Here is a 72089-nt window from a genome sequence, read left to right as displayed (position 1 = left end):
CTATCCTCACACATCTATCAGAAGAATCGACTTATGCTTATTCTTAATTCCTGCTTTGCTTGCTCTATCATTTATCTTGCTTGGGTGTTGTTAGTTCATCCATCTTGTTGAGTTTGTAATCTTTTGTACTGTTGGTCTTCTTCATATGTGTGGTGATCTTGTCTCTGTAATCTATATGGTTGAGATTCTCCATTAAATTGCATTGTCTGTCAATGAGTAGTCATCTTCTTGGGGAGACTGCTGTTCTAAATTGTCCTCTGGCCTTTTCTCAGGGACAGTGAAGAAGGAAAAGCCACTGGGTGAGATTTCTCTGGGGTGTTCAGGTCTGGTGCCCAATTCCCCTACTCATGACACAGAGCCATATCCATCTAATCTGGGCTCCCTGGCCATGACTCCTGCCTGGAGGCTGACACTTTGTCACTGCCATTTGGCTCAAGAGCAGATGGAAAGGCATCAGTAGAGGATGAACTGATGGCCCCTCCTGCAGCAGTGCCCCAAGGACTGAAGTGTTGATTGTCCTTGTTACCCTCCTGCTTCGGGTGTGTGCCACCTTGGGGATGGAGTCTTGGTGCTCCTTCACCTTTTTGGCACTAGTCTTCTGTACACATTTTAGATTGGGCTCTGCGTTTTTGCATCAATCCAGTGTACATCCCATACTTTAGGATTTATCCTGGTTTCTGGTTCACTGAAAGTTTCACTTCTTACTTAGGATCATCAATTAAGGCCCTTGCTGCAGGGATGAAGATGCTGGACGATATACTTAGTCCACCACCCTGAAATGGAACCACATTTCCTTGTCCACCCTCAAAATTCATAAGTCATCAGGCCTAGAGCTATGGCTTTCAACTCTGGCTGCACATTAGAATCAGCTGGGAGCTTTAAGACAGAACATTGACACCCTGGATATTTTTATTTGGTTATCATGGGTAGAGGCCATGGTTATTGCTATGTTTGCTGTATTTTCAAAGCTCCCTGGCTTTTGTATACCACTACCTTCAAGCAGCAGAGCTGACTTCCTCTGAGAGGGCAAGCCTTCTAAACAGTTTTCTACAGAGACTCAGAACCACCTGGCAGTCTCGCCAGCTGGAACATTCATCACAAAAGGCTCTGCCCTCCTTGTCGTACTTTTTTCTCCCACACATGGAAATATTGAAGCAATGGATATTTTATCATTAGTCATCACCATGGATAACTAACACTTTTCATTTTAGCTGTTGTTTATCAAGTGCCACATCAAATGTCACTCTAGTTACTGATTTTTGAAAGCTTGCTTACGTAAATATCTTTTCCTGTGTGGCCAGTGGGTTGAGTTCTGATATCTCTATTGTATTTAAACTCAGCTGATGATGCTCATTTTTCAAGTATGCAGGTTGTGAAACCAACTTGCAATGAAATCATGATATATTTGTTTGATGTTTTCTAGTCTACAATAGCTTTTGTTTAGTTCTAACTAAAAATCTGGGAAAAAGCCAATTAAATGGATTCTGAAGATGAAGTAACCCAAAACAATGCATTTCTCTAAAAAACAGCTAAATTTTCTATTAATAATTGACATAAACTTACATAAACTGAAATGGGAACATGTTTATGTGCAATTATGGGATGTCCTTATTCTCCAATTAGGCCTATGATCATGGTCTTGTGAGATCCTTGCACATTTTTGGTGGTTGACCATCTAGACAGCTTTACAGTGATGCCTTCTCCAGCAAGGAATAGGAAAACACCAGGTATGCAGAATGAAATGAGTTTGAATAGAGTGCAGGTGGGCAGTAGGTATTAGGAAGAAGAAAAGATGGGGGATGTGTGTAAGAGAACTTTGAATATTATGACACAGTAGCACTGCTCTCCTTTCAGCAAGCTGAGAAAATCTTCATAATGTCAGGAGATTGGAAAAAAAATATTCAAAATTGGTGGTGGTGGTAGAGGACTCCAAAGGGGGTAGGATTACTTATAGGCAATGAGAAGGTGTGTTTAGTAAAGAGGATGTCAGGCCACGTGGATACAGAATTTGGCTACTGTCAAACTGTAAGGCTTTGGGAATTTATCAGATATCCCACTGAGCCACTGTTGCATGGATGGCAAAAACCCACCCAATTATGATTATGGGTAAGAGAAGAAGTCATGAGGTGAAAGAAACGAGGAGGAAGCAAAGTTAGATGTTGACTGGAAAGACACTGGGGGAGAATGGGAAATTGTTACTAGGCGGGACATCGAATTGGAGGGTGGAATAAATTAGAAGAAAATCTTTAGAACTAAGAAAGAAATTAGAAAATATTGGCAAGAGAATTGACAGAACTGTGATAGGAAAAAAAAAGAACAGACCCCCACTCAGAGGGAACAAGCTGTAGTTCTGCCTTCTCAATATTTTTTTTCTCCTTATAAAAAAAGAAAAACAATGCCTACTATATCCCTTGAGCACTGGGACATTGATAAGAACCATTAAGTCAGGTAAGGAAAGAGGTCCAAGTAAATTACTTTCAAGCAAATGAAGTCTTAATGGGGTTTTCATCTAGCAGGAATAGGACTCACTTCCCGGCATTATTACCATTTGGAATGGCCATTTCATGGGGCTCTAACAGGTGGAAACGTTGCATGCAATATGTCTCCAAATGTCATCATTTCAGAAATCATCTGAGAACTGGTGAAAAGCTTTAGCAAGTTTAACAATCCTAGAATCTTCCTTTACTTAGTCTCCATGATATTGCTCTCAAAAGTTAACAAATTTAAGCAATAAGGCAATCAGATGACATATCTGTATGTACTGGGAGCCTGGGCTCAGAGGTAGCCTTTACACATGACAACAAGGTGAGACTCAGGCTGTATATAACTACCATCTGACAGCAAAGTTTTCAACTATATTGTAGTTTGTTAGTAGCTCTTTTGTTGCTTAAAATGTCTTCCCAAATGCAGTAGGGAGGGACCTCAGGACCTGAAATCTTACCTGGAAGCTGTAGTGACTCCTGAGTCCCAAAGAGATGCCATGGGCCAGCCAATGCTGCTCCCACAGTTGTGGGCACCAGGGAAGGGAAAATGTCAAGTTCTCAAAAAACAAACTAAAACAAAATATAATTTAAAAAACAAATTAACACAAACGAAAATAACAACAAAAAAAGCGGCAACACATAAGAAAAATGTGAGTCCCTTTCAGGGACACTGTCCTTCTGTTTGGATGACTTTCTGCTTCTGGTCTCTTGTTGGATATGCTATTGTCTTTGTCTTAAGCAGAGTTTGCCTTAAATCACGATTTGCAGTGTCAAGAAAGTACAAAAGCTCTCCTATTGTCCACAGGGCCTTCCACTTCTGATGATGGTCACTAAAAGGGGGACACATTCTTCTAATATTTCACAGTTAACAGTAAGGCTTAGAATCATCTCAGAAGACTTAACACAGTGACTAATACTTATTCTAGGATAAAAATGAGGGATATAAGCGGACTGAGAGAGTGATGGTTGCCTACAGCATGGATGGTGGTGATATGGGATGTGAAAGCTAAGAGCGAGGTCAAGAAAATGGTACAGAAAGGGAAGTTGAAGGATAACCTTCTGCCACGTATCTGCCTAGGGCAAGGCTGGGTGGAAAGCAAGTATTTTTGTTAGTCCAGCAAACCTTCCTCCTCGCCCCCTACAGAGTGATCTCTAAAGGTTTTCTCTGACACAACAGGCACCTGCCACACATAATCCTTGGAAATTCCTAGCTTTTCTTGCACCAGTATTTGCAATGTTTCTAAACAACTACTTCCCCTCCTCCTTGCACTGCAGAAAAGGTGTCCATTCTGTGCCCTGATGCATTACAGCTGCAGATTGCCTGGAGTTTGCTCATCACCACGTGGCCTCTTCAAATCAGAAGGCTCCTTTCCTCAGGTCTCACATGGGATTGCTCATAGTCATGTGATGACCCTTTCAATGATCTAACATGGAATAGCCAGCTGAGCAGGAAGGGCCATGGGTGGCCTTAGAACTAAGCCGATTGTCCTGTATCAGCCTGAGCTATTGGTTAAACGTTCACATGACCAACATGACAACATGTTCATACAAGTGTGTGGAGCAGGGGAGGGTTCCTCATCTCCAAACACATGTTCTAAAAGTGTGAAAATCCCTAGCGTGCCTCAGTCTTCGGCTCCATTAGTGAGCTTGCGCATTCTTAGGGAACCACACACTGTAGAGTTTATTAGGAAAGCCCAGCCACAAGTGTGCGCCTGCCTCAGGTCCAGACATTTGGTAAAATCCACTTGCTCCCACCTCCCTAAAGACACAGCGCACAGCTGTATGTGGGGATCACCAGGGCCGAGCTGAACCAGTCAACTCAGTGGGTTTGCAGGCTCAATCCGACCCTTACAACAGCCAAAAGGAGCCTCACCAAGCCTTTGTATGAGGGGTCGCACTCTCCCTGGGAATAAACTCGATGAGTCCTGTTGTCTTTGAACTGCCCTGCCCACACTCAACACCTATTTTAGACAGCACATGACTGACTCACAGAAGAGAGCACAGTACTGCACGATGGCTTTAAAGCATGCTGCACACCCATTTCCTTGGGCAACAGCCCCAAAACACACAGGTCTCTGAGCGCCGACGGTGAGCACCCTTTTCTCTCCTGGCATCTATACACAGACCCAGTGAGTGAGGTCACCAAAATTCCGCAAAAAACAAGCAAACATCTAAAACTATCTCCTGAACATACAAGTTGACAACTTGAGCGAGAAGGTAGGGGCAAAAAAAAAAGTCATTTAGAGCTTGATGTCTCCATGACATAGTTAGCTATGCCCAGGTGCTGGGGTGGGGTGAGGCCTGAAAGAATCCACATCAACAGCGGTTCAGAGGCCGCCAAGGAGGTGTGTGGAGGACCTTTTTAGAGGAGCCAATGCCAGGTGAAGGCATGGAAATGAAGTACCATACACTCCAATTCCCTTCCCCGTGGCGTCTTGCCTCCGCTAGGTTAATGCTCAGAAGTTGTTTTACTGAAAGCTCGTTTGGCAGCTGGGTCTGAAACCCACTCAACTTTGCTCAGATAAGTTGTGTATTGTGTGCGGGTAGCAGAGAGAAGAGAGAGCGCTCACTCTATGTATGAAAAAGTCTTGGGAATTCAGGATAACTAATAAATTAGACCTCAGAAGGGACAGGAACTGGGATCCCTGAGAAACCCTCCATGGCCAGAGCTGAGCTCCCTGACTTAGCACAGGGGTCACAGGCTCCAAAGCCTATGGGGGTCCACACACATGAATCAGTGGGTCTAAAACAGAAAAGTGCTAGTCACTCAGGCTCAGGGTCCCCAGTGCAGCAAGTGGTCGCCCTGGTGCCTCAGCTTATGTTCCATGTATCTGTTTCCTTACGTTCCTCAAGCATGTTTGGCAGTTCTAGCTATGTCTCTGATTTCAGAAAGAGTAATTCTGTTGGTTCCTGGTTTGGTTAGGGGCCATTCCTGGTCCAGTCCCATGGTGGGTAGGATGGCCCTTTCCAGTAGTTGTCGGTGAGGAAGTATGTGTGGCAGGTCAACTGGGTTACCTTTGTTGACATTTCCAGATCTTGCTTCCTCTTTGGGTCATGTTCTGGAACTGAGAAGGAGGCACAGGGTTTGTCTAACCTGGACTTCCTGAACTGTCCTCAGTAAAAGGAATGAAAAATGACCAGAAGCTCTGTGAAAACTTCCCAGCATGCTCAGAGGTGGAATCTAACTGACAGGTCTGTGGCGGGTGCTTCTCCCCTGGGCATCACCTGAGCTGTTCCTGCAGCCAAAATTGACTCCTTTCTCTTCTTTCTTCACATTTCCAAACTATACCACTCCTCCTTACTAGTAATGTTTGTTTGGAAATAGGTCTATGCCTGATGGCCTTTCCTGCAGCAAGAGTTCCAGAATATTCTCTCCCCAGTAAGGAAAAAAATTGGCAGGTGAGCTACTTGTCTTCACCCAGTTCTCATGTTCTGACATGGTGAAAGGGCTGGCAGTACTGCATTTTTCTCTGCTTGCTTGGTTCAACCACATCATTTACCTTCTGATCCAGCATTTTCCAAGTCTCTGTAGACTCCACTCAATCTGTGTATTAAGAAAGGCAACATTTCTCAGTCTTACAAAGAATTATTTTCAAACATGCCATTTCTGGAAGGTGGCACCAATGTTCTTTACTGCTTTTTCTACCCACCCACAGCAGAGCAGAGAAGAGCCCCCTGATTTGGGGGCAGAACTCCTGAGTGTGAGTCCAGCTCTCCCTTTACTCACTGCTTTGAAAGTCTTTAATTAGAGGCAATCATGGAACAATGGCAAAAGTAAAACAGGCTGACTCCTTAGGATTTCCTAAGGACTCCTTAGGAAAATTTTTCTAATATTCTACCTTTCTGAGGAAAATCCTAGACCAGGAATTCATCCAGGCGTGGAGAATACCTCTAAGAACACATTTATATTTTCTAGTCCCAATCTGTTTTCAACCCCAATACTTGGGATAACTACAAGACACCCCAAAACTCTAGAGTAAGCCCCAAAGCCTTGGTTGTAGTCTGGGAGCCTGTGATCTCTAACATTTCCAAGAAGGATCATATACTGGGGGTACATTGGTAGTTCCCCTTCTCCCTTTCATTTACTACTGGAAAAAAACTTGAAGCTAGGCAGTCTATGCCAGTGTAGGGGATATTTAATTGCCTGTCAGCTATCTCCTCCTGCCTCTGATAGATAACAACACACTAATTTTCCCTTGAAATTCCCCTCCCATTCCCCAGTCTGGTGTGACTGGCTCCAGGCCTGGGTACCAGGTCTGGGCCTAGAAGATCACAGGGGCAGTGACTGGTTCAGAGACAGGCACGTGTCGCAAACTGAGCAGTGAAAATCGGCCCTGACATTGTTAGAAATACAGAGAAAAAGGTATTTGAGCCCAGTATTGCTAAACTGGTAGATGGAACCCCTTGGTAACCCTTTACCAACATGTAGGGAATGCCTGACTGTGCATGAAACTAACACTGAGGAAAGCAGGGCTGAGGGAAAGAGGCAGTGACAAAAGTCCTTCACGTACTGTTGACAGCCCTGGATCTAACTGTGCCTGAAATCACCCACCAAACTTTCAGGCATGGATTTCAAAACCAGAATGGTTGGGACCAATACACCTGGTCTAGTGACAAATTCCTAGACCCCTCATTTCCCCCATGTTCCTCCCTTCATCTCTCAGACTTTAACAACTCATATTAATCTATGTGAGAATCCATCCCTGAAGCAACCGTGGAACTTGCCATTCTTTAGACATGAGTTTTCTTGATCATCCTATGGTAATCCTTTCTGGTTCACGGGGTTGCCAAGGTTCAGATTTTATCACTAAAGTATGTGGTCAGGAACTAAGGTTATTTCCCGTAGAAATAACTGTCCTAAAATTGAAAACATCAATTGAGCAGCTCTTGTGGGCTTCGCAGGGCCTTGAGATCCCTTGGAAACAAATGTCACCTCTTCTACCACCTGCCTCATGGCACATGGTTGTCTTGCTGCTGTCTTCCTGCTGTGTTCCCATCCTGCTCTTGTAAGCAGAGCTCTGATGCTGCGGGAAAGTGTCACAATAAACCTTTGGCTTCACTTGAAGCCTAAGTAAATAAACTCCTGGACATGTGCCAACTCCTGTTGGAGCACATGTGACCTCATTCATCGGCAACAAACAAACAACCTGGTGAAAACCACTTGGGGGCCACTGAGAGTTCCCAGGACTGTGTGTCCAGGCAGAGTATCTGTTTCTGTCCCGGCACTGGTGGACAGAATCCTCAGCTAGCTTAGCCATTCCTGGGGAGATGCCTTCCTGTGTTCTGGTCTCCCCGATCCTCTGCATGGGCCTTGGGAAGACCAGGTCCTTGGTCAGTAATATTACATATTTATGGAAGGAGGAGAGTGGGGGAAGGAGAGAGGAGGGTGAGGAGTGGGAGTAAAAGAGAGGGAGAAAGAGGGAGAGAAGAACAGTGTCAGGGAGATGGGAGGGGGACAATAATACCTTTTTTTTTTTTTTTCTGGTACGTGGGCCTCTCACTGCTGTGGCCTCTCCTGTTGCGGAGCACAGGCTCCGGACGCGCAGGCTCAGTGGCCATGGCTCGTGGGCCCAGCCGCTCCGCGGCATGTGGGATCTTCCCAGACCAGGGCACGAACCCGTGTCCCCTGTATCAGCAGGCGGACTCTCAACCACTGTGCCACCAGGGAAGCCCAATAATACCTTTATTGTAACCATTTAAATTAGTACAGACTGAAATCAGTCTATACCTTAAATATTAAGATAATGATACTGAAGGAAATTTAATGAGTCAAACTCTTTGTGCTATTAATTTATAAAATTAGGCTTGGAGAGGATGTGTGCTGTTGGAAGTAATTCTTTTATTAATATAAAGAAAGACTGTAGAGAGAAAATTCAATCTGTACAAAAATATATACAGTGACAAATAAAAGCCTCTCCCCACACCAACTCCCTGGTCCTCTCTTCCATCAGTTAGCACATTTTTATTTCCTTCTAGGTGAAAAAAATATATACATATATATATATATATATATATATATGGTTATACATATACCATATATAAAAATGATATACATACATATATAACATTATACCATATATATGTATACAGATACATATATACATAATATACGTATATATAACTTTTATATATGGTATATAATTCATTTTTTCAATTCAATTTATATATATAATTCATATATAGGGTACAATAAAATATAGTAAATAGATAAAACATATACATATAATTATATAAAATCATATATAATTTATATATGTATAATAAAATATAGTAATTAAATATATAATAATATAATTTATATTTATACGATATAATTTACACAAGAGATCAAACTACACATGCTTCTTTGTAACTTTCTCATTTTCACTGAATGATAAGAACTGAGGCTTTTTCACGGCAACACAGATCTCACCGTTTGACTGGCTCCCTGATAACCCACTAAAGGCTTGTCTGTGTAACCAGTGCCCATGCATGAATGCTTAGGTTGCTTGTAGTGTTTGCTCTTGCAAACAATACTATATCTTGGTGCAAATCTACAGGGTGAAATCCTGACTGGAATTGCTGAATAAACAACTCTATACACTTTTATTTTTGATTAATGTTTTATTTATTAACAATAAACAATCTGTTACTTGTATTAATTAGCATTTAGGCTCTTTGCATCTAATTAAAAATCTAGAGTAAATTTGGCTCAACCACATGAAAGTATATTTTCACTTTGAAAAATAAGTCCAGAGACAGGAAGTTCAGAGAGTCATCAGTGACCTCGGCTCCTTCTTTCTCTCTGCTCTGCCACACTGGGTATGTGACTTCCAGTTTCAGTGGTCCTGCATAGTTACTGGAGCTCTACACCTCACACCTGCATTCCAGGCAGCAAGAAAAAGAGAGGGAAGAAAAGAGGGACACACCTCCTAGATGAGTCAGCTCCCTTTAAAGAGCCTTCCAGAAAGTTCTACATCACATTTCTTTTTTTTTCTTTGTTAATTGGGGTGTAGTTGCTTTAAAATGTTGTGTTACTTTCCCTGTACAATGAAGTGAATCAGCTATATGTATACATACATCCCCTCCCTCCTGGACCTCCCTCCCACTGCCCCCCCATCCCACCCATCTAGGTGACCACAGAGCACCCAGCTGAGCTCCCTGCACTATACAGCAGGTTCCCACTAGCTCTCTGTTTTACACATCCACGTAACATTTCTGCTTACATCTCATTGACCAGAACTAAATCACATGGCCACACCTGATAACAAGGAGGCTGGGAAATGTTTAGGCAGCAATGAAGCCTGCCAAACAATTAGGGTTCAGCTTCTAAGGAAGGAAAAGAGAAAGGGGGCAACTAGCTTCTCCCACACATCATTACTCATCTTGATAAATTCCAAAATGCTTCTTCTTTTCAATTTTTAGCAGAAAGAGCTGGATACATACATTTAAAACAAACAAAAAAGCTCCTCTACAACACCCACCTTCTTGTGGCTCTGTTTCATCTCTCTATTAAAGTGGGCATTTGGATGTCTTCATCCTAGAGCAACAGCAATGTTCATCCATACAAGCAGAGCAGACATGGAGCTCTGAAAAATTTCTGGCACATGGCACTAGCAGCTGTCATCACAAGGAAGGCCTTGGCGCCGTGTATAATGAGTCCCCATGAAACCATCATCCAGCTCTAACAAAATTCAACTCAGAGACAATCTCTTTTCAGCTAATTCCTTCCCACTCCCCCATATTTTTTGAAGAAAACTCCAGTCATATGATTTCATCTATAAATATCTCAGCATATATCTCTAAAAGATACAGACTCTTAAAAAAATACCACAATGCCATTATCACATGTAAAAATAACAACTCCTTAATACAAAAAGTCAGTGTTCAACTTTCCAAGTCTCATAATTAACAATTTGCTTGAACAAGAAAAGGGAACCCTCTTGCACTGTTGGTGGGAATGTAAATTGATACAGCCACTGTGGAGAACAGTATGGAGGTTCCTTAAAAAACTACAAATAGAACTACCATATGACCCAGCAATCCCACTACTGGGCATATACACTGAGAAAAACATAATTCAAAAAGAGTCATGTACCACAATGTTCATTGCAGCTCTATTTACAATAGCCCAGGGATGGAAACAACCTAAGTGTCCACCATCGGATGAATGGATAAAGAAGATGTGGCACATATATACGATGGAATATTACTCAGCCATAAAAAGAAACGAAATTGAGCTATTTGTAATGAGGTGGATAGACCTAGAGTCTGTCGTACAGAGTGAAGTAAGTCAGAAAGAGAGAGACAAATACCGTATGCTAACACATATATATGGAATTTAAGAAAAAAAATGTCATGAAGAACCTAGTGGTAAAAAAGGAATAAAGACACAGACCTGCTAGAGAATGGACTTGTGGATATGGGGAGGGGGAAGGGTAAGCTGTGACAAAGCGAGAGAGAGGCATGGACATATATACACTACAAAATGTAAGGTAGATAGCTAGTGGGAAGCAGCCGCATAGCACAGGAAGATCATCTCAGTGCTTTGTGACCGCCTCGAGGGGTGGGATAGGGAGGGTGGGAGGGAGGGAGACGCAAGAGGGAAGAGATATGGGAATATATGTATATATATAACTGATTCATTTTGTTGTAAAGCAGAAACTAACACAGCAAAGCAATTATACTCCAATAAAGATGTTAAAAAAAAAAAGAATACAAGTAAGGCCCCTGCATTGCAATTGGTAAATATGTGTAAGTCTCTTTATTTATTTATTTATTTGTTTGTTTATTTTAACATCTTTATTGGTGTATAATTGCTTTACAATGGTGTGTTAGTTTCTGCTTTATAACAAAGTGAATCAGCTACACGTATACATATATCCCCGTATCTCCTCCCTCTTGCATCTCCCTCCCACCCTCCCTATCCCACCCCTCTAGGTGGTCACAAACACCGAGCTGATCTCCCTGTGCTATGCGGCTGCTTCCCACTAGCTATCTATTTTTAAGTCTCTTTTAATTTGGAGGTTTCCAGCATAATTACTGGAGCTCTCCATCTCTTGTTTTTTACAATTAAAATAAACTTATGGAAAATTTAAAACACATATAAAAGCCTGTAGCCATTTCAGTTAGCAGCTGGTGGTCTAACTAGTACTCAAATCTGTCACCTTTTCTGCATCCCCAGCCCCCATCTCCCACCCCAGCCACCCACCCTGGTCAAGGCCACCATCATCTCTTCCTGAACCACTGCGATGGCCTCCCAATGGGCATTCCCATGCACCCATCCGTCTTCCACCTGGCACAAATTTTGTCTTGCACCCCTCTGCTTAAATAGAGTAAAATAATAAGATCATTCACAAAAAACTTATATTTTTTTCTTGCGTTGTTCAAAAACTTGTCTCCGAAAGCAATTTCCAAGATGTGTCCTCCAAAAATGTTGGGTGCTCACCTGAATATATAATATCAGATATCAAGTGGTACAACTGTTCAGACAGAATCGCTCTGGGCCTTGGTGCGTGCACTCTCTTTGCTAACCCTAGGGCTTCAGGAATGTCCTGGGGCTCATTAAAGTCCAGTTTCCTGGTTCACATTCTCTATTCTTTCCTGCTGTCAGATAGCACTTTCCTGATTTGATTTCTGCCTTCTGGATTTTTCCTTGCCCGCATGCCTCAGTGTCCCTGCTTTCAGCCTGCCTTGGGTGCTAGTTTTTAACCTCCGTTCCTAGATCCCAGCTTGGTTCTCCCCTTCCTAGCTTTGGACCTACACCGTTTCAAAACTGTCATTTCCAATAGACGATACACACCTACTCTACCAACACACATACACACACACACACACACACACACACACACCCATCACCACCAGCAAAGACATGAGCTCAAATAATTTCTCCTTAATTGGCCACATTATCACCATACCTCATATTTCCTTCTGTCTTGAAGGAATTAATCGCGTAGTGAGGCAGTGAAATGGATGCATGATAGCAACACCCCTCCCCACGACCTGAATATAATAACAAATGTCCAGTCCAACATGGGGATCTGGTATTTATTTGGCTAACAGAGGTTCCCCAGGATGTTGAATGATCATAATTTACTGTATAATATATTATATATAATGTGCATCCAAACATAAGTTTAGGTGGGTGGCAAAGATGAAATCATACAGTCTTGTTTCGGCAGACTCACTGGATAAATCATACTTCTAAAATCCTGGGGTTGAATCACTGCAGTAGCCAAAGGAGGGATGACAACAAGAGGAACAGAGTTACTTTTCAAGTTTGTTCACGCTCTGCTTTCTTCCTCTGCTCTGCTCCCAAATGTTCTTGGCGTATCTGTACAAAATGATCTCCTAAAATAATTTTCCCTCTAGCAGTCTCTGTGTCTGCTCCCTTCAATGGAGTAAACGAATATCTTCTCAGTGGCTACCCTTTAGCTGAACTTTCTGCCTTCCAGAAATAGAGCTTGGCTCTGGTCAGCTAACCCTGTGCCCTGCAAACTGCCCCAGCAGGGAGGGGCAGGCTGCTGTGACATGTCTTATGTAAGACCCTCCCGGGTGGCGCAGAGCCCAACAGAAGCAGGACCGTGCCAGGCAGCGCCTCCCAGCTGGCCCAGCGCTCCCCGACCCCATCATGTGAGCTACCGGCTGCTCAGGGTGGCTAATTTTATCTCTTGTTATTTCCACTACAGCTCTGGCTGCTCCTTTACTCGGGAATCTGGGGGAAGGTATCCTTCTACCTGTTAAGTCCAGATCAAGAAAGAACAAATGTCTTGAACTGGCCAGAGAACTAGGACTGAAACCCAGTTCCCCCTTCAAGCTGTTGCAACGGCACATTTCAAGGGACTGTCTGTGCTGCAGGCCCCATGGATGTTGGTTATTTAGGCACAGAAGCTCTTTGAACTAGAGGGGACCTTAGTAAGAGAGACTGTCTAGTGCTACTCTCTCATAACTATAGCTAAAGGACATCAAGGTAAGTGTCTAACAGACATTTCCACCTCCCCAGGAGCCCTTGCATGGAGGGAGGAAGGAGGGAGCTGGGAGAACAGCTGAAATGCACGTTTCTCCTCCAGTTCAGACAAAAGGCTTAATACGAGAGACTCGGGAAGCAACAGGAAACCTGAGATGTGGAGGTCACCTCTAGTTCTACTTTTCCATTCTACTCCTAGTTCCCATTTCTATGGAAAATCAGGGGAGGTGATTCTACAGATAACCTTGTAAGTGCCATATGCAGTGAAGGCGCGTGTAGTTGAAAAGACAGGTGATCTGAAAAAATACTTTTCTCCAAGGAATTCGCTCAGCCCCGTGCTTCATTTATCCATGCTATCTTTGGTAGGTTATTTTTAAATGCAAAAAAGGAAAAGGTCATTCACACAGACACGCAGTCGCACTGTCATAATCCGAGCCACCAGGCCTCGCCAAAGGAAACTGACCACAGATCCCTTCCCCTGCAGGCCCAGATGGCAGCTCTGAGAGCAAGATGCCCTTCTGGAACCAGCAGCAAAGTCCTGCCACTCTTACTCAATTGTCTTGAGCATGTTTAGTTATGGAGCAACTTTCAGTGAGGCCTTCACCTGCACATGTTAGAATGGCTCCTTTAATCCACGTATAGTATCTACCTATGTAGAATTAACACTTCCCTTTAGACACCACATTTCAGAAACAACTCTTTAGAGGGACCTACAATTCACTGAAAAAAAGAAATGACAAACAAGGCTAGAATCAGTGCAGATACATGTTTAACAACTGGCTCTACAGAGAAATAAACTCTAATTTGTAGTGTTTGCCATTTTCCACACTGTTAATACTCCCACCTTGGCCAAGACCAAGCTAATCTAACTTGACTGAATGTAGAGTTGGAAGGAGATGCACACAACTGGCTCCTGAAGGCAGATGCGAGCCAGTGCAAGGTGGCATCAGCACGTCACTGGCTGGAATGGTCAACAACAAATCACTTCTGTCCCTTCCAGAGCATCTCACTTTTCCTACACCAGTACAGAACTACTGGTTTTGTTTACTTTACCTCTGTCCCCCCAAAAAGGACCAAATCAGACCCTTTTTGGATCACTGTTGTGTCTTGGTCTCTTAACTGCTCAGAACTGACTCAATCATCACTTTGGGATTCTGCTAAAGTCCAGACAACTTTGGGCTGACTTGATAGGAATCTGTGGAACCAGGAGAAGCAGAACAGTACAATGATTGAGAATAGGATTTAGCGTCCAAACAAAGTGGTTTCAAAGTCAATTCTATCATGAAGATAAGCTAGGAGAACAACCCAATCAAAAAATGGGCAGAAGGGCTTCCCTGGTGGCGCAGTGGTTGAGTCCGCCTGCCGATGCAGGGAACACGGGTTCGTGCCCCGGTCCGGGAAGATCCCACATGCCGCAGAGCGACTGGGCCTGTGAGCCATAGCCGCTGAGCCTGCGTGTCTGGAGCCTGTGCTCCGCAACGGGAGAGGCCACAACGGTGAGAGGCCCGCGTACCGCAAAAAAAAAAAAAAAAAAAATGGGCAGAAGATCTAAAAAGACATTTCTCCAAAGAAGATACACAGACGGCCAAGAGGCACTTGAAAAGATGCTCAACATCGTTAATTATTAAAGAAATGCAAATCAAAACTACAATGAGGTATTGCCTCACACTGGTCAGAATGGCCAACGTCAAGAAGTCTACAAATAAAAAATGCTAGAGGGGGTGCAAAGAAAAAAGAACCCTCCTACACTGTTGGTGAGAATGTAAATTAGTACAACCACTATAGAGAACAGTATGGAGGTTCCTTAAAAAACTAAAAATAGAGCTACCATATGATCCTGCGATCCCACTCCTGGACATATATCTGGAGAAAAACGTAATTCAAAAAGATACATGCACCCCAATGTTCACAGCAGCACTATTTACAAGAGCCAAGACATGGAAGCAACCTAAGTATCCATCGACAGATGAATGGACAAAGAAGATGTGGTGTATATATCCAGTGGAATATTACTCAGCCATAAAAAAGAATGAAATAATGCCATTTGCAGCAACATGGATGGATCTAGAGATTATCACACTTAGTGAAATAAGTCAGACAGAGAAAGACAAATATCATATGATATCGTTTATATGTAGAATCCAAAAAAATGATACAAATGAACTTATTTACAAAACAGAAATGGACTCACAGACTTAGCAAACAAACTTATGGTTACAAAAGGCAGGAGAGGGATAAACTAGGAGTTTGGAATTAAAATATACACACTAGGGGCTTCCCTGGTGGCGCAGTGGTTGAGAGACCACCTGCCAATGCAGGGGACACGGGTTCATGCCCCGGTCCGGGAAGATCCCACATGCCGCGGAGGGGCTAGGCCCGTGAGCCATGGCCACTGAGCCTGCGCGTCCGGAGCTTGTGCTCCGCAATGGGAGAGGCCACAACAGTGAGAGGCCCGTGTACCGAAAAAAAATATATATATATATACACACTACTATATATATAAAAGATAAACAACAAGGACCTAGTGTATAGCACAGGGAACTATATTCAATACCTTGTAATAACCAATAATAGAAAAGAATCTGAAAAAAAATATATATATATATAACTGAATTGCTTTGTTGCACATCTGAAACTAACACAACATTGTAAATTAACCATATTTAAATAATATTTTTTAATTAAAAAAATGTTAAAGTACACTAGGAGATTTAGGGTCTCATGACCTCTCCTAACCTCTCTAAATTGGAAAAAATATATATATAACAAGCTCATTGGGAAGCTGTGGAAGTCAAGCAAGCAAATGTATATAGAACATTTACCTCAGCATCGGGCACATGGTGCTCCATAAATAATAACTATGATTATTATTATTGCTATTACTTGACCTGGTTTCTATCTCAGCCCTGTCACTGCCTCGCTAGTCTATGGAGCCCCCTCCTGAGAAGTGAGCAGGGTACCTGCTTCTTGTGCAGCTGCCAGGAGCCACCAAACAGGAATCTCATGAGTCTCACAAGGCAAGAGGGCCCTAGGGTGGGACGACAGGGTATCAGCCCCTGTGGTCCCATAGCCAGGCATTTTCTGTTTAGAAGAAAGAGTGCAACAGACATTTCCAGCAGGAAGGCCACCGTCAATAAACAGAGGGCCTTTGGAAGTGGACACAGTAGACCTGAGCTGCCAACTACCCCAGCCTGAAGTTGGCTGCTGGGTAGGAGGCTTTCCCTGTACTCACCAGTCCTCCAGGCCTGCTCTTTACCTAATCCTGCCTCTCCGCCCTCAGCCCAGGCTCTTCCCCCCATCATCCCTGTGCTGAAATTCCCCTGCCCTGTTTCCTCCCTAGGCCGGCCACAGGGGCAGAAACATCTTTTAAAGCTGATCACATTCCTTCTATTTATGTGTCACTGTACAGTTTTCAAACTCTTTTACATCCATATGTATTTTGACCTTATCCAAAGCTACTCAGCAAGGCAGGGCTGATCTTATTACCCTCCCTTCACACCTATAAAGAAATAGTGTCCCAGAGAGGCGAGTGACTTGGCCAAGAGTAGGACAATGTTCGTGGCAGAGCTGGCCCACCCTTGGCTTCGGGTCTCCCTCTACACCTATTCTTTACACTAGGATTCTAACCAAAAGCCAGTTGTCCCTTATCAAGCCCCAAGCTGGACAGCAGCCCCATCCTAATACCTGCATCCCTAGGATGATGAATTCTCTTACCTCTCCCCAGTCTGTGTCTGAACAATCTGTTCCCATATTACCTTTGGCCAAAGTATCTTTCTGAGCTTGACTAGTTGTATGTGATGAGAGCAGAGCTGAGGCCCCTATACTTCCCTAAATGGACTCTTAGCCTTGTGAGTTATATAAAGGCTCTGGAATTCTCAAAGGAAAATCATTAAACAAACACGAGAGCTGGGAAGGACTTGAGGGATGACCTAGCCCAGCTTCTCATGGCACTAATGAGCAAATCAAGACAGACAGCTTGAGGGATGTGGACCAACTTCCCAGACTGGTTAGCCAGTGGCCGAAGGGAGCCTAGGCCCTAGGTCTCCTGACTCCTTGTATACTGCTCTTTCACCTTAGGCCAAGGCTGTTTCTTGACCTTCTAATCCTTTTCTGAAGACTTGGGATTTTCCATTGTTTTTTAGGAAGGCATTGAAAAAACAAAGGAGGCAAGTTGTAAACCCAAATGCGGAAAACAGATACAAGTGCTTCCTTTACCAATGCAAGATCCTGCTGTTTCTTTACTCATTATGCCCAATGCAAGGAAGATTAGAAGATGTCAGCTAAAGTAAATGACATTTTATACATAAAGCACTACACTTTTAAACATTCTGTGGTATTTTTCTTTAAATATATGTGAAGCCTAATTCCTAAACAATGAGATTTCCTTGTTCAAATGAGACCAAGCGTCTGAATGAGTGGCATAAACACCATGCTCAGAATGTCTTGGAATTCTTTTGGAATCTTCTTCAGAATTTCTTCAGCATTTTCTTTAGAGTCTTTGCATGTCTTCAGGGAAATGATCCTACCTCTTGGTGAAACTGGATTCTTAGCACCTTCTCTAGCAAAGGCCACCGAAACAAAGACTCCATTGTGCACCTTCATCTCTCCACTGTGGTGATTCAGAGAATGCAGACCATTTATGTGAACCTGAGTATTCTTCCAGCTCTGAGAAAACCAACCGTCTTAGAAAATCTGCTGTGCTTTAGGAGAGAGACTCAGCTATGCTTGCTTTCAGGATCAAGAGAGCAAATCAGTCTCCCTTCAAGACCCAGATAAATAGTTCCAGTGAGGTTTGGTACAAAGTCCCCTTCCTCCCTCCTCCCAATCTTCTGGACTGCTTGCCGATACCAAAATTTTCTTTTAAAAGTGGTAAGGCTGAGACTTGGCAGGGAGAGAGATTATCAAAGCAGTGAAACCTTTCATTCTGCAATAAAAGATTTTTTTTAATTAAAGGTTGAGTAACCTAGTTAAGGGAGCGAGTAAGCCTTCACATAAACAAATTGTGTACATGATTTTCAGATCTTCCTTTGGTTTGGACAGTATGGAAAGCTGGCAAAAACAGAGTGTGAAATACCTTCAAGAGAAGGAAGGATGTCCATGGATGGTGGGAGAAAAGCCCTCGAGGGCTCAACCAGGACAAAATGTAATAACAGAGAGGAGGTTTTATCATAAAACCAATGAAGCATAAGCTCAGGTTTCCTCAATTGCAAAAGGCTCCTTCTAAGGCTCTCTAGCTAATTTACGTTTAAAAATTTATTTTTTTTCTTAAAGAAGACCCCTTTTCCCGATTAAATATTCAGCCCCACAAAATCTGGGTGAGCCTCTGAGTGTGCCAGGTAGAGATTCTGTAACAGAGTTACATGTGTAGGCCAGGCTGAGGTGGGTCCTGGATGGAAATGCTCAGAGTTGCCTCTTCCACTTCAATGTGCAAGAAGGACCACATCTCTCTATTTTCTGTGAATCAACCTGATTGCCACCTGGAAGCACCACTCTGCTGGGCGGCTGTGCACGCGCACACGCACGCACACACACACACACACGCATGCACACTCCTGAGGATGGCTGCTCTGTCCATACTGGAGGCACAGAAGTTGCTGCCAAGGCCGAGAACCTCAGAGCCTGTGTCCCCACGCCCTCAGGCACATCATACAACCACCTTCCTTGAGGATTAGCCACTTCCGTGGGCTCCATTGACAGGGAAGAACAAATCTGACTCCATACTGGATCTCCTTCTTTTACTTTAATCTTTGTATTCTGCTGCCTTTGCTACAAGTTAATCACTAATGGGATGTTGCCTATAGCTTAAAGTATACATCATGGCCCATCTCCCGGAACCCTGCCTCCCAAGCCTGAGTGTCAAGCTAAAATACTTTGGTTTCGCTCACAGGAAACATCCTGACCAAGTCCACCTGTGAAGAGCTGCAGGAAGGAAGAAATTAACACATTCCCTCTGGAGTCTGGCTGGACCAGGAAATATTTGCAACAACTTATCACCTTTTTTTACCTTATCTCTTCAACTCCCCCTCTTTGCTCTATAAAAGAAAGTAGCACCCAAAACCAGGCAATCTGGCTCTCTGGGACACTAGTCCGCCATCTTCTCGGTCTGCTGGCTTTCTGGAAAAAGCTGCTATTCCTTGTCCCAACGCCTTGCCCTGCTGTGTGGTGAGCAGTACGAGCTTGGACTCGACAACACTCCTGAACCAAACGACGGGCACACTTCCTCCTCCAGAAACCCACTGACCTCTTTCCTCTTCTGCTACAAGAGAACCTCCTCTTCACTAAGCAGCTTCCTTCAAGGCACTTGCTTCTTCTCTTTTCTGTTCTTTTAAGATCATTGTTTTGGTCTACTCTACCCAGGGTCTGAGGATGAACAAACCAAATGCATGGGTACAAGGCCCTGATCAGCAAACACTCCCAAGAAGAGAGGAGACTTTATGTTGGGGTCCTTTAGTGTAGACAAAAAAGGGAGAGTGGAGAGAAAACAGTACATTTCCATGTTAAAATAGAATGATTGTTTCTATAAGTCGGTCACATGCCGCCGGTCTTGCCTCCTTCTGTCTCTAATGGCTGGGAGAAAAGGCTGTTATAAGCCAGAAGAGAAAGCCCTTTTTGAATTTAGATGGGGTGTAGAAGATACTACAGGTTGCATACAAAGGAGTGCTCATTTCTCGGCTTGATCCCCGGGCCAGGGAAAAACTGCCTAAGGGAGTACCCAGCGCTTTACATGGTTGGCCCAGCTCTAAACCAGGTTTGTTTTTCCCCCTCATATTTGAGAGTCAATATTTGCAAAAGTACCGCAAACATCACTCCAAGGAAATGCTATTAACGTGTTCCCGTGGCCTCGTTTTTATTGTTTGCTTATTGTTTTTCTACTCCAGGTTCATTATAAGGAATCTTATCAGGTGGTTTGCAGCTTGGGGTAGAATGGTTCACTGCTGAGCAAAAAGCCACACAGGCCCTCCTGAAAGCCAGACCTGACCAAGTAAACCCTGGCCTCTTCTTGGTCCCTTCATCAGCAGGATTGCCCCAGTCCCAAAGGGCAGGAGAACTGGCTGTGGGTATTTACGCAGCTTGTGGGCAACGGAGGTCCAGCCATACTGTAAACAGCTCAACAGAAAGAAATGTACACTCTCTGTGTGAACTAGACTCAGTTCTCTATTATTTTTGCTTGTTTGTTTGTTTGGTTTTGGTGCACGGCTTCCTGATCGCTTGAATCCATTTCACATTAATGGAACAAGTAAGTGCATAAAGCTTTCTTATGCTCAAAGATGTGATGAGTCAGATCTTTGGAAAAGAGTGAGCCTCTCTTAGGGTTCTTCCCCAGGGCTTTGTGAACTCTGTGATACAAATCTACCTGAGCATCTGCACTCCTGAGGATTGTAGCTTCCAGTTCAGGTCTGTGTGCCTTAAAGTTGCCAAAACAACACTTGCTAATGATGTTTTAAATTCCCCTAATGTTACCCAACTTGTGCTAAGCACAAATGAGGAATTGAATAAATAGGCCTCTGTTGATTCCACCTCTCTGTATTCAGCTTGTAACTAGAATACCCAAGACGAGAAATTACTCCTGAATCAACCTGCTGATTCTTGCCACTTCAAGCATACCTGAGCTTTCTATCGCTATCATTGTATTGTATCTCTAGGACCCGCTGGTGCCTCTCTCTCTATTTAATTGTCTGACATTTTTAAGGCTTTAGCAACAGTACCACCAAATTTTCCCAGGATGTTTACCATCAGTTACTCATCTTAATAGGCCTATAGGGCAGGGGCGTGTGAACACTGGCATTTTACGGACCAGGAAACATACTCCTGATGACACAAAGGGAATCTGAGGCAGAACCATGATCGGACTTCTAGATATTCAGGGCTATACATTACCCGAGACAAAGGTACGTGGATTTTCATCATTTTATGAGTGACCCATTATTCAAAGCACCACCTTCTCTAAAAAGCCTTTCTGAGCCACTCCAGTCCACAGTGACTCTTTCCTAGAGCACCCCGCCCCAACCACCTCCTGAAACCCTAACACACATTTTATTTGTATGTTATGTTGGTCTTTAAACACATCCTCTTTACATGATCAATCATTTTCAATGGTTCACAAAACCTTCCCTCTGGAATATTACCTCCTTAAGGATACTCTTGTTTGTATTCCTCTACCACCCCTAGCACCATGCTTATTCCAAGATGGGGCTGAGAATGCACTGCCTGTGACCACCACTAGCCTGGATGGCTAACTGAGGACAATAAATTGACATAAAAGTGAACCAGGATGTGCGCCTCAGCTTGACCCAAAAAGGGCACATAGATAACGCCTCCCAGGTACTGCCTGCCCAGCGGTCTCCTCTGAGCCAAGCAGGTAACAGCCACTGGCTCCCTACAGCCCTTGCAGGAATCTTGCTGGGTAGATTCCACCTGTGAACTGCCCTCTTCGTCTCTGGAGTTCATGCAGAAAAGTCTCAGGAGCTAACGTTGAAATGAGACTGTCAGAATACCCTGGGGAACTTGGCAGCAAAGACAGAGCTGAGTAACAGCCTGCCTCCTGTGTTCAAACCAACAAGCCTAAGAGTAAACCCACCTGTCTACCCAGCAAGCTCCCCACTTAATCTGATCACCTGGAGAAAACCAAAAACACGTTGACTTAAAAGACAAAAAACAAAAAAAAAGGCAAAAAAGTTCAACATAGAACATTTAGGAAATGAAGAAAAGAGCACTAAGTTATAAAATTATCCATTATCCCACCACCCAGAAATAAATACCATTAACATGTTGGTATATTTCCTTCTAGTCTTTTTTTTCCTCATGTAACTGAAATTGTAGTTTCGCAACCTGATTCACTTAGCAGTAACATTTCACTTAGCATTTTTCATGTTATTAAAAATTCCAAAAGCATGATGTTAATGGCTTCATAATATTTCCTATCACAGAGGTACTCTGACAATTTAGCCAGGCTTCTATTACTGTTCTGTTCATATGTCATGTTAAGTTACTAGAGGGTGGGACTGGGAAACCTGCCCAAATCATTGCACTTAAGTCCTTTTTAGGAAACAGACAAATAGACCCACTTCCTGTTGGAGAAAATAACTAGAATTTCTCATGACAAATCTGTTTTCCAACTATATAAAAATGGCCAGTGTGACTGACCCCATTGATGTCCCCTCCCCCATATTTCTCTTGATCTATTCACCTGCAAGATGTTAGACCCATTCCTTGCCCCGTGACAGCTTCTCATCTAAAGCACCAAGGCTTTCTCCTTTTCTGCCTGGAAGTTTTCTTCAGGATTCAAAGCCCCCAGGGGCAATTCTCAACCAACAGAGCAGAGTTGATGGATAAATACTCCCAACTTCCTTGACCCTCCCTGGGAAAGTTGTAAAGCTCATTCTACTCACTTACTTGAAGGTTCCTGGTAGGACTGGGCCGCAGCTGCCTGCAGTGGTAATCCACTTATTACTGGCTTTCGTCCCATTTGCCTAGTCCCAGCCATTCAGAGATGCTTTCTGGGATCCACTCCCAAATAACTGGCTAACCTCAGCCTTGTCTCCAGGTCTGGTTGGGGGGAGACCAAACAAAAACAGTCATCTAAAATCTTATTCGAAAAAGAATATAGAGGCAGGAAATCCCAATATTTTACAATTGGCCGATAAACTACTGCTATTAATCATTCACTCTATGTGGAAAATACAAAAGTTTGCATCACCAACATAAGACTGTCTGAAACCTCCTTCCTTTCTGAGCCATCTTAACTCCCTTCCATCCTCTTTGAAATTTCTCTCCATGATTTTGAGTGTAAATAAAACCCCAGTCCCCATTTCTTCAGTGGCCATTCTTTAGAACACACACATTGTTTGTCTGTAGGGCTATTTAGAAATCAGCCCTGTCACCTTCGGTGGTTGTTCTGCAAAGAATCTGTAGACACACAATTTGAAATGTCAGTGCATTTAAACAGACCAAAGTGCCTGCTAAATCCAACCCATAGGTTCATAGTCTTTGTTTATACAGCTGTGGCTTCATCTAAACCTGCAGCAACAGTCAAGTATCACATAAATAATTCACCGAGGAGTGCTTGAGGCCAATTCATGAAGCAATGAATGTTTTAAATAAGTTAGAAAGCCAAAGAGTCTTTGAAACCTCAAACTGTTTACAAAAGAATTGAGACTCCTCTTTCTACATAAAATAATGCAAACCTTTCGCACATTTCTAGGACATTCTTTACTAAGAAGTATTTTTAGCCCAATGATTAAAGAGTCTATGGCCCATCCCTTCCCCCCCCCATCTTTGGACACTCATTTCCCACGCTGGTAAACCTTTTTCTTCTCCAGTTCTTGTTTTTATGCTATTTAGCACTTAGAGACAGATTAAAACCTCCAGACACTAAATTATGATACATTTCCCATTCCCTACTGATACATAGTTGAAAACTAACACAATTCTAAATCACAAAATTAGTAGAATGACAGCAAAGTTCTAGTATTTCCTATTGTGCATATTTTCATACTTTTTTGAAATATCAAACATATTTCAAAAAATATTTACTTTCTGGCATCCTAATCCTAGGCTGAGTTTGCCTATTCAGTAACGCCATCAGTGACATTTTGCAGCACAGAATGATGAACTGAAAAGCTGGCTGAAGTCCCAAGTCACATATTCAACTATACCCAATATACACAATAGCCAAAGGATTAAAAGATGCTCCAGATTTGGCCCTCGGGTTAGTATTCAGACAGATGGTGAATTTATTTTACAAAAAAGTGGCCAATCTTACCAAGGGTGGTTATTGTGATGCCACAGCCCCATCAAAGGAGGGTATTACCAGTAAAAATCAAATTAATCTACATATCACCCAACAAATGTCCCCAGGTTTTTCTACCAGCTACTGAAAACAAATTAAACCTTAAAATAGCCACTAGACAGGTCTGGCAGCACAGCCAATGTATCAGCACTCATGCTGGCCAAAAACCTCAGCGGGGTTTGACGTCCGGGAGGTGAATGGGAGCAGACTGCAAATAATTCAAGTGGTCTGACGTAAAGCTCCATGTCTTAGGGCTCTTTTAGTCGACAGGGAGAAAAACCCAACTCCAACTAGCACAAGGAAAGAAAGGAGGAGGGGAGGTTATGGTTTATGTACATGGGGACCCCTGGGTCTTCAGCAAAGTCAGGGGACTTTGGGCAAGCCTGAATCCAGGGGCAGCGCTCCTGGGGTGCCACTGGGGCAGCGCTCCTGTCTTTCTTCCCTCAGCTCTGGTTGCCTGGAACACTGGGGTCATTGCACAGACTGGAGCCTCTTCTTCATCACTTCAGTAAGATTTGGGGCTGTCCCTGTGTGGTTCAGCTTGCATCACTTGCCCTAGTCTTAGTCTCAGGCTATTTTGGCCAAGGCTGGGGTTACTTCCAGCCATAAATCTGGAGGTAGGGCTGCCCACATACACATGAACTGAAAATGAGAAGGGGTGATTCTGCAAGAGATGCTGGGTAAGCAAGAAAAGGTGTTTACCATTATGCCTTATCCCTCATTCATATCATATGTTGACTGAAAATAGCAACTATGTCCTGCATCTTCCTGCTCAAAGCAGCTGGCAGAGACCCTCAGCTCTAGCAGGCACTCAACACCATTTGTTGATTGATTGACTCCAGCAGAGCAATAAAAACCAGGGGGTTTGCTCTGAGCAAAGGCCATGCATGGCAGTCTGCAAAGACAAAGGACCTCACCAAAGGGCAGAGCTTAATCACACAGGTTTTAATGAGTCTCTAGCATTTTAACTTCAAACAGGAAGCCCGAACAGGCTAGGAGATTTGACTCTATCTAAACTAGATACCCAACACCCCAGAACATTTTTGAGAGGTGAACTTGTGTCTGGTCCTGTGTATTAGGGGAACTGGGTAGCTCCTTACACAAAATTTTGACAATTTCACAAGCACTTTTAAGTCCCTACTTTCTCACCAGTCGAACAACCAAAGCGTGTGTGGTAGAGCATTACAGAAAAAACATTAGGGTGGGTTCTAGTCACCACGCTGCTATTAATAAAGATGTGTGATTCTAAGCAAACCACTTGGTCTCTCTGAGCATTAGCTGCCTCATCTATAAAACAATGAATTTGTTCTCTTTAAGTTCTGGCATTCTAGAATCCACAGCTTACTGAGCTCTGTAACAGGGCAGTGGCTCCTAACCTTGACTGCACATTAGAAATAGCTTGAGAGATTTAAAAATAACCCTGATGCCTAGGCCACAATTCAGACCAATGAGGTGCAAATTTCTGGTGATAGGAGCAGGCCTCAATATATATTTTAAATCTCCCCCAGGTGATTCCAGGTGATTTGCAGCCAAGGTTAAGAACCACTATCCTGTTTCATTCTGCAATCTTCTGGAAGAGCAAGCTGAAAGGGGTGAAAAATGAGAACCGACAAAGCACAGCTCCCAGAGACCCCGTCTGCAGCCATTGTGGCCCTGCAGCTAGTGGCATCTGCAATGAGCATTTCACTTACTGCATTAGAAATCACTGTCTTTTACTGATGTGCCTAGTGCCATCTGGCACTCAGCATATTCCAGGGCAGGTTTCCAAAATTAGGGTATTATTATTTTTGGTGAATTCTTAGTACCAATGGTTTACCTAAAACTATTTCAGCCAAAGGATATTTTTCACTCTTAAGAGAATAGAAAACTTCAAGGTACCTCCCATGTTGCATAATGAACTAAGAAATGAGAGACACCCGAGCGATAGTTTAATCATTTTCCTCCTCTTATGTAATAACAAATGTTTTTGTTCAATTACATGAATCATCAGATTCGCCCTAACATCAGAATGCATTGAAAAGCAGGGGGAACTATATGCTTGGCAATTAGCTGCTTTTTAAAAGAAAAAAATCAAAATCAGTTGAGCTTTCTATGGTTCAATAATACTAACCAGCATTTATGTCACTTTCAGTGATAGACTGGTCTGTTTCACTGAACCTTTTTTCCTAGGAAAAAATTGCTATACAATTTCATGATTCACATCCATACCTCCTGCCACATAATCGCATGTTCCAGGCAAGCCTGCCTCCTACGTGCAAGGGCTTGCTTTTCACTTCTGCTGTTTGTTCCTTCTTCTCTCTGCTTTGTGAGCTCTGATGCCCTTTGAAAGTAGCAAGTTGGAAATAACTTCGGTTGAAGTTTCAGGAAGTTACCTTGCCTTCATGAAACGCTATTCACTTAAAAGCCTTCTTAAAATATATCTGACACAGGATTCTTAAAAAATGACATAAGTGAAGTCAATGGAAAGTGAGCCCTCTTCACTCCTCCCTTTTAAAAAAGGAAACATTTTGGTGATTAAATAAAAACAAATGCCTCAGTTGACCAAACTGAGCTTTATTTATTTTCTTCAAAGAGGCTCAAACTCATGGGACCCATTTTCTTCTTTGGGTAGGGAGGTCCCTGAGTGTAAAGGGGGGCTTGTGCTTATTTTATATGGCTTCAAACTCAGTATTTCCTACACTTCAGGGCAGATTGCACTTCTACGGGAATGTCCAAAACCTACCTCTTCTACAAAACCCTTTCTAGAGTGATTTCTCACAATAATTCAGATTTTGGCTTCTCTTAATTAATCACATTGTCTGATAACACCAGACTCCACTCCCACATAGGAACCCTTGCCTGGGGTTGAGAAGACATCACTCCTTTTCAAAGGAACCTGGGTCCCTCATTCACCATTGTCTCTGTCACTCCTACTTCACTCACTTCAGTTACCATTTTTTCTCTGAAAGTTTTAAGAAGTTTGTATTAGTAAGGGTTTTCCAAAGAAAGAGAACCTCACGGGACAGATAAAGATATAGATAGATATCCTGTATCTATCTATCTACCTACCTACCTATCTACACACACATATACATACATTCAGGGAGGAGCAGAGAGATATATTCATTGACTTTAAAGGCCTCGTTCACATGACTGTGGGGACTGTCAAGTCCAAAATTTGTAGGCAGGCTGGCAGGCTAGAAATTGAGGTAAGAGTTGATCTTGAAGTCTTGAGTCCAAAATCTAGAAACTCAGGCAAGGTTTCTATGTTGCTGTCTGGAGGCACAATTCCTTCTTCTTTGGGAAACCCCAGTCTTCACTCTTAAGGCCTTCAACTGATTAGATAAAGCCCACCCAAACCACTGAGGGTAATATGCTTTACTTAAAGTCTTCTGATTATAAGTGTTAACCACAACTTTAAAAACGCCTTCACAGCAACATCCAGACTGGTGTTTGACAAATAATTCAGCACCATAGCCTAACCAAGTTAACAAGTAAAATTAACCATCACAGAGATGCAGCAGAGAGCAGGGCCCCTTTCTCAGAAATACAATGTTAATGCACCCCTCACTTCCCTTCAACTCTCCTTCTTCCTTAACCAGGGGGGGCCGAAACCAGTCCTGAAACCAGAGAGCCTCAAATTCCCCCAAAGTTATTGATGATATTCTAAGAAATCTTTGCTCTGCTTCAGCAGCCCTTCCCTGAGGCCATACATACTGCAAGGCTGAGCTGCCTGTATGGTGGAAAGGCCTGGGGTACAAGCACATGTGGGAAACCACATCCTCAAGTAGTATTTCAGAATATCACCTGCCCCCATTACATTCCATCAGTATTCAGTGCTGTTTCAGCTGTGCCCTGTTTTTTCCTTTCCTGCCCAAATTATAGAAAATTTCCTTTATGGCTTGTTGCTAATTCTTCATCACCCACTTACCCTTAAATGTTTTTGCACCCTGACTTCTGCTTTTCACCCCCACCCAACTGAAGCCATGCATTAGAGAGTTCTTGATGACTCATTAGTTATCAGATTCTCTTGGGTCCACACTGCCTTTGACCCTCAGCTGCATCTGGGGCTGTTACTATGCCTTCCTTTTTGGCTTTTTTCCCCCTGACTCTTTATTTGAAGGAGAATCTCTAACTGACATCCTAAGCACAGTACTCCCCAAAGTGTTTCTTCAGCTGGTCTCTCTTCTCCTCCACCACTCCTTAACAATCTCATCTACCCCCAAACATTATCACTGTGATAAAGAAGACTCCAAAACGTGTATCTCTAGCTGCAACCTCTCTCATAAGCTCTAGGCTAATATTTTTTCCCATATTCAGAACCTCTTCACCTAGCTGTTCCTCTGGTACCTAAATCTCAATATGTCAAAAAGTCATGGTTTGGATAAAAAACCAAGAACCTACAAAATGATGCTATAATAGACACACTTTACAGTGAAGGACACATATAGATTGAAAGTGAGGGGATGGAAAAAGATACTTCATGCAAATGGAAACCACAAGAAAGCAGAGGTAGCAATACTCATATCAGACAAAACAGACTTCAAAACAAAGTCCATTAAGAAAGACAAAGTAGGACACCATATAATGATAAAGTAATCAATACAAGAAGAGGATATTACAATCATTAACATATATGCACCCAATATAGGAGCACCTAAATGTTGGGCTGGCCAAAAGGTTCATTCGGTTTCTCCATAAGATGGCTCTAGTAGGGCTTAGTTGTCTTTAACTTCATTCGAAACAATTTTGTTAGACTGTATTGTGACAGCTCTCATATCAACGTGCATTAAAAAAAAAAATCAAAATTGGTGAATATTTGTGTAGCCATTTTAATATTGAAGATGGAAGGAAAAAGCAACATTTTCTGCATATTATGCTTTGTTATTTCAAGAAAGGTAAAAATGCAACTGAAACACACAAAAAGATTTATGCAGTATATGGAGAAGGTGCTGTGACTCATTGAACATGTCAAAAGTGTTTTGCAAAGTTTCGTGCTGGAGATTTCTCACTGGACGATGCTCCACAGTCGGTAGCCCAGTTGAAGTTGCTAGCGATCAAATCGAGACATTAATTGAGAACAATCAATGACATACTCAAAATATCCAAATCAAGTGTTGAAAATCATTTGCACCATCCTGGTTATGTTCATCACTTTGACATTTAGCTTCCACATAAGGTAAGCAAAAAAACCCTTCTTGACCATATTTCTGCACGCAATTCTCTACTTAAATGTAATGAAAACATTCCATTTTTAAAACAAATTGTGACAGGTGATGAAAAGTAGATAAACTGTACAATAATGTGGAATGGAAGAGATCGTGAGGCAAGTGAAATGAATCACCACCAACCACACCAAAGGCCGGTCTTCATCCAAAGAAGGTGATGTTGTGTATATGATGGGATTGGAAGGGAGTCCTCTATTATGAGCTCCTTCCAGAAAACCAAATGATTCATTCCAACAAGTACTGTTCCCAATTAGACCAACTAAAATCAGCACTCGACGAAAAGCATCCAGAATTAGTCAACAGAAAACGCATAATCTTCCATCAGGGTAACGCAAGACTGCATGTTTCTTTGATGACCAGGCAAAAACTGTTACAGCTTGGCTGGGAAGTTCTGATTCATCTGCCGTATTCAGCAGATATTGCACCTTTCGATTTCTATTTATTTAGGTCTTTACAAATTTCTCTTAATGGAAAAAATTTCAATTTTTTTGAAAAATGGAAGACTGTAAAAGGCACCTGGAACCATTCTTTGCTCAAAAAGATAAAAAGTTTTGTGAAGATGGAATTATGAAGTTTCCTGAAAAATGGCAGAAAGTAGCAGAACAAAAGGGTGAATACATTGTTCATTATAGTTCTCGGTGAAAATGAAAAACTGTTTTATTTTTACTTAAAAACCAAAGACACTTTTTGGCCAACCCAATATATAAAATAAACACTAACAGACATAAAGGGAGAAAGTGATAAGAATACAATCAGAGTAGGAGATTTTAACATCTCACTGACATCAATGGGCAGACTTTCCAGACAGAAAATCAATAAGGCAGCAGAGATCCTAAATGACACATTAGAAGAGTTTGACTTAATTGATATCTACAGAACACTACATCCAAAAAAAAGCAGAATACACATTATTTTAAAGTGCACATGGAACATTCTCTAGGATAGACCACACATTAGGACACAAAATAAGTCTCAACAAATTTAAGAGCATAGAATTTATTTCAAGTGTCTTTACTGACCACCATGGTATGAAACTAGAAATCAACCACAGAAATAAAAATGGAGAGAAAAACCAATCACATGGAGACTAAACAAAATGCTACTAATAAAAAACAATGAGTCAATGATGAAATCAAAAAGGAAATCAGAAAATACCTCAAGACAAATGACAATGAAAATACAACCTTACAAAATCTATGGGATGCAGCAAAAGCAGTTCTAAGACGGAAGTTCATAGCAATACAGGCCTTCCTCGAGAAATAAGAAAAATTGCAAATAAACAACCTAACTTACCACCTTAAAGAATTAGAGAAAGAAGAACAAACAAAACCCAAAGTCAGCAGAAGGAAGGAAATGATAAAGATCAGAGAGAAAATAAATAAAATAGAGATCAAAAAACTAACAGAAAGGATCAATAAAACCAAGAGCTGGTTTTTTGAAAAGATAAACAAAATTGACAAACCTCTACCTAGGGTCACCAAGAAGATAAGACAGATGACCCAAATGAACAAAATAAGGAATTAAAGAGGAGAAATAACAACTGATACCACAGAAATACAAAAAATCATAAGAAAATACTATGAACAGTTAAATGTTGACAAATTGGACAATCTACAAGAAATGGGCAAGTTTCTAGAAACATTCAGCCTGCCAAAATTAAGCCAAGAAGAAACAGATAGTTTGAACAGACCAATCACTAGAAGTGAAATAGAAGCTCTAAATAAAAAAAAAAAAAAAAAAAAAAAAAAAACTCCTTGCAAACAAAAGTCCAAGACTAGACGTCTTCACTAGGGAATTCTACCAAAAATACAAAGAAGAATTTATACCTATCCTTCTCAAACTATTCCAAAGACTGAAGAGGAGGGAAAGCTCCCAAAGTCATCCTATGACACCACTATCACCCTGACCAAAACCAGAGAAAGACACTACCAAAACAGAAAATTACAGGCCAATATCTTTGATGAATATAGATGCCAAACTCCTCAACAAATATTAGCAAACCTAATCCAACAATACATAGAAAGGATCATACACCACAATCAAGTTGGATTCATTCCAGAGTCACAAGGATGGTTCAACATATATAAATCAATCAATGTGATAAATCACATTAACAAACAAACAAAAAAGACAAAAAACACATGATCATTCAACAGATGCAGAAAAAGCATTTGAAAAAATTCAACATTCACTCATGATAAAAATTCACACCAAAGTGGGTATAGAGGGTACATAACATAATAAAACCCACTTATGACAAACCCACAGCCAACATAATATTAAATGGTGAAAAGCTGAAAGCCTTCCCACTAAATTCTGGAACAAGAGAAGGATGCCCACTATCATCACTTCTATTCAACATAGTATTGGAAGTCCCAGCCACAGCAATCAGACAAGAAAAAGAAATAAAAGGTATCCAAATTGGAAGGGAAGAGGTAAATTTATCATTACATGCAGATGACATGATAGTCTATATAGAAAACTCTAAAGACTCCACACAAAAATATTAAAACTAATAAATGAATTCAGCAAGGTAGCAGGATACAAGATTATTAGATTGAAATGTGTTGCATTTCTTTTTTTTAATGTTTTCTACATACAATCCTTCGCATTTTTTAAATTTATTTATTTTTGGCTGTGTTGGGTCTTCATTGCTGTGCACAGGCTTTCTCTAGTTGCGGTGAGTGGGGGTGACTCTTTTTTGCAGTGTGCAGGCTTCTCACTGTGGTGACTTCTCTTGTTGCAGAGCATGGGCTCTAGGCACATGGGCTTCAGTAGTTGTGGCACACAGGCTCAGCAGTTTGGCTCGCAGGCTCTAGAACGCAGGCTCAGTAGTTGTGGTGCACAGGCTTAGTTGCTCTGCGGCATGTGGGATCTTCCCAGACCAGGGCTTGAACCCGTGTCCCCTGCATTGGCAGGTGGATTCTTAACCACTGTGACACCAGGGAAGTCCTGAAATCTGTTGCATTTCTTTACACTAACAATGAAATATCAGAAGGAGAAAGTAAAAAAACCAATCCCATTTAAAACCGCATTAAAAAAAAAAAACACCTAGGAATAAACCTAACCAAGGAGATGAAAGACCTATATGCTGAAAACTACAAAACATTGATAAAGGAAGCTGAAGATGATGCAAAGGGATGTACCTCATGCTCTTAGATTGTAACAATTAATATCGTCAAAATGGCCATACTACCCAAAGCAGTCTACAGATTTACCCTACCAAGTTACCCTTGACATTTTTCACAGATCTAGAACAAATAATCCTAAAACTTATGTGTAACCACAAAAGACCCAGAATTGCCAAAGCAATCCTGAGGGAAAATAATAAAGGTGGAGGCATAACTCTCCTAGACTTCAGACAACACTATAAAGTTACAGTAATCAAAACAGCATGGTACTGGCACAAAGACATATATATCAATGCAACAGAATAGAGAGCCCAGAAATAAATCCACACACCTATGATCAATTAATCTATGACAAAGGAGACATGAATATACAATGGAGGAAAGACAGTCTCTTCAGCAAGTGGTGTTGGGAAAGCTGGATAGCTTCATGTAAATCAGTGAAATGAGAACTCTCTCACACCATATACCAAAAAAAAAAAAAATTCAAAATGGTTTAAAGACCTAAATATGAGACATGACACCATTAAACTCCTAGAAGAGAACATAGGCAAAACATTTTCAGACACAAATCATAGTAATGTTTTCTTAGCTCATTCTCTCAAGGCAAAATAAATAAAAGCAAAAATAAACAATGGGACCTAATCAAACTTATAAGCTTTTGCAGAGCAAAGGAAACCATAAACAAAATGAAAAGACATCTTATGGAATGGGAGAAAATACTTGCAAACAATGTGACCAAGAAGGGCTTAATATCCAAAATACACAAACAGCTCATACAACTCAATAACAACAACAAACCAATCAAAAAATGGGCAGAAGACCTAAATAGGTATTTCTCCAAAGAAGATATCCAGGTGGACTAACAGCACATGAAAAACTGTTCAACATCATTAACTTTTAGAGAAATGCAAATCAAAGCCACAATAAGGTATCACACAGGTCAGCATGGCTAACAACAAAAAGTCTGCAAGTATTAAATGCTGGAGAGGGTGTGGAGAAAAAGGAACCTTCCCACACTGTTGGTGGGAATGTAAATTAATGCAGGCACTATGAAGAACAGTATGGAGGTTCCTTAAAAAACTAAAAATAGAGTTACCATATGATCCAGCAATCCCACTCCTGGGCATATATCTGGAAAAGATGAAAACTCTAATTCAAAGAGATACATGCACCCCAATGTTCACAGCAGCACTATTAACAATAGCCAAGATATGGAAACAACCTAAATACCCATCAACAAATGACTGGTTTAAGAAGATACATGCATCTACACAATGGAATACTACTCAGCCACAAAAAGAATGACGGACCTAGAGATGATCATACGAAGTGAAGTAAGTCAGACAGAGAAAGACAAATATTATACAATATAACTTATACATGGAATCTAAAAAATAATACAAATGAATCTATATACAAACCAGACTCACAGACATAGAAAACAAACTTATGGTTACCGAAAGGGAAAGGGGGTGGAAGAGGGATAAATTAGGAAAATGGGATTAACAGACAGCTGACTGAAAAATGGCAGAAGGTAGTGGAGCAAAAGGGTGAATACACTGTTCAATAAAGTTCTTGGCGAAAATGAAAAGTGTCTTTTATTTTTATTTAAAAACCAAAGGAACTTTTTGGCCAACCCAATACTATCTATAAAATAGATAAGCAACAAGGATTTACTATATCACACAGGGAATAATATTCAATGTCTTGTAATAACCTATAATGGAAAATAATCTGAAAAAATATATATATATAAAACTGAATCACTTTGTTGTATACCTTAAACTAACACAATACTGTAAATCAACTATACTTCAATAAATTTTTTTAAAGTTATTATCTCTTTGCCAAAAAATTGTGTGTGTGTTTCTGTGTGTGTCTATGTGTTTGTGTGTGTGTGACTATGTGTTTGTGTGTTTGTGTGTGTCTATGTGTTTGTGTGTCTGTGTGTTTGTGTGTGTGTTTGCGTGTGTATTTGTGCATCTATGTGTTTGTGTGTGTCTATGTGTTTGTGTGTTTTTGTGTATGTGTGTGTTTGTGTATGTCTATGTGTTTGTGTGTTTGTGTGTGTGTCTATGTGTGTGTGTGTGTCTATGTGTTTGTGCGTTTGTGTGTGTGTGTGTGTACTCCTGGTACTGAACCCACTATGAATGTACCATATTTTCCAAGTACTCAGGTGCCAACTCTAGCAGTATTTTCTGACCGCTGTCTTGCCTTGGCCCCCACATCCACCTCATTTCCAAGCACTATTTATTCCACCACCATGTTGTCTTGAGTCTCTCACACACTGTTCCTTCTCTTTATGTTCTCATTGCCACCATCCTGGTGAAGGCTCCTCATGGCTCATCTCCTCTTTCACAATAGTCACCTCACTCCACCAGCAAATGAGCCTCCTTAATGTTCCTAAACACAGCTGGTTTCTCACTCACCACACTTTTTTGCTCAGGTCATTTCCTCTGCAATCCCCTTTCAGGAAGTTACCCTTGAACCCATAGACTTTGCTCTGCCATTTTGGCATTTTACCATATTGCCTTGTAGCAATTTGTGCACCTCTAATTTTTCATTATGACCTTAATTTATCTTCGAAGTCCCTGTAGAGCTAAAGAGTTTACAATCTGAAAGGGCAAATAAGCTATATTCACCAATATAAAGTGTTGTTCACAGAAGGTGCTTCATAGATCTTTGTAGAAAGAAGAAATATGTGTTAATCTTGTTTCCCCTCTAAAATTTAAACTAAAGGTTTAAATTTGCCTTATACTGTTCTATTCCCACTCCCATTCCAAGCCCTGGATAGTGTGGGACACAGAGATCTCAATAAGACTCTGTTACTTGAGGGGCTCATGGACTTTAATAAAAGACCTGGAAAAAACAACCCTGCCCTGAGCCAGGAAAATATCTCAACTAGAGACAGCAAACTGGTGGCCACATACTGATTGCAAACATATTTTGATGATCCTCGTAAGGTTTTAAACATTTTTAAATTAGTTTCTTAACATTCAATAAATCAGAAGTGTGCATGCAAAAGCTGGATTTCCAGCTTCTCTCGAAAAACAGTGACATTTAGCAACACTGGACCTATATTCCCCACTGGCTGACACTTGGCTGGAGCTGTTCATGTGCCCCCTTTGGGACAGGGCCTAGAGACCCCAATTAGCCACACTTCCTTCTCGCCCTATTTAAAGAACCAGCCTGATCCCAATAGACACAGGATTTTGAACCCCCTGATCTAAATCATTCAGGACCATAACTTCATTCTGTAGCCCACCTACCAGTCAGGTTCTTCCTACGAGAACATGCTAAGGGGTTTTCCAGATTTCACGCTGACCTCCATCTCCGGGCTGATCCGTGAAGGTCCATCTCAGAGGGGCCAGTGGAGCCATTCCCTACACCAATTAATGCCTGTGACCTCATTTTGTTTCCTTCGGCCTTTCTTCTCCTTTGTTTCAAGTGAAAGGAAGCCAAAATTCTAAACAAAAACAAGCTTTTGACCTCACTCTCCTTAAAGAACAAAGTAGAGCAATGACTGCCAACCCATTTCAAGTGCAAGTACCTCCACAGAACAAACAGCAGCCGTTTGACATGGCCCAGAGGCCACAGGACCGCAGGGGAAAATGAAGGGACTTTCCCAAGTTCAGCAAGGATTCAGCACTAGTGGCTCCGGAAGTGTTTTTAGATAAAATGTGAAAGTTCCAGAAGCCATCTGGTTATTTTTTTTATAAAGCAAATATTTAGGGACTCGCAGGAATCCTCCAGATAATTAATGGAATTTACCCTTTTTCATCCAGTTACCTCGTTCACTGCAGACTCAAGTCTCCATAACTGAACAAGACAGTATTGTCTGTGAACAGACTGAACTCCTTTGACCGTTTATCTTTGCAGAAACTCCAAGGATGAATATGAAATGTCAGTTGCTGGGTGGCACCCCAGCTAAGATGAAAAGTGAAACAGGGTAAGTCTTCGGCTGGAAGTGTGTGTTCAATTAATGTGTCATCCAATTCCTGAAGTTTTACTGTAACCTGATTCACCCACAGCTATTTTTTCTGAGGGAAAATTTATATATATATATATATATAAACACACACTGTACATACATTGGTTAAGATTTGATGCTTCTCTACTTCCACCACTTTGCAAAAACACAATTAGATGCGTCAGGAGCATGTTACCTAGGTTGCTGTTAATGCAAACAAGGAGTGAGATGCTGTCACCTTCTCAGGTGCCTCAAGTCTAAAGAAGCAGGGGGTTTTCTGGTGAAAAGTCTTTCCTTAGACTGATTTGTGACCAGAAATGTACCTAATACAGATTCCTAGACATGTGTTATTATGAGGAACTACCGCCATGCAGCTGGACTGGCACTGGAGGGACTAAAGGTCACCGATTTAATTCACCAGCGCCTCTGCCCCCCGCATGTGCAGGGACCTCTGCCAGGACCCCTCCTGTGGCTGGGAGCCGGGGCGCCGCGCAGACTCAGGCCAGCCTGTCGGAGGTGCCGGCAATGGCCTGAGCGGGCTCCGGCAGCCCCAGACAAAGGCCCAGCTCCCACGTGCACTTTCCTGGTGACAGCAGTGACGATAATAAAAAAAATAATACAAGCATGCCCAGTTCCGGGCTACTGTGGCATTGAGAGTCAGCTGAGGCTCCTTGCTTCGGAAACACTGGCTAAGGGCTAACCTAGGCGGGGGCTTGCTCAGCACCCCGACCTCCTCCCCCCGAGGCACCCACACCCCACATTGCTCGGTGCCACGCTGTCCTCTCTGGCTGGGAAGTCTTGCCTCCTGCCATTTCTCCTTCCCACCCCTGTGTGTCCGCTCAGGCCCCGCCAGTCCAGAGCTCCCACGCTGCAGCTGAGGGGAGGCTGGATCCTGCCTGCAGGAAGCGTTTGTTCATCTGCAGAGTGTTCTGTCGGCTGTTTTGCACTCAGCCACTCACTCCACATGCCCCGCAGGTGAGTGTCCCCCCTCCAACGTCAACACCTGGCTCCCCGCTTCACTTGCTCCTGTCTTGAAGGTGAGCGCAGCACCCCGCCCCCATCCCTTTAACACCTGGCTCCAAGGTCCTGACTCAGCACCTTCAGCCACTCCTGACTCGTCCCCACGGGCTCCGGCTCCTCCGTCACTGTCGTACCACATGACCTTAATCTTGTTAAGAGCGTAGCGTCTGTTTCTTCTCAGTCTTTTTTGTCAACATGTGCTTTGCTTCCTTCCTGTTGGAAACAGGGAGCTCCTTGAAGGCATGGACTGCAGGTATTTTCACACAGGGTGTTTTTAAGGGGCATTATGGCAGTACCAGGGAGAAGATTCGGTGGGCTAGGAGACAGGAAGAGACAGGGACACAGAGGGCAAGAACCAGCTCAACTCTTTTCATAACGTCCTTCACAACGTTCAAAAGAGATTCAGGCTACCCATTCCTCAGGTAAGATACTGAGGCCCACAGGCTGATGAAATCAACCACAGACCACGTGTGGGTAGGACCCAGCTCTGAGCCTAGACTTTCAACACAGAGCTCTCTCTATTAAGCTGTGTTGTCTGCCTTTGACCTATCTAGATATTTCCCTAGATGCAAGAAGAAGCAGAAGAAATATTTCTTCTATCTGGATAAAGGACGAAAACTGAGGAACCAGTGAAGACTTCCCTTTCTGTCATTCATGGTGGAGACAAATGAAAAGTGGAGCAATTCAGCCAAATTAAGCCACTTTGCTCGGCAAAGCCCCACTTGCTTTGCGTGCTTCTATTACACCCGTAGGAAGAGGCCAGAGGCTCCCGTGTGCTCCACACGGTCCCCCAGCACTTACCAAGCGCTCCCGGGTGCTGAGTGCTAAGCGCATGGTTCAGAATTCCTAACGAATGAAGCCGACTTGGAGACTTTGTGAGGTGTGAAATGCAAGGCTATTTTGCCTAGCAGGAAAAAGCTGCTATTTTTCTACCTTATTTTAACTGCTCTAGGAAAATGGTAAGAATGACAAAGTTACTCCCACACCTGTCCCCTCCCCTCAGTGAAGGGGAGGTGGGGCAGGAGAAGCGATGTGACCATCAGGGCTTCCTGCCAGCTCTGCTGCTAAAGGCTGAACTCATTTTAATTTTGTCAAGTCAAATGAAGACATAGGAGGTTTCTTGAATTGAATCTGTACCAATAAGAAGAGGAGAAGACAGGGTCCGTGTTAGGAGGGAGGGGGTTTAAGGTGCAGCTGAATTGTTCAATCGCCCCTGGGCAGGGCCAGGGCAGTCAGGCACTTGGTCACTTCTGAGTGGAAAACTTGATGACCTGGGACGGTTTGAGGTCTCCAACATCACCCTGATAACAGAACAGAGCAGTTGGTGCGAAGACCTGGCTCTCAGAAGCCAGGCTTCATTCCAGGCGAGGCCAGGACCAGAGGCAGAGCTGGCATCCGAATGTCCACTAATTCCTCCAGTGGTGTCATCTTGGTGCCACGGGACTCAGTCAAGCCAGAGCAAAGCAGGAAGATGATGACCTGAGAATTCCAAAGGGTGAGGCCCTGAATTCCACGAAATCCCAAAGTTATTACAACAACCTTGGGCAGCTTCTCAATCCTCCAAGCAATCACTCTGCTCCTGCCCAGCTCAGGACATGCCTTACTTTTTATCACATCTACATTTGGGGTGACACATTCTCCCCTGACTGGCTCCTGTTAGGTAACAGTTTGTTCCAATGACTTGATGGGATGCCCCGCTGATGGCTCAAGGATTAAGGATTTAGATTCTGTTCAAGTTCACATATCTCTAGGAAGCCCCACTCTTGGCTGGCTGGTAGCGGGAAAGTTTCTTGAATTTAATTATTTGATTAGACAATCCATTAATGTGCTTCAAAACTCAAAATGATATAAAATGTTCCCATTGAAAAATCTAACGTTCTCTTACCCACCATCACCCCATCCATTCCATTCTCTACCCCACAAAGTAACCATTTTACTAGTTCCTCAGTATGCTTCCGGTGTTCCTTTATGCAGATACAACCAAATATGAAAGTACACTCATTCCCCATCCTTTACACAAAATGTAGCCAATATACACTGTTTTGCATTTTTGCTGGCAATCATTCTCTCTTAGTTTACTGAGAACTTCCTCAGTCATTTTTGTAGCTGTGTAGTGTTTATCTGGTTCCATCACAATTCATTTAACTGGTCCTTGGTAGACGGTCCCTTAGATTGTGTACAGTCTTTGCTATTACAAAACAGAGCTGCAATGGAAAACCTTGGACATACATCCTGTTATATATATGCCAATCTATGTGTAGGAAAATTCCCAGCAGTGAGATTGCTGGATCCTAGGATCAATGCATTTGTAATTTTGAGGGATATAACTCAACTGTCTTCCACACAGCTGGCCTGTGTGCCCCTCACAAGCATTGTAGGAAAGTGCCTGTTTGGTGGGATAAATGTTTGAGGAGAGCCGGTTCCCTATGCAGGGACGGCTCTGAAGATGCTCTGTGAGAGAGAGGTGAGAGGCAGCAGACTGTTCTGTGTTGTACTAAGTGGTACCCAGAAGTACACTGGAATGAGGTTCAGAAATGCCAAATCCACTGGAGTCACCACAGGGCTCAGAAAGTGCCCTGCAGCATGGGTGCCTTTGGGAAAAGAACTTGAACAACTGCTTTAGACCCTAAGTTGAAGAACTCAAAAAAGATCTGATGCCCTCAAGACCAGTTTTTGTAGGATGAAATAATGCCATTTGCAGCAATATGGATGGACCTAGATATGATCATACTAAGTGAAATAAGTCAGACAGAGAAAGACAAATATCCTATGATATCACTTATATGTGGAATCTAAAAAAAAATGATACAAATGAACTTATTTATAAAACAGAAACAGACTCACAGACATAGAAAACAAATTTATGGTTACCAAAGGGCTTTTCTGAAAGGGAGGAGGGGTAAATTAGGAGTTGGGGGTTAGCAGATACAAACTACTATAAATAAAATACAAAAACAACAAGGTCCTACTGTATAGCACAGGGAACTATAGTCAATATCCTATAATATACCATAATGGAAAAGAATCTGAAAAAGAATATATATATATATATATATATATATATATATACACACACACACACAGCTGAATCATTTTGCTGTATACCAGAAACTAACATAACATTGTAAATCAACTACATTTCAATTTAAAAAAAAAAAAAGACCAGTTTTTGAGCTTATGAGCCTTTCAGCATCCGTGGCTCGAGCGCTGGTGAATGGCAGGAGGGCTGTCGGGGGTTAGGGATCATGTTCTCCTTTCACCTCTGCCTGGCCGTGACTACCTCACTCTCCCTGGGCAATATGTTCAGCGATTCTTGTCCTGTATCCCTCTCTAGGGAATCAGATCATGTGGATGGAATCCCCTCACCAACTGTAAAGTGCTCTCCAATGTGGGAGTTATTCTAACTGAAAGACGGTGAGCGATCAGAACGCTGAGGACAGTGGATCAGGCAGGGCAAATGAATGAGAAGTAGGTTATGAGAAACTGAGTCACCCAGGTCCCTAGCGTATAACCTGGGTCAGCTGTGGAGAAGACACGAGCCAGTCTGTTCTACACATTGCACACAAGGGCTCTGATTAGAAACTCTCGGATTCCTTCCCCAACACTGCTTGGCCTTTGACAAGTTTAGCATGGATAGGAGGAGGACATTCTGTTTCTTCAGTGTCAGAGGCTGACTCATTTCCCTCTTCTCTGCAATAAGCACAAAGGCCAAAGGCAGTCCCTCCACCCAGAGACAGCAAACAGCTCTGAAAGCGGCGTCCTTCCAGATCAGCGGTAGGGAAAATATATCTATGAATATTCATCCACTACTCATTTAGGAGTGTTCTGTGTAAAGACCCTTTGAAAGCTGATGAGAACGGGCATAAAAGGGTTTGATGAATTCCTGAGTCAGATGGCCCCTACCCCAGAACACGTGCAATGGCTGTCACAGAGAGCGGGTTTACAAAGAAAATGTTTCTGCAGATGTCTGGGCTTGCACTGCAGCAGCCTCCCACTTTCAAGCAAGCATAAAACAGACGCTGGGATAGGGCTGCGCCCTGAGGAACTAAGCCACAGATCTCAAAACCAAACTAAACTTCAGCTCCCTGAGGGAACTTCCTCAATGCTCATAATTTCTAAGATGTCAGGTCTGAGGATGGGGGACCTCTATCTGTAAATGTCTCCCTTCCCTGTCCCCTTACTCAGCCCCCACCATCCTAGACAGATCATCTCAGACCCTCCTGCCTCCTGGTGAGGGCTTCTCTGACTGCTCCATCCCACAGGGATGCTTCATTCTGCAGTCACAGAACTGCCTGTAAGTACCTCCCATGAGGAAGTGAATTACACACCCCGCCATCTTGTTGTCAGTCTCCTTGCATCGTTGGCCTGCTTTAGTCATGAGCTTCATGATCATTATTTCACTTTCTATGTGCTCTTTCCCTGTTTATTCATTCCCACACTTATTTTCATGCAACAAACATGTATTGAGCATATAACACGTACCTTGACTAAGTGCTAAAGATTCAAAGATAATGATAAAGATAATAATGATAATAATCATGATGATGATGATTATGTAACGACACAACGATAACAACCACCACCACCATAATAACAATACTTACTGAGTACTATACTCCAGCTTCTGGGCTATACTCTTACTTCATTTAATTCTCACAACCACCCTTGGAAGGAAGGTTTATAATTATCCCCATTTGGGAACTATATTCAGTATCCTGTGATAAACCATCATGAAAAAGATTATGAAAATGAATATGTATATGTATAACTGAATCACTTTGCTGTACAGCAGAAATTAACACAACATTGTAAATCAACTATACTTCAATAAATTTTTTTTAGAAAAGAAAGAAAAAAAACAAAAAAATCTGGACTGAAAATATATATTTATAATTATCCCCATTTTACGGATGAGGAAACTGAGGCTCAGAAAGGCTAATTAATTTGCCTGAGGCTGGAAGCAACCTAAAAGTCCATCAACAGAAGAATGGATAAAGAAGATGTGGTACATATATACAATGGAATATTACTCAGCCATTAAAAAGAACAAATTAATGCCATTTGAAACAACATGGATGGACCTAGAGACTGTCATTCTGAGTGAAGTAAGTCAGACACAGAAAGACAAATATCAGATGATATCGCTTATATGTGGAACCTAAAAAAAGGGTACAAATGAACTTATTTACAAAACAGAAGTAGAGCAACACATGTAGACAACAAACCTATGGTTACCAGGGGATGGGGGAGGGAGGGATAAATTGGGCGATTGGGATTGACACATACACACTACTATATATAAAACAGATAACTAATAAGGACCTACAGTATAGCACAGGGGACTCTACTCAATACTCTGTAATGGCCTACATGGGAAAAGAATCTAAAAAAAAAGTGGATATATGTATATGTATAACAGATTCACTTTGCTGTACACCTGAAACCAACACAACATGGTAAATCAATATACGCCCATAAAAATTGTTTTTTGATTTGCCTGAGGCTATACAGCTAGTATATGATAAAGTAGTTAGTAAATCCTCAAAAAGCTCCTGACTTTGTGAAGAAAGAGACCCCTTTTAAAATCTACCTATCTGAGATAGTCTGTGCCCTATACACAAATTATGGTTAGTTCGAGCTCCATGCACGTTTTCTGAGGAACTCTGAATTCCTGCCACAACTAACTGCTCTCCTTATTCATGGTTTTAAGCCCCTTTCACATTTACAGCACATGTTTCTTTCACGTGTTTCTTTTCTCATGTTTTATTTTTTCCCCCAAAAGAAAACAGGATAACTTTACATAGCAGACCCTGTTAAGTCCTAACCAACATTTATCTGGCTGCCCCCTTTCCAACAGCACCCAAATTTTGTTCACTCTCCCCCAAGGATCCGTGCATTTCAGGGAAGGTCTGAGCCTCTGGGAATGGGTTTAGGATGAACATGTAAATGAAACACAGAGGAAGACGGCCAAGGAGGCTTCTTGGAATTTTTTTTTTTTTTTCCAGCTCTTAAAAAGAGATGAGTGGGGACTTCCCTGGTGGTCCAGTGGTTAAGACTCCGTGCTACCACTGCAGGGGGCACGGGTTCAATCCCTGGTCAGGGAACTAAGATCCCATGTGCCATATGGCATGGCCAAAAAAATAAATTTTCTTTTTATATTTCAAAAAATTAAAAAAAAAAAAGATGAGAGAGAGCAAACAAGAATGCCCTTTTCTCTACCTCTGCACATGACTGACTGTGTGTGAAGCTGGAATTATGGCAGCCACCTTGAGACCAGGGGAGCCAGACAAGCCAACACACTGAAGTCGGGAAGAACCTGGGTCTTTGATGACACTGTTGAATAGCCAAATTAGCCAAGTCTGGAGTGGTCCTTCTACTAGATTTCTTATTAAGCGAGATCATAAATCCCATTACTGTCCCAGCCTTGTTGCATACCACTATCATCTCTGCTAGCAATGGCCATGCACAGTGATGCCCCCCCAAAGACGAGGGGAGGGTAACAAGCACATCTCGCTACCCTACAGCTGTCCACAGTCAGCTACAGTCTCCACTGCCCTGCGCTGCCTACCAGCTCCCTTGCTCTGGTTCCCAGTGCAACCCTCAGCCCCTAAGGATAAGGAACACACCTGATCACATGAGCCTCACTTCTCTCTAAGGCTTCAGATGCCCTGCCCCTTGCTCTCTGGGTCCATCAGAGGACATAGAGGTGGGGTGGCACCTGGTGACAATGCTGAGAAAACTGTACAAATTGTAATCCAGGACTGAGTAAAGTCCACTTCAACAGTGAGGAAGTCTCAAAGAAAAGAGAAATGAGACTTTCTAACAGTACCTGTGCCAACAAGTTTGCAGAATTGAAGGGGCAGAATAAGGCATGTGAAGGGGGAGGAGACATGAAATGATAACATTCATTTGTTCTGTAGAAGATACCATTTACTGAGCATTTACTACATGTCAAACTGTGCTAAGCAATTAATAGACATAATCTCCTTTTCTCCTTACTCTTTCTCCTTTTTGCTTTTCCTGTGAGGTATAGAGATTTCACTGTCTCTATTCCAGAGAGGAATGTTGAGGAGATTATGTAACTTTCCCAACTCTATGCTGCTGGTAAATGGCAGAGCCAGGATTCAAACTGGCTTCAGCTTGTCTGAAAGTCCATGCTCCACAAACAACCACCATGTACTGAAACCGAACAGGACGCTGTGGGGTTCCTGGGCACAGAAGCCTTTCCATGTCCCCCGTTTCTTGTAGGGAACAGACTCCAGCCTCCATGACCCTCCCTGAGTTCCAAAGAACAGGTGTTAATCTGGGAAGGGAGGCGATGCAGAGACAAGGGAGGACCAGCCAAGAAATAACAGTGCAGCCACGGGGCAGGTCCTGGTTCTGCCTCAGGGATACACATAACAGTATCTTTAAGGTCTTTACAGAATTAAAACCTAACAAATGGAAGGTGTCAGCATTCTTCATACTGGAGAAGACCAGAGAAGCTCATCAAGAAGATTACTTGAGACAAGATTAAAGGAATGCAGGCCCTGCACACACCCCACCCTTGAACCGTTGCTGTAAAACTCCTCATCAAATCCTCTGGGCTTGGGACAGTTGGGGCAGGAGCCCACCGTGTCCCTCTTTGCCTGGCAAAGCAATAAAGCTATTCATTTCTGCTTCACCCAAAACTCTGTCTCTGAGATTCGATTCAGCACTGGTGCACAGAGGCTGAGCTTTCAGCATCAGTATCGCGTCATTCATTCCTTTTTTTTTTTTTTTTTTTTTGCGGTACGCGGGCCTCTCACTGTTGCGGGCTCTCCCGTTGTGGAGCACAGGCTCCGGACGCGCAGGCTCAGCGGCCATAGCTCACGGGCCCAGCTGCTCCGCGGCATGTGGGATCTTCCCGGACCGGGGCACGAACCCGTGTCCCCTGCATCGGCAGGTGGACTCTCAACCACTGCGCCACCAGCGAAGCCCCATTCCTTGTTTTAATAAGAATTTGCCGAGCACCAACACTAAGAAAGCCAGGACTTGGGCTAAACACTAAAGATACAAAGACAAGTAAGACACAGTCTCTGTCCTTACGGAATTTACAGGCCAGCAGGGGCACAGCTATATCACCATCTCTGTATAGTACCATAGAAAGACCCCAGGCATGATGGAGCACAAAAGGGGCAGAGAGGCCAGAGGAGGAGTCCTGGAGGAGATGACACCTCCTCGATTTTAAACAAAAGTTAAGCATAGCTAAGGGCACAGGACGGGGCAGTGCTGCGTAGGGGGGAAACAACAAAGACATGGCTGGAAGAGACATGAGATGGCTCGAGGCTGGAGGTGATCTGGGGACTGCTGGAGACAGTTTGGCTCATCACAGTGAGGGGAAGGGGACCACACAGTGAAGGTGAGTAGAGGCCAGGGATGCTACTAAACATCCTACAGTGCACAGCACAGCCCACAGTGAAGAATTATCTGGCCTAATCATCCAGCCAAAAATCAGGTCGAGGGCTTCCCTGGTGGCGCAGTGGTTAAGAGTCCGCCTGCCAATTCAGGGGACACGGGTTCGTGCCCCGGTCCAGGAAGATCCCACATGCCACGGAGCGGCTGGGCCCGTGAGCCATGGCCGCTGAGCCTGCGCGTCCGGAGCCTGTGCTCCACAAGGGGAGAGGCCACAACAGTGAGAGGCTCGCGTACCGCAAAAAAAAAAAAAAAAAAAGCAGGTCGAGAAACTCTGTTTTAGATTTTTAACTTAGTCCAGCCCTAGTCACTTTGCAGACTGAGGCCCTAAGAACTAAGTCATCTTGACTCTAAGAAGCCCAGGTCAGGCAGGACTTGCCGTTGGCAGCTAAGACCTGGCACCAGTAGAGCCTGGTGGCCTTACCGTGAGTGGTTCAGGCTCTGGAGTCAGACTGCTTGGGCTTGAATTCCATATCTGCCTCTTACCATTGGGTGACTTTGAGCGAATCACTGAACCTCTCCATGTTTTAGGCTCCTCATCTGTAAGATGCAGATATAGTAGCACTTATGAGGTAGGGTAGTTGTTCTAGTTGTTCATTGCTGAATACAAACTACTCAGAAGGTAGTGGCTTAGAACAGTCATTTTAGTTTGCTCACAAGATTGTAGGTCAGTAAATCAACTATATTTCAGTTTAAAAAAAAAAAAAGATCATGGGGCAGGAATTTAAGCAGGCTCAGCTGGGCAGTTCTCAGATCCAAGTGGTGTCACTTGGCGTGGCAGGATTCGAGGTGGCTTTTTCTCTCCCAGGTCTGGTGCCTCATCAGGAAAAGCTCGAGGCTGGCTTCAACTGGCCCCTGTCCCTCTCCTTGTGGTCTCAGGGGCCCTCCCCATGGTTTCTCTGGCAGAGTAGACAAAGCTCTTTACGTGGTGTCTGGCCCCCCTAGAGTGTTCCAAAAGACAGCTCAGAACGGGCCCGTCAGCATTTCTGCCATATTCTATGGATCAAAGCAATTATGGGGCCCATCCAGATTCAAGAGGAGGGGACATGGACCCCAGTTCTCAGCGGGAAAAGTATCAAAGAACTCGTGGCCATCCTTAATCTACCTCAATGGCTGTGGGAATTAAATGTGTTGGTACACGTAAAACACTTAGTTCTAGCACGAAGGAAGCTGTTTTTTTAATGCACGTTTGCGGTCAATGCTATAACTTTACTAGTAGCAGTACATTCAAAAGCCTTGCTGGCAAGATCAGGGAAGCAGCAGCTTTCACAGTTGACTGTCCACCTCCCTCCACAACCCTTCAGATAAACGGTGGTTCGTCTTAGAAAGAGGAAGGTGTAACTCTGACCTGATACCTCCACCCAGCACGGTGACCCTGGCCATGACCTGATGTGGCTCCTGAGGGTGACTTGCAGGTAAACTTGAGGGTGGCACCCTGGCCTGGGGCCAGTGTAGAACACCAGCCGGTTCACCCATCTGCTACCCTGACTCACCCCAGGTCTGTGCTGACCACATCTGGCTGCGATCACCTTCTTTGCAGGACACTCTGTTCCATGAGTCCCAAGTAAAGCCTTCAGGAAAAAGGAAGATTGCATTTTCCAACTGTGCCTGTTGTCCTTTATGGCAAATATTTCCTATCTCTTCCTCCCCATCAAGATGAATCTATGGCATCGAGCATGCATGCATGCATTCACTCATTCACACATCTAACACACACTTATTAAGCACCTACTGTATACCAAGCACTGAGCTAGACCCTGCGAGTACAGACTGAACAAGATAGAAAACCTTTGCCAACACGATGCTACTATTTTCAATGGAGGAGCCAGATAATAAACGAGGGAGATAGCTTCTGATCACTGCTCTAAATGAAACAACGCGCCATGATGGAAGGGAAATGGAGGAGTCTCTTTTTCAAGGGCTCTTTGAGGAGGTGATATTGAGTTTGGACCTAAGAAATGAAAATATGCCAACCTCTCAAAACTCTAGGGAAGAGAACTGTCAGCAATACGGACACCAAAGGCAAAGATGCTGAGGTGATAAAGGGCTTAATGTGTCCCAGGTCCAAGGTGAGTGTAGAGAGGAGAATGGGCTGTGGTAAGGTTCAAGTCTAGGCAGTGTTCAGATCCTGCAGGACACATGAGCCTGGAAACTCAACTCAAATCTGAACTTAAAAGGGAATTGACTGGCTCAACTGAAATGTGAAGGCATCACATGGGATTGAACTGGCTTCAAACAGAGTCAACAGGACGTGGCCTTTCTCCATCTCTCAGTCATCTTTGTTCTGAATTGGGTTTGGCTCAGGAATCCTCTCCCAATGGATGGGTTTCTGTAGCTCCAGGCACACATCTTCTTTACAGCCAGCAATCCCCAATGTTCTAGCAAAAGACCTGGACTTCAGTCTTACTGGATAAACTCAGGAGACGTGCTAATCTCTGAGCCAATCACTGTGACACAGGGCAAAAATATGCTGATTGTCTATACTAGAGTTACATGCTGCCGCCTGACACAGGGAGTAGAGTGGAGTCAGCCCGCCAGACCACTCACAGTAAGACTCAAGGCAGGAGTCATGCTCCCAAAGAGAAATGGAGAAGCAGCTATCAAAAGAAGGTACATGGATGCTGGGCAGGCATCGGGGTGGAGGAGGCATCTATAAAGCAGGGCGATGGTCAACCATGGTAAGGAGTTGGGATTTTATGCTACGAGCCCTGCAAAGCCATCAAAGGATTTTAAGCAAGGGAGTGGTCTGCTGGCATTTGGCTGGGCAGAGAAAGGGTTCCAAGCAGCAAAACTTGGAAGGGTTGAAATTAGGGGGTATTACAGAATGACACGCAGGGGAGGTTGGTGCCTTGAGCTTGGGTACTTGGGTGATAGCAGTGAGAGTCAGAAAAATGTGGACAGATTTGAGATTCTCCTGTGGAAGAGCTGACATCTACTGTGGATGGAGTCAAGGTGGGGGAGTAAGTGAAAGAAGAATTCAAGCATGATTCCCAGGGTTTTGGCTTGATACTGGGGTGAAGCATGATGCCATTCACCAAGAGGGCAAAGACATGGGAGGTGGGAGGATGGGGACAAGTCAGGAAGGTAAACCCAAGAGTTCCATTGTGGCTGTGTTCAATTTGAGACTCCTGTGGGATTATCAGTTGGAGATGTTGAGTAGGTGGTTGGACAAACAAGTCTGGAACATAGAGGAAAGGTCTGTGCTGGAGTTATAAATCCAGGAATCAGTATATGGACATTATTTAATTAAAGACTGAATGAGTTCACCCAGGGGAACATGAATATAGAAAGAAGGAGGGGGGCATTCATACTATTACCCCAACAAATTTTCACTCTGCTCAAACCAATCTACTTAGGATCTAAGCAAATATGGGCTCTCCCACCTTTGGACTTGTGTGTGCACGTGTGCGCCACTCCCTCTGCCTGCAATGACTTCCTCTCACTCCCCTGTCCCCCTAAACACTCATTCTTGAAGGATTAGTTCAAATCTACTCCCTGCAGGAATCCTTGCCTCATTATCTGCATTGCATACATCAGTCTCTTTGCTTCCTCTAACTTTGATTGATTCTTCACCATACATTTAGCATTTACAAAACATTGTCTTTGTGTTCTGTGTATATGACATATTTCCCCCAAATCGATTACAGGCTCTTAGAAGGCAGCCTCGCAAGCCTTTGTACTCCCAACACCTGATTGCCCGGAAAAAAGTTAAAACAAAGATCTGTGTTGATCCAGAACACTCACTCCTACTTTCTTTCGGTAGTTTTTGTTCCAGTGGCTGGGAATTCATCTCAAATTCCTACCCTCGGGGAGACAGCAGCTCAGCCAGGAGTGCCCCAATCAAAGCCCCAAGAATGAGGTAGCAATTGTTCAGTGCTTTAAAATCCTTATGGCACATATATTCTTGTGTCCAATAAAGAGGATGTGAGTCAATCCATATTGAAAAGAATCAGATGAAAGTAGTTTCCCACCGAGGAAAACCAGAGAATTCAAATGAACGCCTGTGAACCACTTCCCACTATGTCTGCATCTATCCCTGAATAATAGTCCCCTTATTTGGAACACATCTCCTCTGTTCGTGCGCATTTAACACTCCCTCCTCCCTTCCCCGCCCCGGTTTCATACCTTACAGCCTAAGGTCATTCCAAGAGGTCTCCAGGCGGTTAAACTGGATTCTCCAGCGCCTGGCAGCTCAGCCAGCACCAGGGACTGGGGAGAGCCCCAGATTTTCACTCTTCTGGTTATACTTGCGAAAGACCTCCCCATCCCGCCTCTCTGCCAAACTACCTCTCGGTTCTCTAGGTGTATTTGTCTCAACTTGTTACCCCAACGGCCTCCAGCTCTTCCAGGTGCCCTCCATCTGGGCTCTCCCTGCTCAACTACCCACAGCAGAGCTCTTCAATTAGGCAAACCACCCTCCAACCCCCAAGTTCTCTTTAAAGGTGCAGCAAGCACACCCACAAGTTTGTGGATGCCAGTGGCTGTGACCACACGGAATCAAATCGAGCAGGTCTGACTCAATTTTCCAAAGCAGCCTTTTACTGCTGATTGAGTCATATCTGCCTGTTTTCCAGAGGTCACATTATTTTCCCTTTTTGACTCATGTTTCACTTCAAAACTAGTGTAACCTGACCCTGCTTTGCCTCTGGGAGCAGCAGCTGCACTCAGCCCCCAGGGCTCAGCCTGCAGATGCTGCGCTGCTGAAAAGGACCCCGCTAGGAACCAGACATGTGATTGCCATTCGTCTCGGTCGAAAATGGCCGAACACTGACAATTTCATATGGCTCCACCTGCCATGAGCTTGCTGCTCAGGTATCTGGGAGATCAGTGTCCAATTGGCTGGAGTACTGGGTACAGAGATGGTGGAACCTCAGAGCTGACTTTTATTTAAATCATCAAAGAATCAAGGAATGCCAGCATCCTGCCAGATGCTTTCAAGGCTGGGAGATTTTCTTGACTCTGAGCTAGTTGAGCAAATCTAATGTAAGAGCTAGGATAACAATGCGGCTAGGAGCCTAGACTCAGGGGAGAGATTTCCTGGGTTCAAACCCCAGCTCTGCTATTCACCAGCCCTGTGACCATGAACAAGTTTGTTAGATTGTCTGAGTCTCAGTTTTCTCGTCTATGACGTGGGATAATACAGGGCTGTTGTGAGAACTAAATAGGTGTGAAGTGAATAGGTGTGACGTTCTTAGCACACTGAAGTGTTAGCTATCATTAACTTGATTTAAGATAGGTGGTGTGGCCAAGAGACCCGTGGACAGAAATTAGAACCCCAGCAATGGAAAGTCAGCCTCCCCTTCCTGAGCAGCACCGTATGGCAGCCAGGACACCCCTCGGGAAGCTTGAGGATGGTGGATGTCACCACCCAGGAGACCTCAGCAATCCAGTGGCCTTGCATCCTTCCTTCCGGGTGCTTCAAGGGAAGGGTAGAGAATTTTACAGTCACCGAGAGCAGAAGTAACTCACACATGCCCTGCAGTCCCCAACAGAAGAGAGATGACAGGAGATGAAAAGGGAGGGGAATACAACTACCACACGCCGAGAAGTAGACACGCTTGGTCTGGTGGGAAACGGAAGCATCGCTTGAATTCAGTGTTTACTTAGTAACTCAGATTAATGAGGACAAAGACATGGTAAGGAAAATGATTAAAAAATGTCCTACAGGCTTTCCCATAACCACTTCCGTGTATATTATCTGACTAAATCCACACAAAAAAACCTGTCAGTTAGGCAAAGCCAGCATTCTATTGATATTTAAAGGGGAGGAACTGAAGGATCAGGGAGCTTAAATGACCTACTTGAGCCTACCTGGTAGGTGATGGACTTGAGATCTGAGTCCCTTAAAGGCAGGCCCATGTTTATCTTTCTCTTCTGAAGGACTAAGTTCACGTTTATTGAGCAACTGAATGACTGAATGGACTGTGTCTCGAACACAGGCTCACATTCTCAGGCTAGTCTAGCTTCTCAGGCTAATGGCTCTGATGCTTACGCTTTGTGGAGTCCCAGACATGCAGTTGGGCAGGAATCAGGGGCATCTAAAGGAGCAAAGGGACAGGGTTTCAAAAGTTTGTGCTAGGGGACTTCCCTGGTGGGGCAGTGGTTAAGAACCCACCTGCCAATGCAGGGGACACAGGTCTGATCCCTGGTCCTGGAAGATCCCACATGCTGCGGAGCAACGAAGCCTGTACACCACAACTGCTGAGCCTGAGCTCTAGAGCCCACGAACCACAACTACTGAGCCCATGCACCACAACGACTGAAGCCTGCACGCCTAGAGCCCATGCTCCACAACGAGAGAAGCCACCACAATGAGAAGCGCACACACAGCAATGAAGAGTAGAGAAAGCCCGCGCTGAGCAACGAAGACCCAACACATCAAAAATAAATAAATGAATTAATTAAAAAAAAAAGTTTGTGCTAGAACAGATTAGGTATCTCATATACATAATCAGCATAAAAATTCCCCTTCTCCATAACCCTCATGACAAGTGAGACTGTCCACCCACATTTGGCAGGCTGCCATTTAGAACACATTTGCATATATATATCACATGTGCATATAAATATATCACATCTCATTAGTGACATATCTGGAAGAGCACTTACCTCAAAAGGGTGTCTGAATGAACATCTTTCCTTCGTGGATCTTTGAAGGAAAGGTAGGGAAATATGAGGTTGGGAACTGAACAGCCTCGGGCCTTGCTCTGGGCTTTCCCTTCACGTAAGGGATGTTCCTCCTCCATTCCAATGCAGTGGAGATTTCAATTCTAAGTGTTCAAGCCCTGCTCTTTTCCACAGAGTTTTCTGGAGTTCTGATATGTTGGAAGAATGAGGGGAAAAGGTGTTTCTCCAAGTGGAGCATGTTTGATGAAGGACTAGGGAGTGTGGAGGCATCACAGCTGCCTGGAAGATAGATGGGCCCTGTGCTATCTGCCGTTAACTGGTGGCAAGTACAGTGATAAACACAGGAATGTCATGCTCACGTGCTTCCTGGTGCTGGTGACAGATGATGCTTGCTCCCAAGAGACAAATAGTTGCAGCTTTTATTTGCCAGTTCTATCGTCAGTGATTCTAACCTCTCTATGATGAGTAGAGAAAGTCCTCAGGGTATAAGTTAATGGAATTTATCTTCACTCTTTTGAATCGTTTAGAATTTCCTCATCATCTCGAGACTTCCCTGGTGGTGCAGTGGTTAAGAATCCGCCTGCCAATGCCAGGGACGTGGGTTCGAGCCCTGGTCCGGGAAGATCCCACATGCCACAGAGCAACTAAGCCCATGCACCACAACTACTGAGCCTGCGCTCTAGAGCTTGCAAGCCACAACTACTGAGCCCGCGTGCCACAACTACTGAAGTCCGTACACCTAGAGCCCGTGGTCCGCAACAATAGAAGCCACTGCAATGAGAAGCCTGCGCACCACAACAAAGATAGCCCCTGCTCACTGCAACTAGAAGAAGCCCACGTGCAGCAATGAAGACCCAATGCAGCCAAAAATAAATAAATTTATTTAAAAAAAAAAAAGAATTTCCTCATTACCTATTTGAAACATTGCCCACCATGTGGAGTAGGGTGTGTGTTCACCTCATTCTGCAACGTAAGGAAAGTTTATTCTTTCATTTATTTGATGGCTTCTTCCCTCTGTTCTTTCCTTGCAAAACTCTTATTAGAAGGCTGTTGGAATTGCTGGATCTGTTTTCCAAGTCTCTTAACTCTTCCCTCCTATTTTTTCTCTTTGTCCTTTTGTACTATGTTCTGGGTCAGTTTTTCAGTCAACCTTCAAGCTCACAAATTTGCTCTTCCTTTGTGTCACTTGTGCTCCTCATCAGAGGAATATTTTAGTAATAAAACTAACACAAAGAAAACTGTGGAAACTTGCAGAAGGTCATAATGATCAAAATAAATGGAGAGATTCACCATGTTCTTGAAGAGGAAGACACAGTAACAGAGAATTGACAATTCTCAAATTAACCTATAAATCCAAAGCAATTTTAGTAAAACCACAGGAGAATTGTTTTTAATAGACAAGCCATCTAAAGTTAATTGGGATATGTTTTAAGAATAAAGATTTTTATCTCCTTTCCTGCTTTGAACTCCCCTGATTGATAATAAAGGAGCTACAACAACAAGAAGAAAGTAGAAACCTATAAAAGACAAAGAGAATAAAGACAGAAACAGACAAGAGAATTCAATGCAATTTCGGAAGACAGGACCAGATGGAGGAGAGGTAAGTGACTGATCATAGCAGAGGAAGCAGTGGTCTGTCACCTGGAGGGGCATGACCACCAGTGAGTGAGTCAAGTCACCCCAGTGGGAAACCTGAGATGCTCAGCTTTGGAGACTGCAGGTACACTGAAGGGCTGGGTTGCAGCCAGGAGCCAAAAAAAGCTGTTGTTGAAAATGTTTATGGAGTAATTATACCTTTCCCTCACCTCACACAGTCAGGTTACTAATTTCCCAGACTGGTGATTAAAAAGTTATTTTCTGTATAACTTAATGGGAAAGGCTGAGACTTAGGGTTACCCAGATGGAGCAGCAGTGGGGAGGCACATGGAAGTCTGCAAAAGAAATGAACTACATAGTTACCTTTCCCCAAATTGCCCTCCATAAGCTGACAGGCACATAAAGAACAGCAGAAGATTCTTTTTCAACAAGCTAAATGGCCCTAAAGAAAAAGCTTCCAGTTTTCTTTTCCCTTCCTCCCTCCCTCCCTCTTTCTCTCTTTCTTATGAACCCCCTGTTCAATCACCCCTAAACAGGCCCCACAGGTTCACTCGTCCTGCCCACTCAATCAGGGCCCCCAAACACTATTTACAGGCTCACTCTTAAATATGAACAGAGTGCCAAGGCTCTCAAACAACTGAGTAAAACCTCTAGCATGAAAGAGAAAAAGCAATGCAAGAATAAAGGGAAAGAAACATCTACAGGAAACAAACAGAAGAGGACATAAGATTTAAAAATCCACAACTGTAGGGAAATAAGATATTTGTATCCTTACACCCAGAAATAGAGGTTATGTAAAAGGATAAATCAAAGAAGAAGAAATACAGTTCTCTTCTGGAAATAAAAATTTAATCAAAATAAAACATTCAATAGAAAAGTTCTAGAATAAAGTTGAGGAAATCTTTTAAGAACTAGCACAAAAGAGCACTAAAATTTAGGAAAGAAAAGATAATTAAGGTAGAGGATGAATGCAAGGGGTCTATCGCCAACCAAAATGATTTCTTTAAAAAGAGAAGAGAGAAAATCAAGAGGCGGGAAATAGGAAAGTAATATGGCAAAAACATTTCCTAGCAGTAAAAAGTAAAACTCTCCAGAGTGAAAGTGTCTCTTTCATGCCCAAGAAAATGAATGGAATGAGACCCATACCAAGGTACATAAACTGAGATGTGAGAGTTCTGGGGGAAAAGAGAAGATCCTAATGGTTCCCCAAAGGAAAAAAAAAAGTCACTGGCAAGGAAACAGGCATCAGGTAGGACTAGGATTATTCAACAGCTACAGTGAGTGTTAGAGATCAATGAATGTCAGGGATCAGTGAGACAGCGCCTTCAAATAAGTGAAAGAAAACTAAGTTTCAACCTAGGCTTCAAATCGCAGCCAAGTCATCACTGCACAGACTGGATAAAATCACATATTTTCAGAAGGGTAAGAACTCTACAACACTAACCCCGTTCCTTCTTTTAAAAAGCAACTGGAAGACTTTCAAGTCTGCTAACCCATTCAGGTCAACTAAAACCGCTGTATGGAAAAAAATGTATAGAATATATATATATGTAATATTATATATTTAAAGGTATTAAATACATAAGTAAATATATTTTTATAAATAATCAATATTTATATTTTTTCTTAAAAGCATCAGAGAGTTTATAAGATGGCAAAGGAGGGCTTCCCTGGTGGCGCAGTGGTTGAGAGTCCGCCTGCCGATGCAGGGGACACAGGTTCGTGCCCCAGTCCGGGAAGATCCCACATGCCGTGGAGCAGCTGGGCTCGTGAACCATGGCCGCTGAGCCTGCGCGTCCGGAGCCCGTGCTCCACAATGAGAGAGGCCACAACAGTGAGAGGCCCAAGTACCCCCCCAAAAAAAAAGATGGCAAAGGATTACCATGCCAAAATGTGAATGCCATACCAAGCACTCAAAGCTGTTTCGACGTGATCAGGAAGAAACAGCTGCACCATGGAGCTGGGGTATTTGGCAGCGTCGCTGGGCAAACCAGATAAAAGGGCCTGCCAAGCAGAGAGTCTGATGAATACCCACACGTTAAGTTGAGGTCCTGAAGGGCTTTACTCTTAGAGCAGAGCTTCCCAAACTTGTCTGCACATTAGAATCATGGAGAGCTTTTAAAAATTCCAAAGTGCAGGCCACACCACAGACCAATTAAATCACAGTCTCTAGGGGTGGGACACAGGCATCCGTGTATTCTGAAGCTTCCCAGGTGTTCCAGTGTGCAGATGAGTTTGGGAACCACAACTACAGGAGAAAGACTGAATTGGAAATAACACTGTTCCCGCATGGATGACTCAGGCAATCTCAGGTCTGGAAGTTCAATCAGGTGGTCCCAGGGTGTCGGGAGCAAATGAGAATTCTCTGCGGAGGTGTATATTTTCATCCTGGGCCTCAATTAGTTCTACAAATAAAACTTCAAACTCAATATTGAGTATAAGGTCTCTATGGCTGAGAACCAGGCGGGGGATAGAAGACAACAGACATAAACCCACAAAGACATGAAGACTTCAGATAGTGAAAGTATTGGGCACAGACTCCAAAACCATGTTTCCTGTCTTAAAAGGTAAAAAGCGGGGCTTCCCTGGTGGCGCAGTGGTTAAGAATCTGCCTGCCAATGCAGGGGACACAGGTTCGAGCCCTGGTGCGGGAAGATCCCACATGCCACGGAGCAACTAAGACTGTGCACAACAACTACAAAAGCCTGCGCTCTAGAGCCCGCAAGCCACAACTACTGAGCCTGTGTGCTGCAACTACTGAAGCCCGCGTACCTAGAGCCCATGCTTCACAACACGAGAAGTCACTTCCACGAGAAGCCCGCGCACTGCAACGAAGAGTAGCCCCCGCTCACCACAACTAGAGAAAGACTGCGCACTGCAACAAAGACCCAACGCAGCCAAAAATAAATAAATAAATAAAATAAAATAAAAATAAAAGGTAAAAAGAAAAGCTTGAAAACTTCAGTTGGGCAGTGAAAACTAAGAAGTGACTTTGATTTGAAAAAGAATCAAGTAGAAATTCTAGTAATAAAAAATACAATATTCATAATTAAGAATTTAATGGACAGGTTTAACAGTAGATCATATACAGCCAAAGGCTAGGGAACCGGAATATAAATTAGGATAAAGTATCCAGAATGCATTCATGGAAAGACCAAAAGGATGAGAGAGAAAACGGAAGAGAAGATTAAAAAAACATCGAGTAGGCATTGACAAACTTTTGCCTGAAATGTCAGATAGTAAGTACTTTAGGCTATGTAGGTCTTACTATGTCTGTTGCAACTACTCACATCTGCCACTGCAGCTTGAAAAAAAAAGGTAAACAAATAAGCATGACTATATTCAAAATTTACTTACAAAAATAGGTGGCTGACTCATAGGCCATAGTTTGTCCACACTTAACATAGAATTAAAAGATCTAAAGTATGCTATGTCTCCAATTAGGCCTCAGAGGAAAATAGAGAGGAATAGGGTAAAGGCAGTAATTGAAGGAAAAAATCGCTAAGCATTTTCAAGAATTCATGAAAGACAGCAATTCACAAATTCAAGAGTCCAATAAGCCCCCAGACAGCAATTCACAAATTCAAGAGTCCAATAAGTCCAATAAGTCCAATAAGTCCCCAGGATAAATATCTAAATATGCACATTTTGGTTTGCAAGAAAAAGCAAAAAGAAAGAGAAAATCTTAAACGAAGTTTGAGAAAAAGATTACCCTCAAAGGAGTGACAGAGTGACAGCTGACTTCTCAATATCAAAAAATAAATGATAAAGAGCCAGAACACAGGGGAATATTATCTTCAATATACTAAGAGAGAGAAAAAAAAGCACCTACCTAGAATTCTATACTCCACAAAAATATATTTCAAAAATGAAGGCAACACAGAGACATTACTGGACAAGTAAAAATGTAGAATGTAGAGTTTGCCTTCTGTAAATCTGCACCTAAGGATATCCTAGAGGATGCACTTCAGACATAAGGAAAAGTGATCACAGGCAGAAGGCAAACTTGAGGGGGAGGGAGAGGAAAGCAAAGAAAATGATAAATATGTGAGTAAATCTAAATGAATACTGACTTCGTAGAACGATGACTATTATGCCTTATGGTATTGTAAATACAGAAAGAATTGAAAAAAATAGTAATAATAGTGTGGAATTTGGGAAGTTGGTAATTAATACTAAAGTGTTTGTGTTGTCTAGGAGGAGGGTGAAGGTATGAATTAACATTTACGAAGTCAAGAATGCATACTGTAATTTCTAGGACAACTACCAAGAGAAAAGAAACAGGGTGCAACTTCCAAACTAGTAGAGGGGAAAACGTCAAACTAGTACAATCAATCAAATAAAAAAGAAGGCAAAGAAAGAGAGGGGAAAAACATAGAACAGCTGACACAATAGAAAGTACAAAATAAAAAGGCAGATTTAAACACAAGGTACAGTAAATACATTCAATGCAGATAAACTAATTGCTCCAGTTAAAAAACTAAGATCGCCTATCTAGACCAAAAAACAAACCAATAAAGAAATCCCAAATATATGCTATTTAAAAGTAACTTACCAGGAGTTCCCTGGTGATCCAGTGATCAGGATTCAGCACTTTCACTGCCGTGGCCCAGGTTCAATTCTGGTTGGGAACTCCCTCAAGCTATGTGGTGTGGCCAAAAAAACAAAAAACTGTGTAGCCAATAAACATCATTGGCTATATACGCAAAGAATTTAAAAAATAAAATAGGGACTTCCCTGTTGGCACAGTGGTTAAGAATCAGCCTGCCAATGCAGGGGACACGGATCCTTGGTCAGGGAAGATCCCACATGCCGCAGAGCAACTAAGCCCGTGCGCCACAACTACCAAGCCTGCCCTCTAGAGCCCGAAAGCCACAACTACTGAGCCCACGTGCTGCAACTACTGAAGCCTGTGTGCCTAGAGGCCATGCTTCAAAACAAGAGAAGCCACTGCCATGAGAAACCCACACACTGCAATGAAGAGTAGCCCCCGCTCGCCACAACTAGAGAAAGCCCACGCAAAGCAAAGAAGACCCAACACAGCCAAAAAACAAAGATAAAAATAAGTTAAAAAATAAAATTAAATTAAAAATTTTAAAAATACAAAATAAAATAAAAGTAACATATCTAAAACATAACCATACAGAAATGTTGACAACTGGAAAATATACTCCAACAAAATGAGGAAATAAATTTAAAAAGAGAAAGAAATGGCATTAAGGAAATAGGGAACTGGAATAGGAAGACAGAAGGTTCTGAGAAGAAAGCTTCCAAGTAAAAGGAGGGCATTGATAAACTAATGTTTCTGAGCATAGGGGCAGGGTGGGGCGGAAATCTGCTGATAGGTTTATGGTACCACTGATTGAATATTTGGAAAAATTTAGATATAGATTTATAAAAACTTACACAAGTAAAAACAGAAGCAATGAGTAACTCCAAAAAAAAAAGGATTTCATTTATATAAGAAAGGAAATGCAATCATAATATACTAGTTGATTCTGCGATTAAAAAGTGTTTGCCCATTCTTAATGGCCATCATTAAAAAGTCTACAAATAACAAATGCTGGAGGGGGTCTGGAGAAAAGGGAACCCTCCTACACTGTTGGTGAAAATGTAAGTTGGTGCAGCCACTGTGGAAAACAGTATGGAGGTTCCTCTGAAAACTAAAAATAGAATTACCATGTGATCCAGCAATCCCACTCATGGGCATACATCCAGACAAAACTATAATTCAGACAGATACATGCACCCCTATGTTCACAGCAGCACTATTCACAATAGCCAGGACATGGAAACAACCTAAATGTCCAGTGACAGATGAATGGATAAAGAAAATGTGGTACATGGATACAATGGAATACTACTCAGCCATAAAAAGGAATGAATATGGATGCAACTAGAGATTATCATACTAAGTGTAGTAAGTCAGAAAAAGAAAGACAAATACAATACCGTACCATATCACTTATATGTGAAATCTAAAATATGACACAAATGAATTTATCTACAAAACAGAGACAGACTCAGACATAGAGAACAGACTTGTGGCTGCCAAGGGGGGAGGGGGGGATGGTGTGGGAGGTTGGGGTTAGTAGATGCAAACTACTATACATAGAATGGATAAATAAGAAGGTCCTACTGTATAGCACAGGGAACTATATTCAATATCCTGTGATAAACCATAATGGAAAGAATATTTTTAAAAATGTGGGTGTATATATATATAAAACTGAATCACTTTGCTGTACAACAGAAATTAACACAACATTGTAAAACAACTATACTTCAGTTTTATAAGAAAGTGTTTGCCTATTCTTAATGTAAACACTAATTATTGATTTAACCAAAATTTCTGTTATACTCTGTTGAGCAGAAGAGGGAACGGAGCAAGAGAGAGGAATACTTATTAATAGAAGCCAATAAATGATGTTTAAAAGTGATAAGTCAAGAATTAGCAGTATAATCATATTACTTAGAAATATAAAGATTAACGCTAGAAATATCAGCTAAAAGAAGTAACAGGACCTCTCAGGACAAGGAATGAAGAGTTGAAGAGTAGCAGGACGAATGTAGTTTGTAATTATAATCCTTCTCATTTTATTTAGCTTTGAAATTATATACATGTATTATTTTGTTAAAATTTTAAATTAACAGATGAAAATTTTTTTAAAAAAAAGAAAATAAAAGCAAATAAGAGGAATTTTTCCTACCAGATAAAAATTTAAATGAAAGCTAGGTATCAGAATACATCATAAATTATATATGTTAAACAGTACTTGGCACAGAAATAGACAAATAGATTAATGAAACAGAATAAAAGTCCAGACAGATTCACATTCATATGGGAATTCAAGTCAAGAAAAAAGCAGCATTTCAAATCAGTAGAGAAGCATTTATTTGATGATCTGCTGAGACACCTGTCAATCATTTAGGAAATTGCTGTTAGATCCCTGTCTCACACCACACACAGACATAAATTTCAGACAGATTGAAAAGCTAAATGCAAAAACCAAAATTTTAAAAAGAGAATGAGATATTATCTATATGTACTGACTTTGAAAAAGGCCTATAAAATATTTTTAGGTGAAAAAAGAAAATGGTAGTATAATATAATGAGTGTGATTCCATTTTTTCAAGTAAAAATATATGTGAGTGAGTTTGTAAGTGTGTGTTGTGTGTGTAATGAAAAGGGTCTGGAACATGCACCAAATTGTTTATATCAGTGACTAGATTTTCATAGTGGTGATAACAGGCGGGATTATATTTCTCAAAAATGTGGCAAAATTATGGATGACTATTACTTTCATTTTTTCCTTTTTTTCATTTTTCAAATAAAAAATGTCAAAAGGAAAAATTTTTAATATTTTAAAGTAAACTTTTAATCTTAAACTTTAAATCTATCCATCTTTTACCAGGGAACTTGTAAAAACTGTGTTTATACATAAAGCCTACAAGAATAAGTGCATATATTTGTACCTGCTAAAGCTTCTTCGATCTTTAATTTTTTAAAAAACTTTATTGAACCTTTCTAAATAGGAAACGTTCCCTTTAAGTAACATTTATTGAATGATTATAATGTGCAGTTCATAGAACTAGTTATAGCATGTAATTTGTCATAACACCCTGGGTTCAATATGGCAAATTTTCTACAGAAAATTGCAAGCCAAATTAAAAGAGGAAAATACTCCTACATTATGACATGAAATGACTTCAGAACTCAAAGACTATAATGGCAATTTTTAAATTGACTCCTGTACTGTAGAGAAACTGAAAACATGGAGATTAAAAAAAAAAAAAAGCATCCCTATATATTATCAATGGCAAGAACTACAAAGGAAGAGATGCATTAGGAGAAATTTTTCTGGAAGCATTTAATTTAAAATAAATCCTGCTTGTCCCAATCGTTTTTAAGCCCCAATAGTAAGATGTTTTTTCTCTTTCTCTGTAAGGTACAAAGCATATCAACAAAATCAAATTGAAAGCCATAGAGAAAAAAAAAAAGACAATTAGAGTTTTTACATTATCTTGGAAAACCCTCATGGATATCTGACACCTTGAGGAGCATCAAGTCTACACCCTGACCTCTATATCCCACCTCAAAGTCCTTTCCATCTCTTGCCATCATTTACTCAAAGACTGATTGAATGCCGGCTCTTTGCCAGGCACCGGACACTGGGGATGTGACAACCTCAAGCTGCTGTTAGCAGAGGGAGTGGGAGAGATGGATAAGCCAACAGGCAATTACAATTCAGAACTCAAACGCCAGCCTGGAGGTGCGTGCAGAGTGTGAGGAAGTCTGGAGCTCAGACTGCTTCCCACAGATGTCCACCGTCTCCCCAAAGAGAAGCCACAGGAAGGAAGAGAAGAGCAAGGAAATCTAAAAGCATTTTCACTTGTGACTGCAAAGTGGATGCCCTGTTGCAATCACTCAGACAGGGAAGTGTGAAATGGACATGAGGGTGAGTGAAGGAGCCAGAGCCAGGCTGTGTAGACCAAGGTAGAAGGTCCTTCGTGAGCTGGACAGGACCAGTGCCCCCAGCCCCCTCCCCTCCCCTTCTCACCTGGCCCCTGGTCCCTGTCCTTCCTGGTGCTGCTGTCGTCCTGCTGCCCCTTGTCCTGCTGCCTCCGGAGAGGCTGCTGTAGGCTGTGCACAGCTGTGCTCTTCCGGAGATGCCTCCGCACACCCCATCTTCACTCCCTCCCTCCCCCGCTGCCCCCTCCACTCAGCTCTCACGGGAGGGGGCAATTCTTCCCCGCCCCACCCCCGGGGTTTTCTATGCCCAGCCCTGCCCTGCCCTTCATTCTCTACACACAACAAATGTCCAGGCACTGACAACTAAGGAATCTACACATAACCACCAGAGATAATGGATGTGTACAATTCAGGGAACAGCTTCCAGGAAGTGCCAAGACTCAGATCCCCCCTCAGGGTCCCTTACATCCCTCTCCCGCTCAGGGCCCAGCCTCTGCCATTGTGGCAGGGAAGTGCTCCAGGCCTCTCCCGCCTCAGAGCCCAGGGAGGGCGGATCTTCTCTTATATTGCCTCTCACTGCCCAGAGAGAGGGAGAACCATCCGTCCTGCTCCACACCTGATGTCCCAGTGCCATTATTGGTAGGTCCCCTTCCACTGTCCAAACAGCTTTAGTTTGGATGTTAAGTTTCACAGTCACCTTGACTAGGAATAATCTACTCTAAGACTGACAGTGAGAATACCCATTCCTTTCCAGAAAATCCCATCCCCAGAACCAAGGGAATGATCAGGCCCTGTGGGACTGGACAACAGTCAGCCTCCAATTGCCTGCAAGTAGTACATTTACCAAAATCTGGCTCATTCAGTCTTACATATCATGCGTGGGACATCAGCCATCCTATCCAGGTTTGCATTATGACAAGATCAACACTGTCCCTTTCCAGTCACCCTTCCAGTGAGAGGTGAGTGCTAGGCTCATTAGGAGTCCAAATGAACTTTCAAGTCTGGCCTTGTCACAGGCCAGTCAGACTACAAGCCACCTGTCCATAGGACGGTTCGCCCAGCACGGTTCACCTTCAATGGCAGGACCTCCGGATGTAGGAGGACTGAGACATTTTAGCAGATATACAAGCGCCGAAATATACAAATAAACCACGCACCTACCTACTAACTCTATTGGGAGATGGAGACTAATATCAGCTCAGAAGTGAAAATCTTTCTGTCTGCAACATTTGGTGTGAACGGCAATATCCAATATCTGATCAGCAAGCTTATGCTACCTGCAGGAAGGTGATGCAGATCAGATCAGAGAGGAAACTGGGCCTTTGCAAGCCATTCACCCTCAGACCCAATCACATGGAGTCAGGACGTGACAGGAAGAAGCTATAAAAGAGCAGGCCCAGGTACCTGGATGGTCTGGGGTCTACTCACCATGCCTTTCCCCTTTACTACTCACTTCAATGTTCATATGGCACGTGTGGACTCTGCTCCTGCTTTCGAAGCCTCCCAGCACATGAGATGATTGTCACACAAGGAACACTGATTATGTCTGGGCTGCTCAAGTGTCTCACAGACTGAGTGGCTGAGTTTTCAACCCTACCCGGCACCCAGCTCACGCCAGGTTTAATAACTGTAACGCCAGCCTAGAGTGGCATACAGCTCTCCTGTGGGTATGAAACACTCCGACTTGCCCCGTATGTCTAAATCTGGATGGAGTTTCTCATTTTCTAAATTGAGTCAGAAAATTTAGACCTGAATTCTAATTCTAGCTTCTCCTCTAAATAGCTCACATCTACTCCCGAGGCCTCAGGATCCTCAAGCGGAAAATACAATGGTTGGCCTAGGAAGCCACGAACGTCCCTTCCTGCTCTGTCATTCTGTGGGACTGCACTTCTGGTGCCAGTTGTCGTCTGGTTGTTGGACCTCAAAAAACATTCTCCGGGCCTCAGTTTCCTCATCTGTTAAAGTGGTGCCAATACAGTGAGCACCTCACAGGGAGGCTGTGGGCTTTAAGTGGGACCGCGTCCAGGGCAACATGCAGGAAATGAATGCATACAGTAGGAACTCAATAAATGTTAGTTTGCACTCTCCCAGATTCTCCATCTGTGAAAGCTGAATGATACCTGCCAGTCTATCCTGTGAAAATTTAAATGAGCTATGGAGAAAGATGGAAGGTGCCTGGAATTAAGAAAAGCATGTGCGGAAAAAGAAAAGAAAAGCATATGCAAATGGATGGAATTATTATTACGCAAATATGGACGGAAATCAGTTTCAGAGCAGTAGCAGATTTGATGTGCCTGATTAATTTATTAAACAAACTACAAGCATAAATATCTGAAAACTAAAAACCATCTGCTTTAAAGCCCTGGGTTCATCTCAGATGAGACTGAAAGACAGAGGGCAAAGGAGGAAGCTCAGAAGGTTCCTGGGCTTCTAAGGCCCTGAAGCCAGGCCAGGAGGGAAGCTGAGGTGGGCGTGATGGTGACAGAGTGACTGTTGAAGGAGAGGAGGTGCCGAGGCCAAGGCACACCTGGGAACAGAAGTGATGACGGCTGAAGCAGAGGGGTCGCTGCAGAACTGCTCACTTATGGAGCACTTTGGCTCTTGTTAACATGAGGAAGTTCAGCTTCCCTTATTAGGAAAAAGGGCAAGAGATTTTACCTAGGAGAGGAATCACCACAAGAAACAGTGTGCGTGCTTCAGCTCAGAGGCCTTGCAGAGACTGAGCTCTCAGGCCCGCAGGCAGTGGGTCTTCTCCTGGGTCTGTTCAGACGGAAGCAGAAGCTGTGGGCTGCTCAAAGAGATACAAAGCTCTGGGCAGGAATCTGGGCTTAGCTGTGGGGTATTTTTTTTACCATTTTATTTCTAAAAAAAAAAAAACTCAAACATACAGCACAGCTGAAAGCACTTTCCAGGGAACACTGGCATAATCCTACCTGGATTCTATCTTGATTGTTTTGCTATACTACTTTCTTGATCACATCTATCCCTCTATCCATCCATTACTCCATGTTAATTTTGGTGCATTTTGAAGTGACCTACAGGCCTCAATACCCTTCCCCCTAAATACTTCAGCATGCATACTATTAACTGGAGCTCAATAATTTTTTTTACAGATCTTTCCTTCTGATATAAAATGTACATACTGTGAAATGCACAAATACTAAGATAATAGGTGCTGTGTTTTGACAAATGCATGCACCTGGGTGACCCAAACCCCTATCAAGATGTAGAACATCCAGTCACCCCAAGTTGGCTATAGATTTGTTACATGACCTTGGACAAGACCCTGTTTACCTTTGATTTCAGCATGTCCCAAACTTTTCCGATCACAGAACTCTTTTTCCAAATTCCAAGTTCCAAAGTCTGTCTTAAACAATTCAGCCTACTAGATGGAATGTTAAATACCATTCAAGCCCCCATATTACAGTTGAAGAAATCTGAGAACTGGAGACGTTACTTATCCTAGATCCCTAAGCTGGTAGCACAATTAGGACAGGAAATTAAAATGTATTGAGCAACCTCTCCAAACCAGGAAATATATTAGGTGCTGGGTTGATGTAAAGATGAAATACGATTACATATGTGAAGTGCCTTGCATTACGTCTGGAACAAGGAGACACCAAAAATCATTAGTGCTTTTCTCCTCTGTTCCATACTAACATTTTAATATGTTCACATGGCTAAGATAGTAAATGCACATCCTTCACCTCATTCCAATATAGTAATAACGCATGAGGGAGGCGCGGGAGGCATTTTTATCCACGCTTTGCAGGAGATTATATAGCTTGTCCTGATCATCATTAGTAAATGATGGTGGTACCAGGACTTAAACTGAGTCTCCTGACCCTAAATAATTTCAGACGAGAGACTTAGGAGCTTTGTCCCTGTTCTCCCAGGCCATCTGGGACTAGAGTGGAAGGGGAATGTGGAAATGCTAAGAAGGCTATATTTGGTTCCAAGGGACAGAAACCCAGCTTGAACTCACTAAAGAAGAGTTTAGTGGTTCTTATAATAGAAAGTCTCTCCCTCTCTCTTTCTCTCTCTCTCCCCCCACCCCCAAACCCTGCCTCCAATTTCCTCTTGTCTTGGCTCCATTCTCCGGCAACACCACCCTCATGGAGGTGGGATGGCCACCAGAAGGTCTTGGTTTACATTCACCCAGGTTAGCAATCTCAAAAGAAAAAGAGAACTTTCTTTTGTTACATCAGGCAAAAATCCAAGGATTGAGTTTACTGAACTAACTTGTTTCATGTGCCCATTCTTGAAACAATTATTATTATTATTTTTTAAAAGGATGGAATCTACTACTCCTATTACTGGGGGTAGGGTCAGCTCCTCCCACAGCCTGAAAGAGAGGGAGGATGTGTCCTCCAGGAAAATCAACATGGTGTTATCAGAGGAAAGGGGAAATGGACGATGGATGCTGGGCAGCAAAATCTAGTCAACAAAAGTAAGTTTAACAAAACTACTGGGTGGGGGCTTCCCTGGTGGTGCAGTGGTTAGGAATCCGCCTGCCAACACAGGGGACACGGGTTCGAGCCCTGGGCCAGGAAGATCCCATATGCCACGGAGCAACTAAGCCCGTGTGCCACAACTACTGAGCCCATGTGCCACAACTACTGAAGCCCGCACGCCTAGAGCCTGTGCTCCGCAACAAGAGAAGCCACCACAATGAGAGGCCTGCGCACCGCAACTAGAGAAAAGCCCGTGCACAGCAACGAAGACCCAATGCAGCCCAAAATAAATAAATAAATTTATTAAGAAAAAAAAAAAAAACTACTGGGTGACCAGGATCAACTTACACTGTTGAGAGTGGGTTAATCAGAGCTCTCCTGGAACTGTCCAAGCCCAGGCTTTAGAGGTTTTCATGGAGGTTTCACTATGTAGGCACAACTGATCAAATCATGGGCTACTGGTGATTGAACTCAATTTCTAACCCCTCACTCTCCTTCGAAGAATGTGTGGGCAGGGGCTGACAGTTCCAACCCTCTAATCACCTGTTCGGTCTTTCTGGCCACTAGCCCCATCCTGAAACTATCTAGGACGCCCCCTCATGGCTCAAGAGTCAACCCATTAGCATAAACTTAGGTAAGGTTGAAAGGACCTCATTATGAATAACAAAAAACACTCCTAACACAAGGTCCAGTGGAAGCTCTTGTCAACTAAGAAAATGCCGAACACTTCCCCATTCCATAATTTAATAAAGCGTTCAGAGTTAAAAGGTCAATGCATTCATGTATTGTGCTTTCCAGGAACTTCACCTGATTTCTCACAGAAATCTTCAGTGCTTAAGCCCAGGGATGCAACAGATGTATGAGGTCCACTCCAAACCCTCCCCAGGAAGGTCCCCAAGCAACTCTGGTCGGTTCCTCCTTCCCCAAAGAGGACAGGGGCTGTGTCCTGCCCCATTGCAGCACTCCCTTACTTCCCTCAGAGATTTTCAGGCATCAGTGAAATTATAAAATAATTTTTCCCCTGGTGAGGGTGGGGGGCTTTGGTTTTGTTTTCCAAGGGAATCACTATAATTGTCAGCATTTTGAATGCCAGGCCTCGAGGGCAATATTTCTGCTCACAGGAGCCTTCTCATCATCACCATTCCTACTGTGAGGGGGTATGAAAGGTAGGATGTGAAAAGGGATTGGCCCACAGCTTCTCTTTTTCTAAGCACAGAGGACAGAAATAAGAAAAATTGTGGCAAAGACTGGAAGAGGTCAGCAAAGTTCCTCTGGACCCCAGCCTTCATTTTGCCTCCCTTCCCTATAGTCCTTCCTTTCTCCTTCGACAGGGTCCCGCCAGCTTCCTCCTTTCTGCCCCCCAGGAAGGAGACGGGGAAAGGAAGGACAGAGAGAAGACAGAGCCCAGGGAAGCTTGGCACCGTGGAGCCAAAGGAAATCCAGGAATTGAGGAGTGAGAACCAGGACAAGAGACTTTTGAGTGAGTTGATGTTGATATCGATCAAACACGAAAATGGGGGAATTCCTGGCGGTCCAGTGCTTTCACTGCGGTGGCCCAGGTTCAATCCCTGTCCAGGGAACTAAGATCCCGCAAGCTGCACAGCATGGCCAAAAAAACCCCAAAAAACAAAAACATGAAAAGGGGATCAGAGACAATTACTGAAAAACAAATTACAGATTCTTCAAAACTCACTAAGTGGGAAGAGAAGAACCCAAAATGCAGTTTAGCCAGATACGATTGATACTAATTAGAAAGTCCTCCTGTTCTCTAATCCCAACATAGACTCAAATTGGTCTTGATATCACTGTACCATCCCAACCACCATCACCTGGACTCCACATCAACCCTTGTTCCATCTTGTTCAATCTTTCTAATGACAGCCAGAGGGCACTTCTTAAAACACGAATTGAGGGGCTTCCCTGGTGGCGCAGTGGTCCTGCCGATGCAGGGGACACGGGTTCGTGCCCCGGTCCGGGAAGATCCCACATGCCGCGGAGCAGCTGGGCCCGTGAGCCATGGCCGCTGAGCCTGAGCGTGCTCCGTAACGGGAGAGGCCACAGCAGTGAGAGGCCCGCGTACCGCAAAAAAAAAAAAAAAAAAAAAAAAACAGGAATTGAGTCATGTAACTCCCGTGCTTAAATCTTTCAACTGTTTCCAAGTCCACTTAGAATCAAGTCCAAAATCCTTATCACGCCTTAAAAAGCTCCACATCATCTAGCCTCTACCAACTCATATCTTATTGATCTCCCTCCTTCCACTGAGCACTGGCCACCAAACTTTTAGTTTCTCAAGATACCAGGAAACTACCCCAAGACCTTGACTCATGCTGTTACTGCTTCCTGGAAAACTTTCCAGTTCTCCTCCACACCAGCTCCCATTCATTGATAAGACCTCAGAGTTCTCTGTTAAATGCCCCCATCTCAATCTCAATTGGGTTCCCCGTGTTGCAATGGCTATCAAATAAAGTCAAAGTGTAAATGGAGAATAGCTTAGAACTCTATTAATATATTCTGGAAAAGATTTATCAATTTGTAGATATGAAAGGATTCAATTGATTGGTGGGGAAGACTAGTCCTAGGATACGTAGATAGTTTAGCCTGGACAGCATTAACTTACTTAAATTCTTAAAGTTCCACCAAATTTTTCTCCATTTTCCCATTCATTCACCTGATCCTCCTGGGGGAGACAGAGCATCAAAGAAGTTGAGAGTGGGGAAAAATGTTGTGTAACAAGAAGTGTACTGAGACGGGGATCGGAAATCTGGACTCCATTCCCCTCTCTGCCAGCAATTAGTGTAAATTGGGGCAAGTCAAATCTGCACTCTGGGCCTTAGTCTCCTAAACTCTGATAATAATCTCTAAGATTCCTTCTAGCTTTTGTTTTTCAAGATACTAGGCTATCTGGATTAAATCCCCCCTTAACTCAATAATTTCTCCTGAAGTGCTCTAATGTAAACACACTCCTCTTAGCTTAGACACATGAGTGATATAGAACTCTGCTTCCCAAGGCATTCACTCCTTCTTTGTCGACCTGTGGTCTTAGAATCTGCCTCTCCGTAATTTCCTCTCATTAATCTTAGTGCACCAGAATAATCCAGAACAAGAGAATTTATCTGGCCCCATGACAGTGTTTAAAATGTAAAGATATTATCCCGGCCTCCATTTTCCAAGTTAAACCTCTCCACTTCCTTTCACTCTGTATATAAATGCTTTCCAGACACCTCAACATCCTTCTTGCCTATACCGGTCCTCTCTAGTTTATGAATGTCCATCTTAACACTTAGTTCCCAAAACTAAATTGTATATCCTTGCTGTGATCTCAGCAGATAGCTCTAAGAGTATCATCAGTGATCCAGGAAGAATACTTCTCCAAGTGTTTTGGTTTGATTAGCAACAAAACAAAAGCAAGCATTGGCTATCAATATGGCTGTTGATTTATTGTTTAAACCATCTACATTATACCACTGCTTTTCATAGCAGTGGTTCCAGCTGAGCCTGAACTGGGATTCAGAGGCTGAGATTATCTGATGAACTGGTTCTAATGGTGACCCATAGGCAGTGACCATTCTGCATGAGGTGATTTTCATGGAGGAAATAGCTTGTGGAGAGGACGTGGTGCCAGAGTGCCTGGAGGAAAATGAGAAACGAGGATATAGGTGGCCATCAAAATTGTGGCCTTCATGATGTCTTAGATCTCTGGAGAGTCGGGCTGGAAATGATACTAAGGTATACACAAGAGAGTGTCAGAGATTGGGGGAGGTGGCGCTACTCATTTCTGGTCAGGACCTAGAGGAGTCTGATGTGGTGAATACTGAAGGAAACATGGCCCTTGCATTGTCTGTCTCTGGGAGGGAACTTGGGGTTCCCTTGGAACACCCCAGCAGGCAGTAAGCAACAGACAACAGTGGGGGAGGGGAACCTGCTCCTTGGGTAGCTTGTGGCAACCTTCCGGGGGAACCCAAGAAAAGCTTAAGGGCACTTTGAAGGTGAACTGAAATCCGGTCTCAGGCACTGCCAGGGAAATCCGAGCTAGGGAAGTTGAATTACCATGGCCATGAGTAATTCATGGAGATGAATTCATGGTAATGAGAGCTCATTGGGACCAATAAACTGATGAAGCAAAGAAATTTGGGTTCTCTTAATATCAACAGTTGATGCAATCTCTTTCATGTTAATGTAAATCTAGAGCATCCAAGACTTTTGTGAAAAATTCCCAAGTGATGCCATATCTGCTGGTTTACATACTATATTTTGAGTAACAAGAAATTAGAATATATGGCCACAGATCCTCTAAAAAAGTAGTGTCAGACAGAGAAGTCTCCTGAACTTGTAGTATAATAAGTTGGCGTCATTGCTCTTAGCTGAGTTTCCATCTTTCTAAATCCTCTGACACTTTTTCCTAGTTGCTAAGAATGAACCTTTGCTCCCAACATTTTCATCATCTTTGTGTGGTCCCTGAAAATAAAGAGAGAAAACCCACTTGCAAAGGAAATGCCTGGGAATCGAAGCTATCTGCTTTGGGAGATGGAAAAAATCAGCTTTTCTTAAGGACATATTAAAATTAATCCTAGAAACAGATCTTGAACTTTTGTTATATTTGAACTGATATGTGATTTTCCAGAATGACTAGCAAATGAGAGAAGTGAGAAAAAATAAGTCATTTTGATATGATTTCCTCACTTCTTTAATCCCAATATAAACTTGTTTAGAGTTCTGTAGAGACTTCACCCACATAAAATCAAACCAAATGCTTACAGGAGGCTCCCTGGTGAGCTTCTAGATCTCGAGATCATTTTGGCCCGAGGGTGGTGCAGAAGCCAGATGGGTAGGTGAGGGGCAGAAAGAACAGGAAGTGATCTCACCCTGAATGACAGGCCCTGCTCTCACTCAGCCCCCAGCCCAAGTGGCTCATTTCTCTTCCTTTAAACAGGGTCAGAGGATCTTCACTACTGCCCTCATGC

The sequence above is a fragment of the Leucopleurus acutus genome (assembly GCF_964270905.1).
Source record: "Leucopleurus acutus genome assembly, chromosome: 3".
Lineage (NCBI taxonomy): Eukaryota > Metazoa > Chordata > Mammalia > Artiodactyla > Delphinidae > Leucopleurus > Leucopleurus acutus.
This window is presented reverse-complemented; position numbering follows the sequence as displayed.